The 70,933-nt window shown below is 40.3% G+C and overlaps 4 protein-coding genes, 1 long non-coding RNA gene and 1 pseudogene across 11 annotated transcripts; 4 read left to right on the forward strand and 2 right to left on the reverse strand.

Moving 5' to 3' along the window:
* Positions 1 to 9,589: 9,589 nt before the first annotated feature.
* Positions 9,590 to 13,893, forward strand: LOC115663575 (disease resistance protein L6-like). Its single transcript, XM_056306207.1, has 5 exons — positions 9,590 to 10,236; positions 10,512 to 11,652; positions 11,802 to 11,896; positions 11,969 to 12,161; positions 12,246 to 13,893. Exons 1-5 carry the CDS (start codon positions 9,590 to 9,592, stop codon positions 13,722 to 13,724), a joined length of 3,555 nt encoding a protein of 1,184 aa, XP_056162182.1. The 3' UTR covers positions 13,725 to 13,893.
* A 2,367-nt stretch (positions 13,894 to 16,260) lies between these two features.
* LOC115663576 (mediator of RNA polymerase II transcription subunit 22b-like) lies at positions 16,261 to 19,729 on the forward strand. 2 transcript variants are annotated; one of them, XM_030585569.2, is made up of 4 exons: positions 16,261 to 16,467; positions 17,643 to 17,814; positions 18,584 to 18,649; positions 19,360 to 19,729. In XM_030585569.2, exons 2-4 carry the CDS (start codon positions 17,650 to 17,652, stop codon positions 19,705 to 19,707), a joined length of 579 nt encoding a protein of 192 aa, XP_030441429.1. In that variant the 5' UTR covers positions 16,261 to 16,467; positions 17,643 to 17,649; the 3' UTR covers positions 19,708 to 19,729. The 2 variants fall into 2 exon arrangements, with proteins under 2 accessions (XP_030441429.1, XP_056162163.1); XM_056306188.1 differs by lacking the exon at positions 16,261 to 16,467 and adding an exon at positions 16,911 to 17,043 and having other exon boundaries at positions 17,647 to 17,814.
* A 5,536-nt stretch (positions 19,730 to 25,265) lies between these two features.
* Positions 25,266 to 26,075, reverse strand: LOC130136105 (uncharacterized). 3 transcript variants are annotated; one of them, XR_008815160.1, is made up of 3 exons: positions 25,852 to 26,075; positions 25,677 to 25,770; positions 25,266 to 25,552 (listed from the first exon to the last, which is right to left on the reverse strand). It is a non-coding gene; the product is annotated as an uncharacterized LOC130136105 (long non-coding RNA). The 3 variants fall into 3 exon arrangements; XR_008815158.1 differs by having other exon boundaries at positions 25,677 to 25,784; XR_008815161.1 differs by having other exon boundaries at positions 25,266 to 25,583; positions 25,677 to 25,784.
* Positions 26,076 to 33,430: 7,355 nt separating this feature from the next.
* On the reverse strand, positions 33,431 to 39,018 carry LOC115662154 (calmodulin-binding protein 60 F-like). 4 transcript variants are annotated; one of them, XM_056306184.1, is made up of 8 exons: positions 38,747 to 39,018; positions 36,844 to 38,402; positions 36,159 to 36,528; positions 35,275 to 35,762; positions 34,817 to 34,977; positions 34,503 to 34,706; positions 33,861 to 34,164; positions 33,431 to 33,777 (listed from the first exon to the last, which is right to left on the reverse strand). In XM_056306184.1, the coding sequence occupies exons 2-8, from the start codon at positions 38,393 to 38,395 to the stop codon at positions 33,560 to 33,562; spliced, it is 3,297 nt and encodes a 1,098-aa protein (XP_056162159.1). In that variant the 5' UTR covers positions 38,396 to 38,402; positions 38,747 to 39,018; the 3' UTR covers positions 33,431 to 33,559. The 4 variants fall into 4 exon arrangements, with proteins under 4 accessions (XP_056162159.1, XP_056162161.1, XP_056162160.1 ...); XM_056306186.1 differs by having other exon boundaries at positions 33,431 to 33,730; positions 38,747 to 39,017; XM_056306185.1 differs by having other exon boundaries at positions 33,431 to 33,730; positions 33,820 to 34,164; positions 38,747 to 39,017.
* Positions 39,019 to 48,027: 9,009 nt separating this feature from the next.
* Positions 48,028 to 54,726, forward strand: LOC130136131 (receptor like protein 21-like; annotated as a pseudogene).
* A 7,015-nt stretch (positions 54,727 to 61,741) lies between these two features.
* On the forward strand, positions 61,742 to 64,901 carry LOC130136132 (uncharacterized). The gene is made up of 2 exons (XM_056306208.1): positions 61,742 to 61,876; positions 64,599 to 64,901. The coding sequence occupies exons 1-2, from the start codon at positions 61,742 to 61,744 to the stop codon at positions 64,899 to 64,901; spliced, it is 438 nt and encodes a 145-aa protein (XP_056162183.1).
* The last annotated feature ends 6,032 nt before the right edge of the window (positions 64,902 to 70,933 follow it).

Genomic DNA, 70,933 nt, shown 5'->3' on the forward strand with positions numbered 1-70,933 from the left:
CCCTCATTCGGCATTTTCAAGACACCCACTTGTAAGTTCGGATTGTCTTGTCATGATTGTTCCCCAGCGGAGTTTGTAATACCGATTTGACAAAACCATCGTGCATGAAAATCAGTTGAAAATCATAGTGCATGTGTATATGTGTTCTTGACAGTGTGCGAATGCATATTACATGTTACTTAAATCCGTGTCTAACAGGAGACACACCTTCAGAGTTGGAGATATCGCCAGGTAAGTATATCTCTATCCCTAGGATGTCTATGACTATCTAGGTGTCCCTAACCTGTTCGAGCAATCGTCAGGACCCACATTTGATCATTTTTGCGATCTCTAGATGCCTTTGATGATGTTTAGGTGTCTATTGATCAAGCTTTTTCAGGTACCTCTGATGATATCCAAGTACTTTGTCAAGGAACCCTTGAACACTTGGGCTAGCCCCTTTGTTCACCAAATCACAGATTTTCATACAATCTCGAGAAGATTCCCCCGTTACTCACCTATGAGCAGGTATAGGTGAGGCGGCCAAATCTTTGCATATGAGCAGGTATATGTAAAGGTCGGAATTCTCCCCAAATCTCAGGTATTCCCCCGCTACTCGCCTATGAGCAGGTATAGGTGAAGTGGCCAAATCCTTGCATATGAGCAGGTATATGTAAAGGTCGGAATATTCTTTCAACCCCAGGTGTTCCCCCGCTACTCGCTTATGAGCAGGTATAAGTGAGGCGGCCAAATCTTTGCATATGAGCAGGTATATGTAAAGGTCGGAATATCCTCTTGACTTCAAAAGTTCTCCCCGCAATTCACTTATGAGCAGGTATAAGTGAAGCGGCCAAATCTTTGCAAACACCTATGGAGATGTATAGGTAGTTGGTAAAGATCGGAACTGTTCTCACGAATCCAGATGATGATTGGATACGTCGAGCTTTCTTCGTGTGTTTTGACTTAACTGCAGATCACCGAAGTTCATCAACGTATATCAGGCAATACCTATGGAAATGAGCCCAGACATTTGCCAAACAACATACAAAGTCCGAGTCGTGCCTCGAATTGCGCTATCTCACTCCTGTCAGGTAAGTAATTCCAGGTATGTTTTCCACTCATGTTAGCATGCATCATTTCTTAATGCATTTTAAAATGGGACTCATAATCCCGACAAAAACAACATTCATTGCATTTGCATGGTTGAAATTTAGGTATCATTTAGTCTTTGAATGCAACCTCTACGAGCTCACCTTCAAAGAGGGGCAGCTGTTGACACCTAAATTTTGGCGTATCATTTAGTGTAATTTGCATAGAAAATTAGGGATTAAATTTTTAACCCCTAAATAAAAATATTTAAATTGCATAAACATATAGTTTAGGTCCATTTAATTTAATTGCATTTTTGCATCAGATTGGCAGTGGCGAATGAGCTTAAAATTTCATCGAACGAGACTCGGCTCTTTTGGAATGCAAGGGCCGGGAATTACAAGTCAAACGGGCTCGGTTGTTTTAATTTGAGTTTAATTCAGCCCATTATCCTTAATTAATTCAGCCCATTTAAATTAAATTAAAAATCTAAGCCCAAGCCTAAGCCCATTAGGACTAGAGAGCCCATCTAATTGACCTAGATTAGTGTTATATATACATCATTAGGTCAGGATTTAGGGGGGCATAATTTTGAAATTCCAGAGAGCACATTGAGGAAGAAAAAAAATCGTGAGTCCTCAGTGGGTGGCTTGTGTCCTTGCTAGACTCACAATGCAAGCCTCACACAGTCACAACGGTCCAGCCCAAAGAGAGCGACACCGAGGAGATCAAGTGCTTTTCCTGAAGACTTATCAACGAAGGCCAGAGGAAGACTTTTCTCGGTTTAGGATTACTCTTCACCTAAGGTCAAGAAGATTGAGTCAAAGAAAGTCATAGCCAGGTGATCTTGAGTGGAGAAATTCAACCAAAAGGCCTCTTCCTTTTGTGGGCATGCGGTAGTGCCCTTTATGAACAACTACTGTTCTGCTTCCTGCTGATTTGCTGCTGCTCTCTCAAACGAGAACCGAGCCTTCGAGCGTCCAGGAGTGATTCCAGCGAGTTCTCAAAGAATCCAGACCCATCGCTTCGCATCCTGCTGACCTTGTGCCGATTTGCTCTAGCCTTGTCGAGCCCAACGACGCGTGATATTGCTGGATCATCGTGTCTTCCTCTTGCAGCCGTCGACCCTCCATCGAGCCAAGGAGTTTCGTCTCTGTTTTTGCAGGTTTGTCAAAGCCCTACGAACTGTTGTCCCTTGGCAGAACGTCACGACCAGTCACCATAGCCGGCTGAGCATCCGAACCATCATCCGCCGAGGGATACGTTGAGTACCTCCCCCGTCATCGAGCACTCCCCGTCGGCCGTAAGTCATCCACCGAGAGCATAGCCGCGACGCCAACGGCTGCCGCGGCTCGACGAGCAACGCCACCACCGCCGGAGCCGCCCTACCGTGCCGAGCCACCGCGAGCGCCATCCGCCGCCGTTGGCTCCACGTCCGATCTCGATCCGCAAAGCCCGATCCGCATCCGCCGAGTTCGAATTTGGAATTATCCGCAAATTAGGTAATTCAACGTTATCCGATATTTTAGAATATTTAATTTCCTAATATGGGTGTTTGAATATTTCGTGGATATCATTTGGTGGATATTTAGAAATCTTAGGATAATATTCGATATATCCGCAATATTTTTAAATATTCAAAATTAGGAAAACTTGCCTAATTTAGCAACGTATCTGGACGACTATCTGACCTTATCCCTAAGGTTCGATACGCGGCGATACGGAAAATTATTATCTTATCCATAACCACTTGGGTACGATAATGATTTTTATCCGCTTTCCAAATTTGAATAATCGGCTTTCCGTCGATATCTATAACCCTATAGATATGACCGATAGTTTGATTTTTTGTGCCTAATCCGAGTTTGAAACAAATATGGCGGATCGCGTGGACGTTTTGAATGTGGTTGCTATCCTTGTTTATTTAATTGCTTTCCTTTTTCAAATAAATAGAAAAATTCAAAAAAATAGTAATTAGATTTGAATTAGAGTTTTTGCATGTCTAGGAATCCTAAATATATCTAGAAGATAGAGTAGTTATTTAATTTAAATTAGGACTTGAGATGATTTATTTCCTAGTTTAAATTAAGTAATATTCTAATCTTAATAGATTATTCAAAAGGGTTATTTCATTATTTCGAATTTTAACAAAAATCCTAAAAAGAAATCATGCTAGGGTAGATTAAGTCATCATAGTTTGCATGTTAATTTAGGCATTTTTATTATTCCGAATTTAAATTGAGAAAATACCAAAAATAATCATTCGTCCTGTCATTAGAAATAGGTCACGTCGTCGCACGACATATAGTTTGCATGCTAGGTTGCATTAATCGCATGTCATTTTCGCATGTCATTGCATATAGGCTAGATTTCATTTAAATAAGTGAAAATCCAAAAAAAGAAATTGAGTGAATTGCTTGTTAATTAGAAATCATATTAGGGTGTCAATGTGATTTTCTAGCTAACAATGCAGATGCTTACGTTGCTTCCAGGTAAGTAATTCTTCCAAACTTGCAATTTATTTAATGCTTTATGGGTGTTAAATTGGTGGTTTGCGCACTCGCATGAACACCTCACATGTTAGTAACTAAGTTGAAATGGATCCAAACTGCCTGCCAAAATATTTTTGAAAAGAAAAGGTACCGAAAGGGCGTTAGACCTGCATCTAGCGTAATCAAGTCCCCGGGCTTAGAATCTCAGTTCGTAGGAATAAAACATATCTCCCTATGTTTTATTTAGGTTTCTAATCAACCTACCATAAATTGATTAGTGGCGACTCCGAGCATAAAAACTTTTGCATGTTAAAAACTTAAACCCTAAGTTGCGAATTGGTAGGGCTTGGGAGGGCCCGAGTTAGCTTAGTCTTAATAATCCATTAGCCCGAAAAATGAGGAAATTTTTTAGGTCGCGACACATATCATCCACGTATATAATAAAAAAAATTATAAAAAAAAAAAATAAAAAAAATAACACCCAAAACCAAACAAAAAAAACCTAAAAAAAAAAATAAAAAATAATAACAAAATTAAAAAACCCACACACAAGAACAAAAACGAAAAAAAAAAATAAAAAAAAAGGAAAGAAAGAAAAAAAAAAAAAAAACAAGCTTCGCAACCGGAGAGAATGTTGCTTGGTAGTCCACACCATAGGTCTGGGTATATTCCTTTGCTACCAGTCGTGCCTTGTACCTCTCAACTAACACATCTGCTTTGTATTTGACAGTGAAGACCCACTTGCACCCCACTGCCTTCTTCCCCTTCGGCAACTCTACCAATCTCCAGGTCTTATTTTTCTGCAAGGCTTCCATCTCCTCTTTCATTGCTTGAACCCACTTGGGATCCCTCAAGGCTTCTTGTACTCCACTAGGAACTTGAATTGCGGAGACATTGGCCACAAACGCCTTCAAGTGTTCCGACAATCTCCTTGTCGAAACATAATTGGTAATCGGGTACTTTGACCTTCGTTCCTCCACATCTGGTGAGTACCTATTAGGAGCCTTGCCTCGATTGTGTCTGTCGGGCAATTTATAACCAACAACCTCATCAGTATCAACAAGAGAATTATGTGTGATAGGAGAGCTTACCTCAGGAGTATCCTCAGGAGAATGATCGGGTACTAAAGAAGGGATATTTTGAGGAAGAGAGGACTGCTCTTGAGGTTGTTCTTGTGCCTCTTATAACAAAATAGTCTGCTGGTCATCTTCATTAAGAAGTTGCTGCCGTGAGTCAGATGCATCGCTAACCCCTGCCATCAAGCCACCTTCCCACCAATTTACCCTTTCACCATGGATCTCCCCTTGAAAAGTATAATTGGTGGCAGGAAAGAAGAGTTCAGATTCAACAAATGTAACGTCCATAGTCACATGAGTTTTCTTTGTGTCCGGATTGTAGCAGCGATATCCCTTCTGGTGGATTCCATAGCCAAGAAAAACACACTTGACAGCACATGGGTCGAGCTTTGTTCGCTGATTTTTATGCAGATGGACGTAGGCCACACACCCAAACACCTTGGGAGGTAAAGTCAAGACTGAAAGAAGTGAGACATGCGTCGAAAGTGCCTGAAGCGGGGTCTAGAATGCCAATACGCGGGAGGGCATACGATTCATTAGATGCAAGGCAGTAACCACAGCCGCATCCCAAAACCGATTCGGAACCTGCCCACCCACTAGAAGTGCCCTCGCTGTCTCCAGGATATGACGGTTTTTCCGTTCAGCAACACCATTTTGCTAGGGTGTCTGAGTGCAAGAGGTCTCGTGAATTAATCCATGGTCTTGAAAATAACCTGTGAGGTGTTGGTTAATATATTCGCCGCCGTTGTCGCTGCGAAGGATACGGATTTGAGCTCCAAATTGAGTCATGACCATGCGGTGAAATACACGAAAGATTGTCCCTACTTCATCTTTATGTTTCATTAAATATAACCAGGTCATCCTTGTACAGTCATCCACAAAAGTTACAAACCAACAAATTCCAGACATAGTAACAATTGGTGAAGCATCCCACACATCCGAATGTATTAATGAAAAAGGAGTTTGGCTCTTATTAAAACTCAATGGAAAAGAAGCACGATGGCTCTTCGCCAAGATGCAGGTCTCACAATGAAATTCAGAATCTGATAAGCTACTGAACAAATCTGGAAATAATTTCTTTAAATACCCAAAAGAAGGGTGTCCTAAGCGACGGTGCCATAACCAAATTTCTTTCTCCTTAGTAGTAGACTGATTGCGGGTGTAATATGCTCGGCTTTCAGTAAAGTCATCAACAAAGTAGAGTCCCTCCCTCTTAGTACCATGTCCAATAATCTCCTTTGTGAGGATATCCTGAAATAAACAAAAGGAGGGATACATAATAACGCTGCAATTCAATTCAGTAGTGATTTATCCAACAGAGAGCAGTCGGTTAGATAAAGATGGCACTAGCAAAGTGTGAGATAATGATAAAGATGGGGAAAGTTCAACACTGCCAGCCCCCAACACAGGAAAACGACGACCATTGGCATTATATATATGTTGTCTCCTCGGAGCGGTGTTGCGCAAAAGATCATCAGGATGGGGTGTCATGTGATCAGTAGCGCCTGAATCAACAATCCACCCATCTTTACCTCCTGCTTGAGAAGTATTGACAAGCACAAACCCATTGTTACCTGTAAGATCAGAATCAGGTGGAGCGGTGGAGTCTACCTGCGACACCAAAGATAACGACGAATCACCTATGGCCAAGGAAGCTTGTCCTCTACCCGTCGGATTGTCAACCTTCTTTTTTGCCTGCAATTCTTTCCACCACTCAGGATGGCCATGCAACTTGAAACAGGTCTCCTTTGTATGTCGAGAATTCCCGCAGTGAGTACAACCCCCTGCTGCTAGCGGTTGCAACTTAGCTCTCGGACCAGAGCTAGAGCGCCCTCCCCCAGGCTGAGTAGAACCATGAACCATTTGTAAAGTAGCATGTCCGGAGCCAAATTCTGGAAATTTTGAGCCTGTTTTGCTGCCACGCGACACCATAGCAGCAGCAGTGGGAGTCTGTGGGTGTGCCATCATAACGGCCTGGCACATATCTTCTCTTCTTACTCGTGCGTAGGCTTGTTCAACCGTAGGAAATGGTTGCATCTGCAATACATCAGCCCTAACCTTGTCGAGGCGATCATCCAAGCCATCCAAGAACAAATAAACACGATCTTCCTGAACTAAAGTGTTGTATATGTCAATATCATGAGCATAGGTCATAGGATTAGGTCGGCGAAAATCAATTTCTCGCCAAAGTCCTTGCAGGTCATTATAATATTTTTCAATGGGTCCGCCTGCCTACTTCAATCGGGTCAATCGTCGCTTTAAATCATACACCTGGGAGACGTCGGTGCCATCAAAGAATGTTGTAGCCACCGCATCCCAAACCGCTTTTGCCGTGGGGTATCGGATGAAGATGCCAATCAGTGCAGGATCCATGGAATTGATAAGCCAGCCCTTCACAGTTGAATCGTCAATCTTCCACTTTCGGAAGCCGGGATCATTCGGAGAGGGTTGGGGAAGAACCCCAGTAATATATCCCAACTTGTCTTTGCCAGAGATGTACATCTCGACAACTTGGGACCAAAGACCATAGTTGCTTCCATCTAACTTGACAGCAATCGAGGGAGCCAGAGTCTCAACATGAGATTGTGGAACATGTTGGGATAGGAACTGGGTCAAACGCTCAATAAGAGCATCAGTATTCAAAGCTCCCTCTTGTGCTACCAAGGGAAGAACATTGCCAGTCGGGTTTGTGTCTGCCATAGGGTGATGCAGCACGATTGCGGTGATCTTTAAGAAATCTGGTCAGAGCAGCAACAAAGGTCGCGGCAATGGAGTCTGATTGATCGGATCGAGTATAGAGTCCCTTGATCAGTGGCTCTGATACCATGAAGAAAAATAAAGAATTCTAAAAATTTTCTGTAATTTCTGTATTCCAGCTTACGTTTACGAGGCTATAAGTACATATATATACAAAGAAAAGAATCAACCTTAATTGACCTACAAAACAGGGGATATACATAGAAAAAGGAAATATACATAGAAAGAGTATAAAACGATAAGAACTTTCCTATTTTGGCTCTAGAAGACAGCTCACGCTAACATGATAGACCTAGAATTTTAGTGGAGGGGATGAAATATTTAACGTGATTGATTAATATTTGTTATCATGTTAATTGTAGGAAAGAGAACCATGTAATAGCTTAGAAGAAAAATGTAAAATAATTAAAGATTTGTTTTGGAGTGAGATAAAAATACCGAGGAACCCTATTGAAATAATCGTAGTTAATGGTGCATTTTAAGTTTATTTTCGGTGGCGATTTTTGGATGCGTGGGCATGTTTGAGATTAAAGCGAAATTTGGAGATTTTTTTAAACAAAGAAGACTTCGGGAAAGAAATAAAATTAGACCCCAAATTGGGAAAATTTCAAATAAAGGCCCCAAGTAGAGCCATTTTCTCAAAAAAGGACATAAAGTGGACATTATCTCAAACAAGGACCTAAAGTGACTAATTTAGTCTCATATAAGGATCCGAACTTCCAATCTTATTCACAGCGAGGGGCATTTTTGTCAAAAACATTTTTTTTCTTCTTGCTCTCTTTCTTTTTGTTATCTTTTCTTTGTTTCTTCTTTTTTCATCTTCCCTACGCCTCCTCGCTCTACATCACCTCCATCTTCAGCGCCATCATCAGCCCCTCTATCTCTCTATGTCATCTCGTTTTATGACCAGGAATGGGTTTATTTCAGCGCAAGCCATTACAACACAGCCTAACTCGTTGAAGATTTTAAATTTCGCTCATCGAAATGGTTTGTAGACAATTCCATGAAGCCAAAATGAACTTACAAAAATAGGTTCTGTTTATCCCGACATTCATTGTTCCGATCTCAAAGCCATAACATGTTTCTGCTTTTTCCGAGACTCCAACTTCTTCCTTCTGTCAACCCAGCAACTGCAATTTTTTGTGCTGTTTTCAATCCTCCTTGCAACTGACGATTTTATCGTCGGAGAAGGCGACTGGCAGCAAATAACTCCAATCCAACTTCTCGTCACCGAGACCGCTCACAGCCTGCGTGACGATGTGAAGCGCACGAGCTCGCTGGTGCGGGAGCCTGATGATGGTGTTGAAGACGGAGGTGATGTCAAGCAAAGACGGAGACGTGAGGAAGATGAAGAAATAACAAGAAGAAGAAAAAAAACAAAACAAAAAGAAAGCGAAAATGAAGAAAGAAAAAAATATCCTTGGACGAAAATACCCTTAGCTATGGATAAGATTTGGAGCTCGGGTCCTTGTTTGAGATAAAGTTAGTCACTTCGGGTCCTTATTTGAGATAATATCCGATTCGGGTCCTCTTTTGAGAAAATGGCTTCACTTTGGGTTCTTATTTGAAATTTTCCCCCTAAAATTTAAGAATTATTTAGGGAATTAGCCCTTTTTTTTTAATCCCCTATCTCTTGACTTTTCAACTCTTGCATCTCCAACTGGCATTGACTTTGCAAGTCTTGCGTCTTCCCCAGCCATTCACTTTTAATGAAATTTTGTATCTGATATCTCCTAAGATCCAACTCCGGGAGGGAAAATCTCTTCCTGTAGCATCAACAGTGAGCAAGAGAGGGAGGTGATGGCCCGCAACTCGTTTGTGCTGCCTCGTTTGTGTTGCCTGTGTGGAAGAAAGCAGGTTAGTTCCGCTTCCCCGTGTTTGTGCATTTTTTTTACAAGATGGGTGGTTATGTCAGTGTGAGGACTGTTGATTTAGCTGGTATATGCTTTGATCTGCACATTTCTTTGGACTGCAATGAAGGATTTACTGGAACATTTTCTTGATCTTGATTTGGTCCTCAAATTAGCTGCATCTCGTATCCTTTTCAGAACATCATCAATGAGCCTAGATCGAATGGAGTCACCTCTTTTTCTTTCCTTTTGTTTTTGGTTTTTTTTTTTTTCCAAAGCTAGTTTGTTGTTTCATATCGGAACATCCTAGTCAAGGCCTATGCTTCCACTTTTTGCTTTCGCTAATATGGGGAAATTGTCGTTTGCCTCTTTCGTTTTACAGCTGCCAGTCTCTTTGCCGCCACCGCCGCCACCGCCTTGGTCATCATCACAGTCGCCGCCGCCCCCGCTTCCGTCATCATCACAGTCATTGCCGCCCCCGCTTCCATCATCATCACAGTCGTCGTCATATTTATCATCCATCTCTACCTCATCAAGAACCAATTACGAAGTGTTCTTGAGTTTTAGAGGTCCCGATACTCGCAGGGGATTTGCAAATTTTCTCTACACTAGCCTGATTAATGCAAGGATCATTGTCTTTAGGGACGATAATGAACTTGATCCTGGAGAAAATATCCCTGATGCATTGGTTCAATCCATAAAGCAATCCAGGATATCAATACCTATTATCTCCAAGGATTATGCATCCAGTAAGAGTTGTCTCATGGAATTGGCACAAATGGTGGAATGCAAGGAAGCAGACGCTCAACTGATCATACCCATTTTCTATGATATTAGCCCTGCTGATTTAACATACCGACGTGGATGTGTTGGGAAGTCCTTCCGTAAGCACAAGCGCAGGGGAATTGACCGCGAAGTCATTAAAAAATGGAAGGAGGCTCTCGAAAAGATTGCTGCTATCAAGGGCCATGATCTGCGGAATACAGAAATTGGGTAATCATCTTTTTACTGTCCTTTTAATTTTATTCGCTTTAGCTTTATGAGAATTTTGCCAAGCACAATGTTTTTGAAATCATTAAATGGATAGGACTAGATTCAATAATGAGGTAAATGTGCTTCCCGTCCCCTTCTTGTTGCCCATTGCATCGTCCTTGTTGGTAAATTTAGTACGGTTTAACTGGATTATGTCCTTCGTAATTTTCATAGACTGTTGTTTTTTATTTTGTAATCTTATCATGATTCCTTATTTTCATCATCACATTTGGCAGTTACGGTGCACTCATAGAGGAAGTTGTTTCGGATATTCTAGAGTGGTTGAAGAAGAATGATTTAGATGTGACTGACGGTTTAGTGGGAATGAAACCTCACGTACGGGAGGTTATGAAAAAGCTTGGTGTCATCTATGTCAATGAGCAGGCAACCGGAGTATATGACAAAGATGTACGTGTACTTGGGATATACGGCACGCCAGGGATTGGCAAGACTACCGTTGCAAAGGTTGTGTACAACAAAATCCATCATCTCTTTCAACGTTGTAGTTTTCTTTCCAATGTTCGAGAAAATGGTGCATCCGATGGACTCATCGTGGGCCTACAAGAACAGTTAATCTCAGACCTCCGGAGGAAAGTACGTAGAAGGCTTGGAACTCTTGACCAATTGACTAATGTCCTAAAAAGTTCATTTAGCGAAATGAAAGTTCTCATTCTCCTTGATGATGTGCATCATTTTGACCAAATCAAGCATTTAGTTGGGGATCTAAGTTGGTTTGGCCCAGGAAGCAGGATTCTCATGACAGTTGGAAATATTAATGTTCTTGATGGTTACGGAAATGGAGTGGCTGACAAGTATGAGGTTGGAGAAATGGGGCCTTGTCAAGCTCTTAAACTTTTCCGCATGCATGCTTTTTGTGAGTATACTCACGAAGAGGAGGATGAGTATGATTCTCTGTCCAAAGTCATTGTTGACATTATTGGAGGTATCCCTTTGGCTATTGAAGTAACAGCTTCATACTTGCGTAAGTATAAGGGGAACAGACAAATATGGCAAAATACATTGGATAGCTTAAGAAGGAAGCCAGAAGATAAAGTCCAAGAAGTGATCGATATAAGCTATGGCTCTCTAAATGAAGAGACGAGAAAGATATTTCTTGATATAGCATGTTTTTTCATTGGAACGGATGAGAGAATTCCCTCATACATGTGGTGTGCATGTAAATGTGATCCAAGAGGAATCATGATTCTCCGTGACATGGGTTTGGTCAAAATAGGAGAAAACAATGAAATATGGATGCACAGTCAACTGAGAGAGTTTGGCAGGGAAATTGTTAGGAAGGAAAATCCTGACGAACCTCAAAATCGCAGTAGGTTATGGAATCACTTTGATGCACTTTCCATGCTTAATGGAAATCAGGTATACTTTTCAAGCATAAGATCTTTTAGTTTAAACACGGTCAACAATCTTTGAAAGCACTTCCTTTCCTTGATTTTTCTTTCCCTAAATGAAGTGTGAATGGCTATATTTCATTTCCCTTCTACTTATTCAGTTCCCTCGATTTGCAGAGTCCTAGTAAGGTGGAAGCCCTTGGTCTCACATTTGATGAGGGACAAAGTGAATGTTTAAGATGTGAAAGATTTAGCCAGCTAGGGTGCTTGAGGTTCTTGAGATTGGACCGGGCTACTGTTGGACGGAGTTCTCAGAATGTATTTGGCTATCTAGGGCGCTTGAGGTTATGGAGATTGGACCCGGCCACTGTTGGAGGGAGTTCTCAAAATATTCTTTCAAATTTAAGGTGGCTTGATTGGCAAGGGTGCAGCCAGATCTCTGAACTACTTATTTTCCATTTGGAGAAACTGGTCATTCTTGATCTATCTCGCAGTCAGGTCACTGGAGATTCACAAGAATGGGGCCAAATCATGAAGGTAAAGTGCATTTTTGTCTATGTATCCTAGGATTATTAGAATAGCTAGCACCAACTGAGCCTTTTCTGACCTCTTTTCCTGCAGAAGGCAAAGGAATTGAAAGTTTTGAACCTCAGTAGCTGTCGTAACCTGAATGCTTTTCCAGACTTCAGTGCTTCGATATACTTAGAGAGATTAGTCCTGGAACGTTGTTTTGTACCATCCCAAGTTGGTCCATTGATAGGTAATCTAAAGAACTTAGTCTCCTTAAATCTTAAGTTCTGCACAATCGTCAGCGACTTGCCGCAAGAACTGTGTTGTATGAAGGATTTGGAAGAACTTCTGATTGATGGAACTTCCATTAAAAGGATTGATTTCGAACCAGCCTCCATGAAGAAACTTAAGATTCTGAGCGCTTGCCAATGTGGAAGTTTGGCTCATGTATCACCCTCTATTGGTCACTTGGAATCTCTTGAGCATCTTCGACTGGATGGTGCCGCTATTGAAGGACTACCAGATTCTATTAAGTCCTTAAAGAAACTTCGGAGCCTGCTTCTTGGAAATTGTCAGAATTTACTTGAGCTTCCTGGTTCCGTTGGGAATCTTGAGTCACTGGAAGTCATGGATCTATCCAGCACCAAGATTGCTAGTTTACCTAGGTCCGTTAAGCATTTGAAAAATTTGAAAGTGCTGAAGATGGAGAATACTCACTTAGAAAAATTCCCCAAAGATATAAAAAATCTAGAAAAGCTGGAAGAGATAGATCTTTCAAAATGCTGGAATCTGAAGGGGTGGATTCTCTGTGATGTCAGAGGATTATCCTCTTTGAAAATCTTGAGATTATCATCTACCAGGATTTCTGGCCTACCTTGGACCCTTTCATTGCTCTCTGATCTCCAACAACTAGATTTAAGTGAATGTGACCAACTTTGGGATTTGCAAAGACTTCCATCAAGTTTAAGTATTCTTCGCTGGGGATCCAAAAAAATGTGGACGGTGCCAGACCTTTCTTTCATGGGAAACTTGAAAGAGCTGTACTTGAGTGATAACTTTGATTCTACTGATCCAACGCAGAGTTCTTCCTCTTCCTCTGAGCCACCACAAATTGGATGGTTAACAATACTAGCGAATCTAGAAATCTTGGAGTTGTGCCTCTCAAACATCACCAGGCTACCTGAACATTTTAGTAAACTTCAACTTAGAAAACTTGTTTTGCACTATGCAAACTTGCGTGACCTTGGAGAGCTACCCTCTTGCTTATCGGTATTGTGCCTTCAGGACTGCACGATTCGACATTCACAATTTTCTACGGTGAGAGGTCTATCTGAATTAGAACTCAAACACTGTCGCTTGGCATGGACCATCGGTCTTAAAGATTTGAGGCGACTGGAACTTCTGAAAATATCTGACTGCAATGTGCGAACACTTGATGGGCTGGAAAATTTGCCTTGTTTTAGAAGGCTCACTCTAGACGAGTGCCCTTCATTGACCGGATTACCTGATCGAACAAATCGTACATTCGAAATCGATGGGTACAATTTCGCAGAAGAACAAATAGTCGGCAGTTGTGTTGCTCACACCTAGCTATGGTCAGAATATTGTGTAAATGCTTCGATAATGATTCCGACTTATGAGTGAAGATCTTGCTGCACAATGGATATTCGGTCTACCTTCAATAAAAAGTTGGAGGCTTTTCTGAAAGATAAATATTGCTACTCTTTGCTTTCCTCGACTTGAACATCTGTACAACTCCATGATGCACCAGCGGTCCTTTTCTCTTTTGGCTAAGAGTTCCTGCAGTCAAATTTCTGTGATGTGTCCTCTCCAACTCGTGAGCTTGGAACTTTTCTGTTGGCAGGCCTGACCTTGTGGGCTTGGACAGGCAAGTTTGTGCTTTGAAATCTTTTGCTAGCTTCTGATTCTAATTTCTAAATTTATTTTTTTTTCTTTTAGTGAAAACGCATAAAACGATAACTGGAGCACAGAACCAACATAAAACTAACAAAAGAAAAATTGATACTAGATAATTCAATTTGCCAGTTCTTTGCGCATGAAATCATGAAACATTCTGGGCATTTTAATTTCTTTATTGTTCGCTCGTTTTTGTCATTCAGAAGAAGTTTGGGACAGATTTACTAGCAATATACCGGGTGGGCTGGGATGGATATTCAATATCAGAATGATGATTGGGCAAAAGACTACTTGGTGGAGGAGGAGAGATGGCTGGCTGTTTTGTTTGAATGGGAGATATGTAGCCTTGAAGTCCGGGGGATGCACGTTGAGAAGATAAGCCGATGGGACTCGAGTGCGGCTGCGTGGAGTCGCATACTGCTCCTTCCTTTTTGGGCTGAGGGTTAAAAGATTGACCGGGGAGTTGCAGCTGCAGTGTTGAAGAGTTAAACTCTCAATCTCGGTCGATGTCGGTTACTTAAAAAGTAGCAAGAACGACGCATTTCCCCTACCTGTGAGTGTTGCAACCGGCATCAAATGGTAATCATTGTCTCATATCTGTTCTAATGAAAACACTGACCCTGAGTCCGTGTTGTGCAACTTCCGTCAGGCACTGCATTTTTCCATCAAACATCGTTGTGCTTATTATGCGACAGTTATATGATGTAGGCACTTCCACAAGCCGAAATAATTCGTTTGTGTTTCTCAAAAAGGATTCTCCACCATAAAAGCTTACCGTACTACATATGGCCATGTGATAAGGAGAAGAATCCGCATGCTTCTGTTCTATGATATCATTTTCTTTCTCTTTCTTTTTTTCTTTGCTACTGAGAATGGTGATTCGTGGATGATTTTCCTGAGGAAGCCTCCAAGATGTAACTGGAACTAGAATACTTAATAGGGTCATCTTAAACTTCTGCTCTAATGAGTACAATACATGTAGACTATATATAGAGAGTAAAAAAAAAACATGGAACTCCTGTTGTAGGAGAGAGGAAATGCAGAGTGCTTTCAGGTTGTCCTTTAGAATATGTTGTAGGGATATTTACCCTGTCTCAAGAAATGTTGGAGCATCTTGACTATTACCGTCTGTCTGTTGTTAGAGACTTTGGTCGCGCAGACGCCTTAAATATTTTTGCGTTCCCTTCAAGCAACAGCCTTTGCCCGCCAAGAACAGTGTCATGACAGCCTTTGGCTGCGCAAACTCCTCCAAATTTTCCGAGTGACTATAGTTTGGCATTTGGCTATGCTCAGAGCAACCAATACGTGCATGGAAGCTCCACACGGTCGAAATAACTAAACAAGTAAACCTTACTAGCAGTAGTAGATTCATTTAATCGTGAACAATTCATCGAGAAGATCTCTGGCACTCACATATAGCTGCGTCAATGAGTGTACCGACTGAGCCAATCTATAGCTTATGCCGGAGTAACCTCACTTCATCATGCACTGTTCTATTACAGTAGCACATGAAGATGAATCTCTCCTCTATGCTGAAGATCGACTGAAAAGGATGAAACCCCGCAGAGCGATTCTCTTGAATGAAGTTGGATTTCTCATTCCTGCTGATAATATGCGTTTGGAGTTCTGGAAAATATAGTAGACCGGGCGAAGCTGGTTCGACGATAAAGGGCCAAAGAACCTTGCTAAACGAAGCGATCAGCAAATTCATGAAGTAAACCTCAAGACCAAATTCCCATCTCTTGGTGTCGACCTCTGCCATATAAATAGAGGTTATGATCATGCAAGAAGACGAGGAAGAAAACGAGGAATATCAAGAAACCATCATCAGAAGTTCAAGACCCGTAAATACAAGAACTAAAGGAAGATGAAGGAATGCTCAACCACGCCGAAACTCTTATTGAATTTTTCATATGATCTTTCCTTCGGGTTTTTTCCTGCAATGTCTTCGACTTTAGTCTTTCTCTTTTATGTCACGGTCCGTTTGTTCAAAAGAAAAAAGTTCCCGAGAAATTGTTTTTCGACTTGATGGAAAATTAAACAATTTATGGAAAACGTAGCAACAAGTTTAGATTGGGGGAAACGACTTCCTCTTCTGACCTAAATCGCCAAATAAATGACTTATCATAAAGTTTTCAGTGAAATAAGGTGTGCCATTCGTAACACGTCAACCGACTCGTGTCAATGTTTTTAACCTTTAGCGAGTAGATTTATTTCATAAGTAAAATTTATGTATTATTATTTTTGGGATTACTTGCCTAATGAAAGATTAGTCCTTTATAACGACCTCCACGATTTGGCTCAGTACTCGCATCGCAGCCGTCCGACCTCCCTGCGCACCGTCGCCCTCCGGTGCTCGCCTCCGGTCCCTTAAACGACGAACCTCTCCCCGCCGCCTCCGCCAGGTCCGTTCTCTCTCTCCACCAAGCTCAGCATGTCGCAATTTAGGGGTTCCGATCACTGAAAACCCTAGGAGAAATCTCGTACTGCCGGTGATGCGTGCGGTTGAGAAATGGAGTGGAGCTTCTTTTTTTTTGGGGGTTTCTAGCTTCATTTTTATTAGGGTTTTTTAGTGGCGTATCGACAAGGACTGTTGGAATTGGAGTGTGGCATGGAGTTGTTCGGCGCTTCATTCTAAAGAAGTGTGGTGGAGGAAGGTATTGGCGTAGCGCAAATGTGGTGGAGATGCTTTTGGGGGCAAGAGGGCATTGGACCATGACGATGTTCGCTTCATATTATTTCGAACTGATGAGCAAGAGCGAGTGTAGAGATCAGGAAAAAAAATGAACTTGGCGTGTAGGATGCTTTCGTTTAGATGCAGTGCGGCAAGAATAACCCTAAAAGTGGGTTGTGGAAGCATTTCTCCGAGACTATGGGGAGTTTTCTCGAAGGGCTTTTCGCGTCGTGAATGCTGAATTCCTTGTCGAAAGCTGTGTACAGCAAGATTCGATTTGTTTGCTGTTTCTGCTATCTTCGTCGAATCTGACAATCGGTTTTCTGGCCTTTTCTTATCATATGTTGATTTTCTTGCGTGTAATTGCTTTGCCGAGGCAGCTCAATATTTGTGGCTTTCGTGTTTATATTCATCTTGGGAGTTCAAGATTTACTTTTAGTTTGCGATGACTTGATGTTTATTAGTTGTAATTTGTATTGCAATATCTTTTATTTAAGAATTTGATGTAGTTTTTTCAGTCTATGGACATGGTTGAAGTTCTCTATCTTGCTTTCTCTTGCCCTTTGTTTTTTCAGTAATTACCATGACTTGATTTTGGCATTTCTGTTGGTTTCTAGATTGGACTGCTTCTTATTCTAGGTAGATTAATTGGATGGACAATGTTTGCAATTGTTGACATGTTGGCCTTCCCTTGCAAATTTGACCGAACAATTTGACATGGGGTAGCAAATGTCTCACGATCCTTTTCTCTTTTCCCTTGAGGAAAACACCTATATGGCGTAGCTTGGTCCACCGTCACAATATATTGCTTTTCATAACCGTAAACTAGCAAATTAGTGATAATTTGTCTGTAAACTTACTTGTACAGACCTGTATTGCCTTCTGGCTGAAGATCAAGTGTGTGTTAACTTGCATACGTAGATAATGAACAGAGGAGGGGGAGCAGGAGCAGGACTAGGTAGTGGGAGTGGGCCCACGGCTGCAGCAGCAGCTGCAGCTGTCCAGAAGCAGAGGGTGCTCTTACAAAGAGTTGAAACCGACATTGGCCACATTGTCGACAATTTCAGTCAGCTTGTGAATGTCGCCAGAGTGTGTATTCTTTCCTCCTTGCCCCTTCGTGTCTGGAAACCTTTATCCCTTTCTCAGTATTAATCATAACAATGGTTAAGGTTATCTGTCCTTTTCGTTTGTGTGAGGTTAGATTGAACATCAATAAACTGTCTCTTTGTCACTTATTGACTACCATGTAGTGTGAGGTCTACATCTCCTTTAAATGTATCGACTTGATGCTGGACTAAGGTATCGTGAGGTTATATCGATAGATAGGAGGGAAGGTTGCTTAAGCTCTTGTAAGCTGTGGAAATTGGGAAAGAGTAAATGTTTCCGTGGTCTTGTTCTTCATGAATGGAGTGAAAGTGTTTTTATTTTCCAAATGGAAAGAAATCCGTTTGAGATCTTTGAAGGTTTTTGAGATGGACCTTTTAATAATGAAGAATGGAGACCTAATCAGAAATTTTCAAGATGTCATGGTGAGGGAATACAAACTGATAAAGTATGGATGATATTCAAAATGTGGATGCTTACTTCCTGATATTGATGCTTTCGAAAATATGAGCTTAGATCAAATAGATGATAAAAGTAAAGTTTGTCTTTTCCACCCTAGTGATTCAAGTAGCATGTACACTCCGAGAGATTTTTTTTTTTGAACATAACATGCGAAGAGATAGTACTCTTATAAAAAAAAAAAGAACAGTTGTTCTATACTTTCATCTTAGATTTGAAATTTACAAACTGGGAAGGGTTTGATATGTGAAGAGCATCTATCATGATATTGACTCAGTATTCTCACTTACGGCAGGTGAATGACCCTCCGGTCAGAAACTCACAAGAAGCTTTCATGATGGAGATGCGCGCAGCAAGAATGGTAAGATTTGGACTTCAATCTGAAGTGAGGTTTGGCCATTTAGTTATTGTAACCTACAAAAGATAGTTAAATGTGCTCATTAACCCAAAAAGCAGTTCATGTTCGCATATATATATAGATATTCTTGCTGTGTGTCAATTTAGTATATCTCTGCTGAATCCATCAGAGACTCACAATTGCAGAGCTGTGAGACTTCTAGAAAATGGATGTAGAATTTCTCTTTCATGACAATAGGCATTTCAGTATCTCAGAGATTGCGCTTGCCACACATGTATTAGCAATAAGCAATAAACATAATGCGAAACAACCCTCACAATCTGGATTTTCTGTATAGTTTAAATGAACTTGAGGGAACACAAGTGGTCACTCCAAAATTAGTTACTCGAATTGGCGATGCAGGTGGCTTAGGATTATTAACTTTTCAAGGAATATGATGAAGTGGCGACAGCATCTTTCTATAGTTTAAATGAACTTGAGGGAAAATAAGTGGCATAACCTCGAGATTAGTTACTTGAATAGGTGATGTGTGCGGTTAAGGACTAAAAACTTTTCAAGGAATATTATTAAGCGGTGGGAGCATCTACTCGCAACGCATCAGAAATGTTAACCCTGGATTGATCTTCTTTACTTTCTGAAGCTTATCAAAGAAGCAGCTTCTCTGTGCTAATGTATTTGTCTCCTCCGCCATCTGATGCATGTACCAAAAACAGGTTCAAGCGGCTGATTCGCTGCTGAAATTGGTATCGGAGCTGAAGCAGACTGCCATATTTTCGGGATTCGCATCTCTGAATGACCATGTCGAACAGAGAATCGTTGAGTTCAACCAACAAGCTGAAAAATCGGATCGAACATTGTCTAGAATTGCCGAGGAGGCAGCTGCCAGTCTCAAAGAGCTTGAATCTCATTACTACTCTTCGTCGCAGAGGACGACTCATCCCACAGAATCTTATTGGAACATGGCCGCGATCTTGTGTATTCTGGGATTATTTGGACTTGTTACTTTTCTTGAAGCTAACAACAGCTATGTACATTATATCGAGCTTCTAGGTATTCTTTAATTTTAGTTTTTAATTATATGCTCCGTTTACTGTGCGGGAATCTTGACAAACATTTTTTAAAAAGTCATTTTTTTAAGGAAATAACAATATTTTTCGGTGTTTGATTGAAATTTGAAAATGAACTGGAAATTATTCTTCGTTGTTTGGAACGGAAAATTTTTATTTTCCTAAAGAGGCATGCACTATTCACGATGTGTGTACATGTTTATCGCAGTCCACCGGCGAGGATTTAGTAATTTGGTAGAAAATACAAATAGAGTCATTCATTAACTGAACTTTTGAAGTAATTGAATATCTTGATTTTGAGTTGATAAAGTTAAGGCTCCTCTCATTTTATTAGACCTGGGCTCGGCCATCGAGGTCCTGAATACTTAGGCACAATGGTTGAAAACTCGGGCATGGGGCGCTGAGATCTTGGGTCAAGCCTTGTGGGACCTAGGGCTAGCCGCTAGGGTCCGGAATCTGGGTATTGAGGACCCCGCCTCGGTCAGAGACTAGGCCCCGACCATGGGGGACTCGAGCCGGCTTCAAAGGTTCCAATTAGAGGAGTCGGGTTTCTTGGGCCCAACCATTTGGAACTTGAGCACAGGTGCCGGGGATCGGTGCCCAATCTTGATTGACTAAGCTCGGGTGTCGGTGACTTGGATGCAGGATCCGAGTAGTCGAGCACGGCGACCATTGACTCTAGCATGAACATTGGGGTGTCAAGCCCGGCCTTGAAGGACTTGGGACCCACCTCTTTATATCCAGGTTCGACCTAGATCTGACCTCAATGGACGGGTTAATTCCAAAAAAAAACACCAACTTTAGGTCGAGGGACAATTCTGGCCCGAACTTTTTTTTGTTCCATAAAAAAGCACAAACTTTAGGTCGAGGGACAATTCTAGCCCGAACTTTTTTTTGTCCCATAAAAAAACACCAACTTTAGGTCCAGGGACAATTCTGGCCCGAACTTTTTTTTGTCTTGTAAAAAAGCACAAACTTTCATTTAAATCCCAAATTTGGGCTCCCATCGACTTTCTGTCTGAAGTTACCCTTGTTTGAGAAAAAAAGTTTTGGTGGTGAGCCTGGCGAATCTCTTTCATGGCGTCTGTTGACGGTCGGTGGTCTACAGCTTCAAATTACGACAAAACGACGATGTTTGGCCAGAAAGATTCAATCTAGAGATATTTTTGACTTGCCAGTGAAGTGAAGGAGACGAACAGTTTCACCGTTATTCTTCAAGCTGTGCTTCAAAAGCTATAGAAACATCCTTAGGAAGCTTGGTACATGTACCAACGTCACGATCGGTGATGCAAGCTAAGTGTCACTCAACCCCACCTAATTGCTCTGCATACTCCCAAAATCTGTCCCTTTTCCTAATCATCTCATCCCTAGCCAAACCACACGCACCAGACTATTATTAGACTCCCAAATTATATTGAAACCAGGCGCAAGCTAATGTTGGCTAATTGAAACTTCAAACTCTATCCGAGTTCGCCTAAAAATGTTTAAGAGAGTCATGGATCGTTTATGATAACTATCTCTACGAATCCTTAATCTTTTTTATTACTCTTAATGACCGAACATCCAAACTAAAGACTTTAGATTGCGCATCACACAATCTAAAGTCTTTTTATTTGGCTTTAGATCTTACAGAGGAAAGAGATTCGTGAACAAAACGACATTCATGAAGAGAGAGAGAGAGAGAGAGTTTCACTCGTTTGTGCATGGATAGACATGGAAGCAAGCGAAAGAGAGTGGTTGTTACCTTAATGAATCCAAGCAGAAGCAGAGTTCACTGAAATTTCTCACACATCGCTACCCCAGAAAACCTACAAGCGATCAAAAATCAGAGAGAGAGAGTACATAAACGATTGCATTGTTGGGAGGCTTGTGCGGCCTTTGAAGAGTAGCGTAGCAGCAAAAGTACACTAGCATGGTTGGGCGATGGGGGTTGCTCCAATTCACAATACAGGGATGGATTGTAGGTAAGATACCCAAAGAAACCCCATGCCCGAAACGCCTGAAATTTCCCAGGAGAAATCTTTTCAACATTAGACTTCGATCAAAGCAGTCTAATGGCTCCTACCGTTCTCAACACCAATCCACCATAACTCAACCACATTAAGCCCATAATCAACCCATTCATGTCAATTATCTTAACCAAAAGAGCACCCCAAAACATCGCAGCCGAATCCGAAACGCAACACTCCCAATTCACAAAATGATCAACAACCACATACAAGCTCTACGTTCCTATGGAAAATTACCCTTCGTTGGGCTGAGGATGAGGAGTACGGTGAGGCTGTTAAGAAAAGGGTGCGCATTTACTTGGGCTAATAATCGAGAGAGGGAGTATGGTGAGGTTGTTAACCAAAAAACAGCAGGGACACAAATTCTCAGGTAAACAAAAAAGTGAAGAGATACATTCTCTACTTTCCTATGGAAAATTACCCTTCCCCGTTGAACAATACTATATACTGGAAAATCTGATCCAAATCTCAAAAACTCTAGAGATTGGGCTTTAATGGCTAGCCCTAATAAGCCACCGGGATACAAATGAAGCTCTTATGTTGGAATTGTCAAGGGTTGGGCACACCCATGACAATTCAAGCTTTAAGAGTCCATGTGACTCAAGAAAGGCCCAAGGTGTTATTTCTTATGGAAACAAAAAATCAGCAGCAAGTGGTGGTTCGGCTAAAACACAGGCTTAAATTCCAACACTGTTTTGTGGTTAATCCTAGGGGTATAGCAGGAGGTTTGGCGGTCATGTGGAGTAGCGGGGTGTCTGTCACAGTGCAGTCCTTCTCTGATGAGTTCATCGATGTGGTATATAATGATATAGAGTGCAAGAAACCTATGAGAATTACCTGTGTGCATGCACCAAATAACTTCAGAGAAAGATTGAGACTATGGGAGGAATTGAAGCACATAAGCTCCCTAAATCACCTTCGTGGATTTGTTTAGGGGATTTCAAAGAAATTCTTTATCATTGGGAAAAAGTTGGGAGAAGGATGGCCAAATATTATAGATTGGTGGCTTTCTGGGACTTTGTAAATGAATGTTCGCTGATGGATCTTGAATGCAAAGGGTGCGCATTTACTTGGGCTAATAATCAAGAGAGGGAGGCTTTTGTCAAAGAAAAATTGGATCGCATCCTATGTAATATGGACTGGAGGGTATCTTTTCCATCTGCAGAAGCTTATGCATTGCCGGCTATAGGCTTAGATCATAGTCTGATTTTACTGACTTTTGAAGTTGAAGCAGTCAAACAAAAGAAAAATTTTAAATATGAAGCTTATTGGGCTGAGGATGAGGAGTACGGTGAGGTTGTTAAGAAAGCCTGGACTGCCACAACTCAGGAAAACCAGCATTTACTGGGCAAACTGAAAGGAGTCTCCAGGGCCCTAACAGTGTGGAGTACGAAAAAATTCTCCCATGCACAACGGCAAATTAATATTCTAAAACTGGAACTTCAGCAGATTACAAATGACACCGAGCAACAGGTTGATAGCGAGAGAGTTAGACAGCTTAAAAATAGAATTCAAGAATTATGGAGGCAAGAAGAAATGTACTGGGGAATGAGGTCTCGAATTACGTGGCTGAAATGGGGGGACAAAAACACTAAATTCTTCCATGCAACTACGATTCAAAGAAGGCAACAGAACAAAATTTCAATGCTGAGAATGTCAGAAGGGGAATGGAGTAGGGATCCTAGTAGACTCAAACGGGCTACTGCAGATTTTTTCAAGGAGTTATATACATCGGTGGGCTACTACGACTTTCTTCCTGTTCTTGAGCAGTGCACCACCACTGTGAATGAGGAAATGAATAATATGCTGACTGCAGAAGTCACTCTTCAAGAAGTTAAGGACGCAGTTTTTCAATTGGGAGCCTCGAAAGCGGCGGGACCAGATGGACTTAACAGGCAATTTTAGCAGCATCATTGGGGGGATATTCAGGGAGATTTATTAAAGCTCGTCAAAGATTTCATGAACTGTGGTGTTTTTGAACCTGAGATTAACAGGACACTTATTGCTCTCATTCCAAAGGTCCCAAACCCAGAAAATCTCACCCAATACCATCCCATTAGTCTGTGCAATTTCACGTACAAGATCATCTCAAAGGTGTTAGCAAATCGTTTGAAACATTGGCTGCCTTTCTTAATAGAAGAGGAGCAAAGTGCTTTCATAACTGGCCGCCAAATCCAAGATAATATATTGGTTGTACAAGAGGTACTCCACCAGCTTCATATCAGAAAAAGAAAGAAGAAGTTTCAAGCTATCTTGAAACTAGACATGCAGAAAGCCTACAATAGGATTGAATGGGACTTCTTGGAAGCTTGCTTGTTGAAAATGGGGTTTCACAGAAAATGGGTATCTTGGATCATGCAATGCGTCACAACGGTATCTTTCAGTGTCAAATTTAATGGTGAATCACTACCATACTTTCAGCCATCAAGAGGAATCAGGCAAGGAGACCCTCTTTCCCCATATTTATTCATACTCATAGCCAATGTTCTATCTTTGCTCGTGAAGAAAGCTACTGACATGGGGAATCTAAGAGGTATAAAATTGAACAGACATTGTCCAACACTAACTCATTTATTGTTTGCCGATGACTCCATTTTTTTCCTGGATGGGAAAGTCAGCGAATGTCAGAATATGGCTGATGTGCTAAACCAATATTGCTATGCTTCGGGCCAGTCTATAAACTTGAATAAGTCAGGCATCTTCTTTAGCGCAGGCTGTCCTTGGAGTTTGAGACAGAACAAGGCCCTAGAATTGCAAGTCCCGGAAATAGAAAAAACAGGAAAGTATCTAGGTATCCCATCAGATTGGGGAGCCTCAAAGAAGGATATGTTTGCATGGATTTTGGCTAGAGTAAATATGAAATTAGAAGGGTGGAAAGAAAATTTGATGTCCAAGGCAGGAAAGGAGGTCCTTCTGAAGGCCGTGATTCAAGCATAACCGCAATATGTGATGTCAATTTTCAAAATCCCATTATCAATATGTCGAGCCATAGAACAGAGGATTGCTGCCTTTTGGTGGAAAAATGGAGAATCAAAAACTGGAATACACTGGAGGAGATGGGAGCTGCTCAAAACTAGAAAGGACAAAGGAGGCTTAGGATTCAGGGATTTAACTACTTTTAACAAGGCAATGCTGGTAAGCAAGCCTGGAGATTCTCCCAGTTTCCATCAGCACTTTGGAGTAGAGTATTAAAAGGTTTGTACTTTCCACACACTGACTTTTGGCATGCGGGGAAAAGATATAGATCATCCTGGGGCTGGCAGAGCTTAATCATGGGAAGGGACGCAATTTCAAACTCAGTATTGTGGTCGGTCGGAAATGGACAGTCCATTAAAATCAGAGAAGACAGATGGCTCCCTTCAGGTGTGATTGGCACCCCAGCGAACCGCGACGAACCAGAATATGTGACAGCTCTTATAAACAAACATGCATGTTCCTGGGATGAAAAGGAAATGCGATGGTGGTTGGAGGACAGAGTAGTAAAGGAGATAGTTTCTATCCCTATAGGTACTTTTATTGAAGCTGATAGAATGGTCTGGACAGGAACCAAATCGGGTCAATACTCAGTGAAAAATGGCTACAATGTCCTCAGACAGACAGAACCCACAGCACGCATACAGCAACCATCCTCCTCCTACCAAACCCCAACAGAACTTTGGAATATAATATGGAATCCAAACAGCTCACCAAAGCTGAAAATGTTCCTATGGAATGTCTGTCAAAATGCATTGCCTACCAAAGAAAAATCTACTTAAACGGAAAATAGTACCTGATTCCTCTTGCCCCTTCTGCCGGCTAAACAGCGAAACCATCGAGCACCTGATCCTCCTCTGCCCGTGGACAAAAGCAGTATGGTCAGATCTGCGGGTAAACATCCATGTCTCCAGTCAGGGGCTTAATCGAATAGAACAATGGCTCTTGAACTACAAGAACTCACAAGAAGAACCGCCAAACCTGCAATTAATCACGACGATTATGTGGCAAATCTGGAAGGCGCGGAATGAATTTGTCTTCAGACGGAAAATCCCAGATCCGAGAAAAGTAGTTACTGAAGCGTGTGCCCTGAACGATAAAATCACTCGCTGGAACTCGAAAACCACAGGGAAAGGAAAGAGAAAGCAGAGCTTACCAGAGTCATGGATCCCGCCGCGCTCGGGGACGCTCAAAATAAACGTTGATGGCTCGTTCTCGGCGAGTGAGAGTACCGGCGCTGTCTCTTGGGTGTGCAGGGACTCCTCCGGGAAGCTGATCGACGGTTCCGGGAGTGCAGCGCAGGTCCGATCGGCCCTCCATGCCGAAACCCTAGCTTTGCTGCAGGCGTTGAAGTGGGCTTGAGAACAAGAGTTAGAAAACGTGGAATGCCCGAAGGCACAGATCAAGTTTGTTGGGAAGTCCAATCGCTTATCAGGGAATGCCACCCGCTACTTATCAGGAGTGAGCGGTTACAAATTCCTCAAAAATTTCGCTTGAAACATGAAATCTACCCTCGAATACAGATTTTTCATTTTTTGAAATCTAGAACCTACCTATTCGAATGCAAAACGTAAAACCTACTCTGTCACAAGTTCTAAGGTCAATTCCAGATTCTAACAGGTTCTATTTTTAAATTTCATTTTTAGTTAAACAAAACGAAAATAAACGCAACAATAACTAATTACTGGAAAGCAATATTTCGCTTAATAAAAAAGGGATAGAACATACAAATAATAATTGTTGGGATGCAACACATGACTTTAATTCCAAGGCATGATTAGAGTCACTTTATTCATCCAAGCGGTGGCTACAATTCTTATATAGAAAATTCCCCATAATCTCTCTAAAATCTACCCAATAATGACAAATCGCACAAATAATTATAAAGTGCTAGTGACTCGGATCTTAAGTGAGACCATATAATTTTAGACGATGTCAAGGTAGGTTTATCATTTGGCAGATAAAATGAGCCAACTAGAGCTCATTTTATATCTATGGTCCGGGTCGGACCAGCAAATTGGACTGGGTCCATCGATCCGGTTTTAATATTATATTATTATTTTATTTTAAAAAAATTAATTAAAAATTTTCGAATTTTTTTATTTTCTTTTTAAAATTAGGATATAATTTAGATATAAATATTGTCTAATATTTTTTTAAATTGTGCGACATATCTGAATGTTTTAAATTGCTGTTGTATTATTATTATACATGTTTTTTTAATTAAAATATAATTACATAAATTGTCATGTTTTAAATCAAATAGACCTATAAAACTATGCAGTAGGACTTTGCATGTTATATTCATCATTGTTGTTTTATTATTATGCATGTTGTGTTTTTAATTAGAGTATAACTGCATAAATTGTTATGTTTTGAATGTTGTCCCCTTAGTTAGGGTTGGAACCCTAGATTGCATATCTTTCTTGACTGCTAATCAGTAATGATTGTGCACTCGCTTGATCACCTCACATGTTAGGAGAAAAATCCTAAAATCAATCTAAATTGCCTGACAAATATTTTCTGAAATGAACGGGGTAAAAATGTACCGAAAGGGCATTAGTTATTTAACTAGTGTAACCAAGTCCCCGAACTCATTTAATCTCTGGTTCGCAGAAGTAAACAATTCTCCCATTGTTTTGCTTGGGTGTCTAATCGACCCACCATAAATCAATTAGTGGCGACTCCTAGATAAAAATTATTTGCAGGTTAAAAACCTAAACTCCTAAGTCGCGATATGGTATGGGCTTGGGAGAAGCCCGAGTTAACTCCCGAATTTAGACTTAGCGCGTAGCAAGTGAGACCCTCATCGTTTTTTGAAAATAAAAATCGGAGGTCGGTCGCGACAGTTCACAAAAGAAGAAAAAGAAAAATTCACAATGTGAATATGTTTACAAAGTATCACACAAATTATTACCATGAAGATCCAACAAAAAACACAGGTAACTGCAGAAGCTATGAATCCAGATTCTCGTGTCACGGTAGGTATGGCGAGAATCCCAGCTCCTACCTATCAAACTTCGAATCATTAAAGCAAACATCACAGCAAGAATGAGCCGCTATAATTCCTCGACAAATACGACCAGACTTAACAAGCAATTTGTTATGCCCATAATTTGCATCGGACAGTAAGAGATCAGATTATCAGAGAGTCCATGATCCAGACAAAATTGAACATAACCTACGTACGAAATTCACTATGCACACAACGCGACCCTAACTTAGGCCAGTCACTGCAGAAATTTCACACAAATCGGTAATCGAATCCTTACCGTAGTGCCTGCCACCATAAAAATCACACTGGACAAACTTCCTGAAAACAGCAAAACAAGAACACGAATGCCGTCACACTAGTAAAAAGCAACATTGGACAATGCAGCCGCTAAGAATCGTGCATGCCGCGCGAGGTCGGAGGATACCATACTAGGTTCCTGCTTGAGAGTGGCCCGGTTGAGATTCGAGAACAGCTGCTCGACTTCGAGTTTGAGCTCGCTCTCGTTGGGCGATGGCCTCTGCGAAGAGCATCTGAGCCTCACCGTCCTTGAAAGCTCGGAAGAAGAAGAAGAAGAAGAAGAGAGGCGGTGAGGATGTACGGACGGTCCGCATCCGGGGAACCGCGAAGCAGGGGGCGGCGAGCGAAACGAACGGCGGTTTCAGGGTTGGACCGAGAGAGAAGGCCATGGAAGACAAAGAGACGAAGACGACGATGGCACCATCGACAGCGTCCCTCTCTTCTTCGCTGTGGTGAGCAATGCGAGGAGAGGCAAGAGGGTCTCGTCGAGTTGTGGGTGTGGGGAGTGGGAGAGAAAGCGCAATGGAGGAGCGACCGAGCGAGGGGAAATTTAGGAAGAAAAAGAGAGTTAGGGTTCTTAGTGGCTTCCAGTTCCTAAAAAATTAGAACCAAGAACCGGAACCTCCCACCCTAGAATCGAGAATCGAATTGGATCCGCCGGTTCGATTCTTCGATTCTCGGTTCTGTCTTGAAATCGTGCTCACCCTACTACTTATCAGTGTTAAAGGCCTTCGTTTGGCCCAGTGTGTAAGAACCCAAAACAAGGTTGCCAATTGGGTAGTGAGAGCCCGAGCCCAAGCCCATAATGTCCTTCCTCTAAATTGGGTCTCCAGTCCCTCCGAGGTTCTTTGGAATTTATTATGCTCTGAAGCCCACTTAGAATGCGTTTGTTTTGCGGAAAATAGATCATTTCTGGAAAATGCTTTCCAGGAAATCATTTTCAAGAAAAATGAGTTCATTTTTCTAGAAAAATGAGTTTATTTTTCGATATTTGGCTAAAACCTAAAAAAGACTTGGAAAATATTTACAATTGTTTGGTGAGAAAAATCTAATAGTGAAAATTATCAAAAAAATTTATATTTTTTAAAGTATTTCATCTTACTTGTTATTTTTATTAAGAAAAGAAAATACATGAATGTTTTCTTTCTTAGAAAGAAAAGAAAAAAATAATAACAAATTCAAGATGAACAATTTCGAAAAGTGTTTTCACCTTGTTAGATTACGGAATTCACTTTCCTAAAATTAAACATGATATCTATGTTGACTGGAAAGTATTTTTCATTGACCAAATCATTTTCAAAGAGTCAAATGGATGAAAATCCGAAAAACACTTTTCGGAAAAACTCTTTTACCAAAACAAACACACCCTCAGTGTAACTTTCAGTTTCTACAATATGAATGAAATGCACTTGTTTACCAGCCAAAAAAAAAACCAGATACAAGCCGGTAACGGCACATTGCCAAAACCCAATTGAATGAAAGAAACTTGTTTACTCTCCCCCTTGGAATCCAGAACAAGAGCCGAGCCGCTAAGGGTGCGCATGGAATGCATTCCGGAATAAAAATTCTATTCCGAAATGCATTCCGAATGCAGAATCGGCGTTTGTTAAAAATTTCCTAATGCATTCTGAGCGATTTTTGCATTCCGGAATAAAAATGCGTTTGTTAAAAATACTTGATTCCAGAATGCATTCTTGATTCCAGAATGAGTTTTTGACAAGAAAAAGAGAAGCTACTTTTTGTAGCTTCTTGATTCCGGAATGCATTCTCTTTATTTTCTCACAATTTTTTTTTCAGAAATGCATAAAAATTGAAAAATTCTAGAAAAATTCATAAAAATTTTCATAAAAAAAAAATCAGATTTCTGGAAAATATGAAATTTGGTGAATTTTTTTTTTAAAAAATCAAAAAAATAAAAAATTTCAAAACTTCACAGAATAGCTTAAAACACATGTGGCCACCCACTTTGAGTGAAATTTAAATTTTTTGAGGTGCCCAAAAAAATCTAAAATTTCAAAACTTCACAAAATGGCTTAAAATACCCGCTGCCACCTACTTTGAAATAAATTTAAATTTTTGAGGTGCCAAAAAAAAAAAAAAAAATAATAATAAAAATAAAAATTTTCAAAACTTCACAAAATGGCTTAAAATACCTGTGGCCACCCACTTTGAGTGAAATTTAAATTTTTTGAGGTGCCCAAAAAAATAAATAAAAAATAAAAAATTTCAAAACTTCACAGAATGGCTTAGAATATCTCAGTAGCCACCCACTTGGAAGTAAAATTTAAATTTTTTGAGGTGCCCAAAAAAAAAAAAAAATAAAAAAATAAAAATTCAAAACTTCACAAAATGGCTTAAAATACCCGCGCCACCCACTTTGAATGAAATTTAAATTTTTTGAGGTGCCCAAAAAAAAATTTAAAAAAATCAAAAATTTCAAAACTTTACAGAATGACTTATAATACATATGGCCACCCACTTTGAGTAAAATTTTAATTTTTTTAGGTGCAAAAAAATCAATAAATCAAAACAGATTTCTGTTCCAGAAATCAATTTCTGGAGCAGAATTAGTCATGTTTTACCAAACAGATTTCTCCTCCAGAAATCAATTTCTGGCAAGAATTTGATTTCTGGAGCAGAATGGTTACCATTCGCACCCTAAACGGCTCCGTCGCGCTTTCAATATCCCGCGAGAGGAAGGTCCGACGCTCTTCGCAGCATGTTCCCCGATCTTCGCCTAGTTCCTTCAGCCTCGCACTCCGAATCTCCGACGAGATCGAACGAGGCGGCCAATGCCGGATCGGATTCGTCAGATTTGGACTCCGGAAGACACGAGGAGAGCGATCAATCCGTGGGAATGGCTCGTCGCTCCTCTTCCCCTCTTCTCCATCTCCTCCTTCGCCTGGTCGTTCCTTCATTCCTTCGCTCTAATCTCCCCGACGAGTCCCCGTTGGCTTTTCCCTTCCTGTCGAAATGGCCGACCGGAGGAGGAGTTGAAGAAATCGTCGAGGTCCTTCTTGGCCCAATATCAGCGTCTCCTCTGTACATCTCTTCTTTCGTCATTTTTCTAAGGTTAAGATTTAAGATTTCTTTCTTTTATTTTCCGAAAAGAAAAAGAGGATTCTATTTATGAGCTTCTTGTATTGGGTATTTTAATGAGAAATCAATTAATAAGAATTTGAAATTCTCAATGCTGCTCGTACCGTGCGACGATAATATTTTTGCAAATCGAAATATCTTTCGCTTGGATTGACCAAAAAAATATCGCAGTTCGTGATTTTTATTGTCCAGATAAAACTCCGTCCACTTACTTATATTTTTTTAGGATAATGTCAGCCACGCTAAAAAAAAACTAAACTAAGATAGATTTGCTAAATTGACAATGGCCATTTAGATCTGAACATCCGAATAAAATTATGCCATCAAATCAATCGGTATCCGAGTTTTAACAAAATTCCGTATCTTTATCATAAAAAAGCGGAGTGCCAAATCCAATCTATTTTTCTAAACTTATCTATAACCCTGTAGCAATGTCTGCAAGACTTTTTTCTACTTGTGCTTGGTGAAGCGCGTAGCTTAGAATGAAAGAAAAAAAAAAAGATCTGACACAGTAGAGATTTTTGTAGGCACCCTGTCGGTGCTAGAAGGGGTATGCAGTGGAACTGCCCGAACCAGGAACAGCCCGGACCGGACCGATTTATGTTATGAACAGCCAAAGTCAAAACTCGAAGAAAGATCATCTTCATAGAAAATGGTTCAATCCTGTCTACCGAAGGGAGAGAGTAGGCCAAAATGGTAAAAGTGACTGGGCAGAGCACTAACTGAACAACAGCCTACCTTGCTCAAGCTGATACTTTCCAATTCAATTCGACACCCAGTGAGCTTCTCTTACAGACCAAAAAAAAAAAGATTTTCCTCCTTTTCCTTTCTCCTGGGAACGACTGTGTTTTGAGGGTTATTGCCTACTTAATTTTGCATTACAATATAAAGTTTTCAGAACCCATTTAGGTACTCTAGCCTAGTTGCAGACGTTAGATCAATTCTTGTTTGGATATGATGGTGTTCAATGCTTATGTTGGCAGCGTTCACAATTTTCTGTTGTTTGGAGTGTCGAGGCAGGCCAACCTTGAACTAGCTGCTCGCGTCGGCGAACGTGTTTGTTTGCAGATCTCCAGAGATTGTCCAAGGAGCATGTAAATTTCCATGCCTTTGCATTAGCCCGCCTTAAGGTAAATGGTTTGAATCTGTGATAGGACTCCAATGGGCTTTAGTAACTTCAACGAGCATGCTTAATGTCCGATCTGCTGTTTAAGTCCTTTGTTGGCTAGGACTACGTAACGTAGAATGCTCTGTAGAATGCCTAGTGTAATTGGGTTGGATTAGTAGCAATGAGGTTTTAGGCCTTTCTCAAAGCAGCTGCCGCCTATATCGTTTGAACTGGTTATACCGGCTACATTAGAAAGACCAGGACACATAACTACTACCTAAATGCTTCTCTGATTCTACTGCTGAGGCAATATTTAAGACAAAGATATAATTTCCTCAGCCATGTGATCTTGTTCTTCTGATAGAGATGTCAACATCTTAACCTAAATAGTCAGAGGGAACCTGTCAATAACTGAAATAACGTTTGGGGCCAAACAATCATGGCAGCTTGTCTGGAGGTCCCCCGGGGAAAGCATGCTTGTTGAAAAGTAGGAGAGCTTCATCCTCACCCATCTGTTTAACTACTGTGAGTCATAATGAAGTTGTTGGTTTCAGCGCCGAACCAATTGGAGCTTCCGCGCAAATGTTCCTATTCCTGGACTGTCGACATTGTTGAGGACAATCAAAACTTTTCGACAATGGAGAATATGCTTTGTGACGTCATTGCCTTCATTCAGAAGAATTGAGCTTGGGACATTCTCATCTGTGTAGGTCAGTAATAAGCTGTTCTTGCAGGAGAGATGTTTTTTCTGTTTCCCATTATCACAAATCCCTTCAAGCAACGTAGACTCCAGAAAGAATGGACAGATTGAAACACATGTACACCTACGCTGTGTTTGGGTTTATCTCTTTTTCACGACGATCTATTCCAACCAGCTTGCCTTTAAAATCTAGGTAACATTTCTTCGGGCATTCGCTTGACATATGTTGGCCCCTAATGAAACATTGATTTCAATTATTCTTTTAAATACTAAAAATAAAAAGCATAGATACTAACCAGTATTCATGGTAATAGGAAATGATATGGTCCTCGTCTCTGCCATTGATGCACAGAAAACTTTGAAATTCGCTGATTCAAGCACTGTTGCAACTATTATTTGAAAAATAATCATGAGCTCTATCCCACAAGCTCATGTGCAGATTCTTGAAATCTGAATTGATTCTCATTAGAGCTTTGTCCAAGAAGTTAACGACGACCTGATTTTTTTAGAGAAATGATGCCAAAAATAGTGCTGAGTAGCTGAAAATGCCAGACAGAGACTATATATTATCTGATTGAGATGATACAAGAAAAGTACGTATATATCAGTACACTAAACATGGCTCCCTCCCAAGGTTGTAACGAATTCCCGAGGAGTATAGACTCTCAAGGTTGTAACATCAAAGGTATTATTAGGCCTAAGCATTCCAGCTCCTTGGCCCGTCTTGTTGCAGCCATCTTTCGTATGGTTATCGCCCACCTAAAAGCGGCTTTCAGCTTAAGCCACTCCACAGCAGCCTTTCTCGGCTTCCAGTTCTTCGTAGTTCCAATTAGAACCTGCAATATTCCAATGTCCAACGGTCTCAGATGTCTCTTAGTGATCTCTGTATTTAACGAAACCTATTTAGTAGATGCTGAATGGTTACATTTTCCAGGTGCTGTTCATTCCATGGTAGAAGCATATCACCTTGAACTGGAAAATCAGAAGTCATCGAAGCAGAACGAGCTGCCATCGACATAGAGCTCATGGTATCAGAAACTGTAGCTTGTAGGCAGTTCTCGATATTCCCCGCTTCATGGAAAACAAATTGTTGCAGGTTTTGATGAGTGCCAAAAGAGCAACCAACATAGCATAGGGTGGTGTCATCACTGGTGAAGGCTGACATGCTGTTTGAACTGGTCATTGAATCGAAGTCGAACATATTGCCACAATATTCTGAGATTTGGTCATAATTCTGGTAGGCAATTTTCGACATGGATTCGAGGTAGATCTGCAGAATGGATTCAAAAGAAAAATTTCTACACATTCAACAGGAAAGTCAAAACATATCATTGCATAGGTAGTATTAGTGCAGAGAGGAAGTACCTAGGAAGTCTGTCTAATAAGAAGATCACTGACGTTTCCCTACTATAATTTCGCACTTAAAACAAACTGCAAATTGTCATTACGTCATGCCTTATTTTATTAAAGAATTATGTTCATTTAGTATCAATGTGATTTTTTGTTTGTTTTTCTTATGCTCAGAGCTTGTAAGCTCTGGTTTCTTTGCAGATATGCATGCTCAATGATCAAGACTGAGCCAGATTGTGGCAACACTTTGAGCCTAACCTTTTGATCGCTGGAAAGTGATTCCATATCTAAGAATTGTCCATTACAGATGAGTCCTTTGAGCTCATAGTTCCAGTTGAAAAGAATGGCATTGGATTGCCCTTCATTGCAATAGTAAACGTACTGCTTGGCATCGGAGACACATGACATGGCATGCTCCAAAGTATGTTTCCACATAGCATTGGAGATTCCACCACCTGTGATCTGAAATTCAGATAATTCAACAAGAAATAAGTAAAGAAAAATAAGGATTTAAATATAAGGCACGGTCATGACAGTGGCGAAACATAACGGACAAAAAGGGGAGACTTTACATTTATCAGTCTTAATTGATCCCTGGAAAGAAGGGCGAGAAAATCTTGGACCGTGACAATCCCAGCTCCTGTCAATTGTTTGTGCACTTGTCCACCCATCGCTATTCCAACCAGTCTCCAGACGTAGTCACTTAGTAGAAGTGGGACACGCTTCTTGGCAACTATAGAAAGTATAAGAAGCAGAAACTTCACAACTAAGTACAGCATTATAAATCTCCTCCAAAGTTGAATTGGTTGCTAACATGGTTGTACCATAAGAATGACCAATTAATTTTGTCGCATTGTCTCCACAATGTTGAGCAAATTCATCTTGTGATAGTCTCTATGTCAACGAAAGTACTAGCCTCTATCCAACACTGGTTTTAGCCTATGCAACTCTTGATACTAGCTGTCTGAGTTGTTTTAGATGATGTGTTTAAACAAAGACTATATAAACAGTAGTTGCTTCGAAGACTCACATTCTCCACGGCTATCTTCAACAGTGAAAGCCTCGGATATGGTCCCATGGATATGCACTGCATCAGAGCATCTCCAAGAAACCTTAACTCCAAGCCTATATTTGCCACTCTTTGTCCAGCTCGAATCCTGCGTAAAAGTGAAATCGCCTAAAGTGCCAATCCCTCCTTCTAGGGTCACTAGCAAGTCGCCAGATAGAAGCGGCTTTCTGTTCTCACACCCTTTGGATAATAAATGGCTTTCCAATTGTTCCCTTGTCCAATCAACTTTCTCAACATCACCATCGAATACGACAATCTTCAGCTTAGTGGTTGATCCTGGTCCGCTCTGAACAACTTCTCCAGTTTCAGGATTTAGCAAAGCAACTTGAATGGCTGTTCCTTGATGTCCCTGAACCTTTGCCTCGGTGAATAAGTGTGGGGGCAGGCTGGTCATGAAACGAAGTTTAAAAGGTTTCCCCTTCAGAGCTGGTAGTTTGTGCACTGGGAACCTGTAATAGACAAAGTTCATTCTTAGAGAAATTTGAGGGGACCAATTTCATAGCACTACCATCTTATCCTATCCAGTACCAAAAGATGGTCAACGGTGACTAGTGAACTGTGAAGGGGAGTAAGGCAGCTAAGCAAGATTCAGGAATTATTATGAAAATTAGTCCGTTATGCTTTCTTAGTTGTCTCAAAACAAGAAACAAGCAGACATGAAAGAAGGGAAACTTGACCACAGATACTAGAATAAAAGAAAACTTTGTGCAAGATACCAGTCAAAAGCAAATTAACAAAAACAAGCTGCATTTCATAAATGATTGCCATGTATGAACTTGTAACTTACAGTAACTAGAGAGCAATTGAGGGAACTAATATTATGAGCAAAAACTAGGTGACCTTACCAGTATGTGCTTGCTCCGTCGATGTCACCTCGACTGCGACTCTCTGGTACTGTATTGGCAGAGTTATATTTCCAGTCTTGCTCAAGCTCAACATAATCATCATGGTTGTCTCTAAGATGTGCAAAATTGATAGGTTTCATTGGTCCTGACTCCAACATTCTAAACTTGTCCATCATCAACGTATTCGCCCTCAGGTACACAGAGTCATCCACCTTACCGACAGGTAATTCACTCGACTTCGTGATTTGGGTAGTTTCTGATGCATTTCGACACTCCAAGCATGAAAAGGAACTACAAGGTTGGCTTAGAATCAGAAGAACATACTTTTGAAGTACAGGAAGGCCATCACCACAATACTCCCACCATTCATCTGTCATGAGAAAACAATCACTAAATAAAGAAATAATGACTGTCTATTGAGAATTAATAGAGAATCCCAGTCAATAAAAAGTTTATGGAAAGATTTCTTTTGCAGATCACATGCTCTGTGAGGGGTTGATATATTGTAATTCTAGAATTCTATAGTGGCTTTTCGTAAATAAAAATCACAATTTGAGCTTCAAAAGTTGCAAACTAAACGAGGAAAGGTAAAGATTCTAAATATTTGGCTACAGTAGGAGTAGATCATCTTATCTTGATTGACTTTAACATAGTGAGGAAATATAAGGAAACGAGAAATCCTTACAGGGATGAGATGCTTTCGACATTGTTTTTGCTGCATATGGGAGCAAGTTTGACTCTCTTTTGCGGTATTGTAGCACCTGCCCCATGAAAGCTTCTTGTTCTTCTTCAGCAACCATATTTTGTAGCACATAATCGATTCCATCTTTCATTTCTTGACTCTCATGAAAATTGTCACTCAAAAAGTAGGACGGATTCAGAAAAGCTGCAGCTGCATGCACTGGATGAATTACTTTAGCTCTCATGCCATTATAAAGCTTCCATATGCACTCATATTTGCCATCATTATTGTCAGAAAGCCTCTTGAGAGATTCTTTTACTCTCTCCATCGCTTCATATAAGTATGAAATTGTTGGATTAGTATTACGGGACAAACAATAAACTTCAAATAGTGGTTCCAAAACTTGCAACACCTCCTGGCATTGGCTCCAAAATTGGGGGCTTTCAACCATAGAAATAACTTTGCTCGCTATTCCTTCCTTAAGACTCAACTGTCTCCATTCAGTAGATGTAACCAAACGTTGTATCTCTGATTTTGCATTGTGAATGCATTGAAGCATTCTAAAGTTTGAGGCTAAACCATTAGGAAGAACATCTCCCAATCCCCTTTTGGCTCCAAATTTCACTGACAGGGACAAAGACTCGGCATACTTGTGTAGATTGTCATTCACCAATTTAACCTCACACGTCGTCCTTCCAACCCATTCAACCTCTTGAAAGATATATGTGAAAAGCAACTGAATGCCGTGAGCAGCACAAAATGTCATGTAGGTACCTGAATACCTTTGGATAAGCATCTTCTGGAGGGGCTGATGGTTACCTAAATCATTAGTGATAAACTGTACAACTTTGTGAAGTCCTATTTCATCCATCACAAATTGCAATTGATCCACAATAGACCTATATGTTAACTCATTCTTTGGAAGTTCAACGGTATTAACTAGGATTACACCCTTTAGAGAATATAAAATGATGTTCAGGAAGGCTCTACCGTGAACATTAACCCAACTATCTAGAATTACCGTACACCCCGTTAAATCACATGATTTCTTGACACTATTTACATACTGAACGACTTCGCTATTTAATTTGGGGATATACTTTGTGGTGAGAACGGAATAAGAGGGTAACTCATAATTCTGCCCATAGTTTGCAACCCCACGCAAGAAACTCGCAAAATGCGAACTCTGAAGGACATTTTCAGAAATGTTATTGAACACAACGTGTTTTGCAAGCAACTCATCTAGGCAATCCTGTCCTTTGTCTGTAGATGTTTCTGGCATGTCGATTATCTGGATGTCTGCAAGTCGTGTTGAAGTGGTTGGTTGAGACAGACTCTTATCTTTCCTATTATGAGGGCTAATTGCTTCAAAAGCTATAGCCTGGACATCCTTAGGAACCTCGGTGCATATTGCAACATCGCGACCGGGGACACAAGCTAAGTGCGACTTAACCCTTGGAATTCCACCGGGGAAATCACGTCTGCAGAATTTACACTTGAAGCGACCACTCAATTGCTCTGCATACTCCCAAAATCTGTCCCTTTTCCTAGTCATTTGGTCCCTAAGCAAACAACACACACCATTCTCTTAATGACTGAACTTCCAAACTTATAATTAATTAGTGCTATTGCGCATCACACAATCTGAAGTCTTTTTCTTCGGCTTTAGCTCTTATAGCGGAAGGAGATCCATGAACAAAGCGACAAACCATTTCTAAACTGAAGATTACAGTAGAAATGCTAAGCATTTAATTGTAGTGAATGACATTCGGCGGAAATGAAATGACCATGAATGAATCTATCGATGTGTGAGGATACGAACTTAGAATTTTCAGGGACAGAGAGAGAGAGAGTTTCACTCATGTGTGCATAGACATCGAAGCAAGCAAAAGAGTGGGGTTGTTACCTTAATGAATCAAAGCAGAAGCAGAGTCCACTGAAATTTCTCGCGCAGCGCTACGCCTGAAGACGTCAAAGCCATAAAAAATCAGAGAGAGAGAGAGATTGCATTGTTGGGAAGCTTGTGCGGCCTTTTCAAGAGCAGCGAAGCCACAAAAGTACGCGAATGATTTTCAAAGTTACGCCATGCCAGCGTCCTTGCGAACCATCACGAGCGTACGTAACGTTACGAATCCAACCTAAAAGTCGTCGAACATTCTGGGCACTCAGTCACCATTGTCTCTGAGCTAACACGTGAACTTCTTTTTGTGGAATTCTTGGGCACTTCCAAAAGGATAACCCACGATGGACTTTGAGTAAACGACCCAGTGACGAGTCCCAGATCGTGCTCTATTCTGGATTGGCAAAGTATTTTACTTTTTGACCGGACACTTTTGACGACTCTCCATTACTTTGGCCAAATACAAAAATAGCACCACGTTTTATCTGAGAAAAATTTATTACTACTTTCCAAATGAAACAGCAACAAAAAAACACAACATGTGACCATTGTGATAAAAATAGCAAGTATTCAGTCCATTCTCCTCGTTGTTTGTTCACACTAGTGTTATGCAAAAGTTGGTTGGGTTATTCATAAACAGAGTTGGACGGTCATTTAGTGAAGTGGTGGAAGTGAACCGTTCCAAAAGATATGTAGTCCAAAAATAAATTATTTGCAAAAGTTGGATGGTTATAGTGGTAAAATTTTGTAATATTTTTTGTACGTTTTGAAGGTCGTATTAAATTTGTCTAAGAGGTTGTGCGTTTTTGTTTTTTTTTGGGTTTTTGGGCCAATCAATTTTCATCTAGAAGCTTTGTCGATGATTGCAAGGTGCTCCATCCATCACTCTAAATTTTGCATTTTACTGAATTCATCATAAAAATTCAGCCTTTATTGAGTTACACAAGAAACAGCCCAAGGAAAAATAACTCACATTGGAGTGATGTTATTTTCATATTATGGACGGTGTGACTTATGCACCCAGCTGAAAAATCCTTCCTATCCATCCTTTCTCAGTCATATATAAACATTATCCATTCACATGACTTTAATATTGTTTATTCTTCAATGTGCATGTTGATCGAGGCATTGGAGCCAGAGCTAACGCGTTCACCATGTGAATGGGAATCTTATAATCACGACAAATCTGTCTGCTTCTTAATTCCTTATAAAGAACGACGTTCAAACTTGCAAGTGGAATGTCGAAGTAGGTGAAGAAAGACTAACAGTTCACTATCTCATTATTGATGATTTTCCCAAAAGTACGGAACAATCTCAACCATTCTTTTCTTAACCTGTCAAAGCTATTATCCAATCTCCTAATAATTGTTGATACTTAGTAAGCGTCCCTCGTTATGTGACAAATGGTTCTAGGGACATTTCCAAAATTGCGTTGGCCAAAAACGGAGTTCCGTTTCGTAAATATGTGACACTAGTAGTGAATTCTAAATCTCGTCTATAAATTCTTGCAATTGATAACCTGTTCATCTGGTTAGCAGCTATAGTTCACGAATGACGTTAATTGATTCGCTATGATGTTGATAATTTACTAACTAGTTGCTTGATAAAAAAGTTACAAGTCGTATCTTTTTTATGGACAACATACATAGCTTACTAGCAATTTTAAAAACTTCACCTTTTTACTTATTGGAAACTAGACTAGTCCTTTTAATAGCGGATAAGCGACCACTGACAGCGTTTGATTTTCTAAGTTACGCCATAGAAGCATCCTTTTGAAATATTACGTGCTTAGGACAAATCATTAGATCATCACCATCTATGTCCGTACTTCTTGGAGGCTAAATGTTATCAGATATTCCTGTACCCTCTGTCACTCTTCGAGCTACATGTGTACACAATTCCCATTGGTGGAATTGCGAAGTCATAAAGGAAAAGACAACTCAAATAATGCTTTGAGGCAATAATGATCACATGACAACCTCCCTCGATTGTGCTCTGTCAATTCTGAAACATATTGACAAGTTCGTCCAATGTTCATCTAGAAGCTCATTGACGATTGGAAGGGTGTTCAATGCATCACTTATCTCTTTTGGATTCAACTGAATTTATCACCAGGTGAGAAACAAAATAAAAATTCAGCAGCAACCAGCACAAAAAGACAGTCCAAGAACACTCCCATGTGATTGATTTCGCTCGATTGGATGGACGGCGTGACTTAGGCATCCAACGCCGAGATAAGTCAATGGCCTTTTCGGAATTTAATGCTCTCCCTTATCTTTTATGGTAGGCCAAGGTACAAAAGAATCTAATGGGAATCCATCCTTTTCCAAGCATAGCATTATTATTGGATTTACCCGCATTGACTTAATTAATTCCTAGCAAGTTATGCACAACAAGAAAGCAATTCTTGAATGTCCACATTTGGGGCATTATAGTTCAATAAGTTAACGCGCAAAGTACGCGTTTAGTTCTAATACTATATCGTCTATGTGACCGGAATATTATGATGTCAACAGATTACTCATCTCTTACTTCTTAAACCATTAGGATATATTTGCTTGGATGTTAAAAGAAATGTGACAACAAGGCAAAATCATTTTCATGTACTACTATTTTAGATTGAACCTACATGGACATATAAGAATCAAGTGATCTCCTCAGAAGTGTTAGGATTCCTTCCTTTTGTTGTCGTCGTCGTTGTAGATCATCTAACCCTACGAGCTAGCTGCAGTGATTGTACAGCCTGAGGCTCACTTTTTACTCGACGTAACACAAACATTAGGTCAGAAGAATGTAATTCTTTGCCTCTCCTCTATCTGAGTATAGATGACTTGCTTTAAACAACATCATATGTCCACCGTTAAAACACAAGAAAACAAGTTGATGATTTTTGAAAAGTCAGTATTGTTTTTGAGGTTTAACGGGAAAAACTTGCAATGTGTTCATTTCGTCTTATATCAATAACAAGTGTCATCAATCCATTTCTTCTAGTATCTGTGAAGTGCTTATGCTATTTTTGTGAATTGAAGAAGTTAATGACAGCATTAACACCTCTAAGAATGTTTACATGCCATAAGCATGCCATATTTAGTCCCTAGTTTAATAAATATTACCTTAATCAAGTAGCGATCGGGCTAGCAATCTTTTCGTGATTTCAAGAATAGTGAGATTTACAAATGATATTCCGAAGACCAAATCAACTCAATTATTTGCAGTATTCGCAAGGCACAATTAGAGAGAAAACTCTCTCAAGACTTGTTATAAGAGAAACTTAACGAATAAGTACTCCGAGATCCACAGCAAGTCCAAATTAAGTTGGGGTTTACGCCTTAAACATAAAATACACAAATCATTAAATATACAGCAAATGGGCCTAATGAGTGCTCTACGAACAGCCATAAACCCAGGAAAGAAATGGACTGTTTGGGGGCAAAAATGACATCAGTGGGTTCCATAACTCCACTCAAATCAAAATTTTGGGCACGTCAAACTAATCAGCCAATGTTAGTTCTAAGCCGCTTTTGGATTTCTACTTATTTAAATTGTAAAGTTCACTTTAACCTCCAATGACATTTTTTAGCATTTTGCTGTGTAGATCAATGTTTCATAGTGGTACTAATTATGTACCTGCTAGCCGTTACGGTGTATATGCTTGGGCAATGTAATCAAAAGTGGCAATAAATCATTTTAATATACTACTATGTCTAGTTTGAACCTACGTTGGCATAGAAGAAGTAGAAGATCTATTGAGAAGTCTTAAGGGTTCCTTGCTTTTGTTGTGGTTGTTGAAGACAACATAACCCAACGATCTAGCCATGTTGATAAGACCTTAGAAATTTCGCATCTCAAGAATTGTATGGCCTGATGCTCATTTTCTTCTCGTCGTAACTCAATAATTAGGTCACAAGAATGTAATTCTTTGCCTTTCCTTTATCTTCGGATAGACTTGCTTTAAACAAAATCAAGACGTGAACTTGGCATGTTGTATGAGGTTAGTTCCTTATATCATCCGATGAAACTATTAAAGCACAAGAAATAAAAAGTTCATGATTTGCGAGAAGTCGGTACTGTTTTTGAGGTTTAAGTGGAAACACTTGCGACGAGTTCATTACGTCTCAAACCAATATCAAGCGTCAAAAATCACTTTCTTCTAGTATAGTTTTTGTGAACATGTTAATGGCAAAATTAACGTCCCTAGTTTAAAAATCTTTCAAGTGTTTTAAGAAAGCTTAATGAATAAGTGTACTCCTACAACCACAGCAAGTCCAAGTTAATGGGGGGTTTAAGCCTTAACGTGAAATGCATTAATAATTGAACCTACAGGTAATGGGCTTGAGGAGTGCTTTGAAAACAGCCCAAAGCCCAGGAAAGAAGTGAAGTTTTTGGGTTAAAAATGACGGCAGTGGGTTCTTCATTTAAGAAGGTCATTTGGACCCTTAATGAGCTTTGTAATTGGATTTGTAGGCTCTATAACTCCACTTAAAACAGAAATTATGGCACGTCAATGCAATCAGCAAATGTTATTTCTGGGCGGCATTTGGATTTTTTTTTTCTAATTTAAATGATCTAGATTGAAAAAATGTTATTATGGATGTATCACATCCTCTCAGCTTCCTATATGCCTAAATCCATCCCATATAGTAAAAAGAGACAAAATTGCCCTTAATCACCCTGCTAAAGTTCAAATTGGTGGACCAAATTGTCAAAATTTCCCTTATTCACTTTCCTCCTTTTTCTTTATTTCTTCTTTTTCTATGCCGGACCAAGTTGTCAAAATTAAGAATATCACGGGTTTGTTTATTAAAAAAAATTTAAGTGGGTTTTACCATGCATTTTTAAAAAGCACTAAATTTTTATTTAAATTTTTTTCCATTGTACATAGTAGCTTTGTCGAAGAGAGAATTTTCTGGAAAACTTAGTTCTATTTCATGTTGTCCAGCAAATTTATGAATTGATTGTCAAGAAAAATAAAAATAAATATTGAACATCAACAACAATTAAAGATAATTAAATATTCATAAAACTTTCATTTTTATTTTGCATATCACCATCAAACTCTTTCTTGTAAGTTATTTTTCATATTCAAATAACGAGATGAGTGGATGAAATAAATATATAAAAAACTCTCTTAAAGACTTGATGCAATAACATCACTAGTACATTCCCTAATAAGGAAATTTAAAAAATGAAAATTAATTATAGAATACATTTGCATAAATAACTCAAAGTGACGGTTAAATTTAATTCGTTTGAATTGACAAAAAGAAAAACAACAACGACAAGAAGGCATAGGACGAAGCAATTCCACAGCCAATCGAATAGTCCCAACCACCTAACCCAAATTCACGATTTGATAATTCAATAAGAAAAAAAGAACTTACGATTCTTGTCATAATCGAGCGTGCTTCAATCAAACACGAGAAGCAGTGAAAGCACTGAGAGGCAGAGAATAAGAATGGGATAGTCATAATATCATGTTTTTTTTTCCTGAAAATTGGAGGAAATACATGAAATAATGTTTGTAGCCCGGAAAGAGCTTTATTGGTTTCTTCGTGCCTTACAAAAAAATCGAACCAACCTAGAATTAATTTTAAGTCTTTCATCTTCAGTTTAGCTAAAATAATTATCTCAACTGTCGAGCTGGATGAAGCTTTTGCAGCCATGGTTAAGCTCGACGAAACTCAATTGGCCGGGATTGCGAGCTTGAAGAATTCTGGTAGCTAGAGTATCCATGGCTGAGCTTGACGAAACTCGAGCAGCTACAGCCCGTGGCCAAGAGCTCGATGAATCTCAAGCGGCCATAGGCCGTGAGCTTAAAGAAGCCTAGAAGCTGAAGTTGCAGTGACTGCAAGCTTGACGAAACGAGAGCAGTCATGACCAAAATCTTGAGAAAAGCTTGGGGGTTGGTGGTCATGGCCAAGCTTGACGAATCTCGTGCGGCAAGGCTTTGCTTTTTTTTTTTTTTGCCATAACTTTTTAGCTTTTTTATTTATTATTTTTTAATGCTTATACTTCTTTCTTTTATCATATTTTTACTATTAAAAATAATCTTGTTATCCTTTTTTCTTTTTAAAGTTTTAAGTTTTTTTCCAGATGTGGTGCTTGGTGAACATTACATTGGCGCTATGTTTGTTTTGGAAACTAATAAAAAAAAAAGTCATATCAGCATTTTCCGCAAGTGAAATTGGATAAGGTTAATTGAGAGATTTTATTACACAAACTTAACAACTTTTAAGACTTGGTTGCATTTGTTTAAAGTGCATGGACTCAATTTCACTTTTGTAACAAGTTTAAGATTTTTAGTGCACTTATTCTTATTTGTAGATTGGATTTTCAATAACTTTTGCACATGGACCCGAAACATATAAAATCATTGTCATCTGACTAATAAATCAAGTTATTCAACATATAACCCCCACATTGTAATGGATCAAATCCATTGAGCAGATGCGATCCGCGGACCACACAATAAACTAAATAGATTTCCACATAGGCTCCTGCATCCACACTTGTTATTGAACATTCAATTTCCACTATGAACCTTGATTGGCTTTACGCTGAATCAGCTGTGGTGCCTGCGTTCTTCTCTATCATTTTCATGTCCTCAATTGTCAACTAATTTGAAATGGTTTGCGCACTTTTCCTTGGAAAATTTCCGGGTCGATGACAAGCTTTAATGACCGCGTGAGAGGATAAGATGTGTTCGCATCTTTGACTTGAAGAGGTCCCTAGCAGAAAATTAAGTGTCTTCCATTAGTTTTGAACATGTGAGTGTGGACTTGGGTGGCGTCGATGTTCGAAGAAAGTGGAAGCCGAAGTGGAAGTTGTTTAAGAGCATGTTTGCGAACTTTTTTTTTTTTTTCCGAAACAGAAAAGTGATCAAGGAATATATTTGAAACAGAAACAAGAAGTAAAAAAAATCTACTTCTTGTTCCCGGCAACAAAAAGAGAAACAATAACAAAACAATATCAACTTTCTTTCTCTCACAAGATATTCCCGAATTGTTTTTTAAATTTTGAGTGGGTTTTACCATGCATATTAAAAAAGCATTGAGTTTTTCTTTTTAAATTTTTCCATTGTACAAATCAGCTTTCTCGAAGAGTGAATTTTCTAGAAAATCTAGTTCTTTTTCACGTTGTTGTTGAGCAACTTTATGAATTGATTGTCAAGAAAAATACAAATAAAAATCGAACATCAACAACTATTAAAGACAATTAAATATTCATAAAAATTTCACTTTTATTTTGCATGTCACTGCCAAACTCTTTCTTAATAGTTATTTTCAATATTCACATAATGAGATGATTGGATGAAATAAATAAATAAATAACTCTCTTAATAACATGTCGTAATAAGATCACCATTACATTCCCTAATACGGAAATTTGAAAAATAAAAATCAATTAAAGCATACATTTGCATAAATAAATTAAAATTATGGTTAAAATATAATTCGTTTTAAATTGACAAAAAGAAGGACAACAATGACAAGAAGACAAGGAGGAAGTAATTCCACAGCCAATAAAAAGTCTCAACACCTAACCCAACCATGCGAGCTTAAGGAAGCCTGAAGCCTGAAGCCTGAAAGCTGAAGCGGCAACGGTTGCAAGCTCGATGAAACTCGAGAAGCCATGGCCAAAATCTTGAAAAAGCCTGGAAGTTGGTGGTCATGGCCAAGCTTGACGATACTCGTGCAGCAAGGTTTTGCCTTTTTTTTTTGTCCCCCTAAATTCTTAGCTATTTTTTTTATTTTTTTAATGCTTATACTTTTTTCTTTTATCCTATTTTTATTTTTTAAAAATAATCTTGTTATCCTTTTTCTTTTCTAATTTTCAAGTTTCTTCCCGATATGGTGCTTGACAGACACCACATCGATGCCACGCTTTCTTAGGAAAGTAATAGAAAAAAAGTCACGTCAGCATTTTTCGTTAGTGAAACTAGATAGAGTTAACTGAAGGATTTGATTACACCAATTTAACAAATTTTAAGAATTTGTTGTATTTTTTGAAATTTTAAGGAGTTGATTGCACTTTTACGACTGCGACGAGTTTACTGAGGGATTTGATTACACCGATTTAACAAATTTTAAGACTTGATTGAATTTTTTGAAAGTTTAAGGATTCAATTGTACTTTTGCGACAAGTTTAAGACTTCTAGCACACTTATTCTTATTTATGGACAAGATTTAGAATAACTTTTGCACATGGACCCAGAACATAATAAAATCAATGCCTTCTAACTAATAAATCAAGTTATTCAACATAGGACCCACATAATGTAATGGATCACATTCATTGAGCGCAAATGATCTGCGAACCTCACAATAAACTAAATAGATTTCCACATACGCTCTTGTATCCGCTGTTATTATTGAACATTCAATTTCTACGATGAACCTTGATTGGTTTTATGTCACAGCGATTGAATTAACTGTGGTGTCTGCCTTCTCCTCTATCATTTTCATGTCTTTAATTCTCAACATAACGAGAAAAATGCTTTGCATACTTTTCCTTGGAAAATTTCTGTGTCATGACAAGCATTAATGACGGGGTGGGAGGATGAGACGTGTTGCATCTTTGACTTGAAGAGGTTCCCCAGCAGAAAATTAAGTGTCGTCCAATTGTACTAAGCATGTGCAGGTGGACTTTTGGATGGTGTCGATGTTGGAGGGAAGTGGAAGCTGAAGTGGAAGTTGTTTAAATCAGCCTTACACAACCCGAATGGATCTGCTTCTGTTGTGGCGTGGCGGCTAAAAAGATTCTAACCAGGAGTTTAAGACTATATATATTTTTTATATTATTCTAAAGAATTGATAGTTAATCGATTTTGCATTCATTGATACTTCAAGTTAAATATAAAATATATTGAATGTTGATCAGTATTGTGTTGATCACGTTATCAAATTGGACGAAGTTTTCTCATTTTTCTTCAACAAGTTGAAACAAATGCCAATTATGTGATATTTCTTGATAAAACAACACCTATACTAAAAATTTATCACAATCAAGTCTTAGTCATTTATCTCATTTCATTCAGAAATGATACTTGGGAACGTATTTTTTTTCTTTATTACTTTAATGAAATCACTCGTAACTTTTATTTTGTCGATTTGCTAATAATCATTTCTTATCAATTTATAATATTCATCTTATTATTTTCGTCTCTCTCTTTTGGAGAAGTTCTGGGTCAAGTCACGTGTTCCGTGAAATTGGCTCCAGAAGACTTGAGTTTGCCCAACGAGAAAATCACTCGAAAGGGAAAGACTCTGCACATATAAAATAAGTAGATGACCCTTGTCAGTTTCCACATGGTGAAGCAGAGAAACATAGAACCCGCAAAACACCGTATAAACATGAAGTGTCTTTTACTGTGTTCGTGGACTTGGGTGTTGTTGGTATTGATAGGAAGAGGAAGCAGGAGTTGCTTGGAAGAAGAGAGGAATGCACTTCTCAAGATTGAGGCCGCCTTCAACTACCCGGATGGGTCTTCTCTTCCGTCTTGACGAGACGGCAATGGTGACTGTTGCGACTGGGAAGGCATCGTGTACGATGATACCTCTTCACGAGTGACTCAACTATATTTGAATGGTACACACCGTGCGAAATTTGTTGTGCGCAATTGGGAAGCGCCTTGGCCTTGGGTTATTCACGCCTCTTTATTTCTTCCTCTAGAGGAACTTCAAATGTTGGATTTAAGTCATAATTCTCTCTCAGGTGAATCTCTCTCTCTCTCTCTCTCTCTCTCTCTCTCTTAGTTATTTGTTTCATTTTTCCTTTTCCAAATATGTTCAAAATAATCGTTTACTCACCGTGTTTGAATAATAAAAAGAATGTCATACAAGATTGCAGAAATGATGCAGCTCTTAAAGTATTTGATTGCACATATCATAAATTAATTAGGAGACTCATCTCCAGGAGGAGGATTATGCCAAAGAGCAAATATACAATTAACTTTGTAAGCAATGATTTGCGAAATGCCGACTTTTTTGCCATCATAGAGGTAAAGTCAAATGTCACGGGGGAGCACGTGATTGAATGTTCTCTCACCTCTGCTAGAACCATGTCTAATAGATATTGTTAAGATTATAAGTAATTTGATTATGGACTTGGTTTACAAAGTCATGTGATGAGGACTTTTTTTTATGCTTGGATATGTTGGACCAACTGGTTTCTGCTTATAAATGTATCCTCCTCATCATAATCATATAGTATTCTTGAAAAATTGAAGATAATTAGACACCTAATATATGTAGATAATTAATTAATCATTATTCGTGGATATTTCCAAAATCAGATTTAAACGGAACGTTACACCTGAAGAAATTGAAACAGCTAGATCTATCTTTCAATCACCTAGAACGAGTGCCCTCACTGTACAAGCAAACTTCAATGAAGGCCCATAATTTGTCTTCCAATCAGCTTGAAGGTACATGTAAAATAGAAGACCATGCCTTGATACATACCATCGGATATTGAGAACCTTTTGTCAATCATAGGTGTGAATCTGGAGGTGTTGGAGCTTTCTTTTAACAATTTGGTCAATGATGCCCTCGTAGACATCATGAGGATAACATCTTTTATGGCCTTAGCCATCAGATATTGTGGATTGAATGCTTCGAAATTATTGGAAGCTACTTCTTTGAAGATCACTTACGTTTATCATTATTGGTAACCTATCACCTTTTTAGAATAAGATAAGGTAAGATTGTCTTGAGCATAAAAGGCATGACTGCATTATATTCAACATCCTTCGGAGATCATATTTTGGCTGCACTTTTTCTTCAAATAACTTAACTCCAGCGAGGGCTAAGTTAAATGTCTATTGAAGCCATAAGTAAACTGCGACTTACTGCTAAAAAGATATAAATAATGCGAAATAACTATATACTGAAGGAGCCCAAATTTTGTAAAAGAATCATAACCAAATTAAATGCAAGAGTTAATTAGAAATCAAAATTAAACAATATTTAAAGTTTACAAATTGATGGCCAACCTTCAGGGATCGCAAGTGTTATTAGTAGAATTATTGCGTTTCATAAAACTTTGATTTTTCATATGTTGTATTGTCTTGAGCATAAAAGGCATGACTGCATTATATTCAACATCCTTCGGAGATCATATTTTGGCTGCACTTTTTCTTCAAATAACTTAACTCCAGCGAGGGCTAAGTTAAATGTCTATTGAAGCCATAAGTAAACTGCGACTTACTGCTAAAAAGATATAAATAATGCGAAATAACTATATACTGAAGGAGCCCAAATTTTGTAAAAGAATCATAACCAAATTAAATGCAAGAGTTAATTAGAAATCAAAATCAAACAATATTTAAAGTTTACAGATTGATGGCCAAACTTCAGGGATCGCAAGTGTTATTAGTAGAATTATTGCGTTTCATAATACTTTGATTTTTCATATGTTGTGAAATTTTGTTTGATTCTATTGATAGAAATATATCAAACATAGATTTTTTCCCTCTAAAATAGCCACATAGAATGAACAATTTTTGAAATAATTCTTTTAGTATAACTATTTCATTCTTTTACCCTGTTATAATTTTTCATTTCTTCCTGCATATCCAGTTTCTTCAACATTATCATTACCATTACTGTGTATATGATTCATCAATAGTAGTGCAATATTTTTCTTCATAAGTTTAGTAAATTTTAGCTAGGGGGATAGATTATCCATTTGATTGTCATGTTTGAAATACTATGTATATTACTTGATTTGACGTATCGTGATCCTTGGAGCCATCATATGGTCCATCTTTCCATTTTTTATAATGCATACAAAACATGATAACAAGATACTATTTCATAAATGGCTCCTAGCTCCTGGAGTGAGGGCAATATGGTTAGGCAGGAGCGGAAGGGCCTTTCTCAAAACTCAAAAGTAAACTAGAACGAATTGGTACATGGATACTGAGATATAGAAACATTAAAGACACAGATAAGAACGAAGCAGAAAAGAAATGTGTAATATTTGTATATTATGTATATTATTGTATATCATAATGAAGAGTACATGAGTTTATTTATAGATTTTATTAGATGATTATTAAGGTAACATCTGCACAATGAAATGGAGATATGGAGAATTTCTTAGATATATGCAACATCGAGAGATATGGAAAATAAAGGAAGATATCTAAATATCTATAACAAACACCATTTCTTTTTGAAAAAAAATGATTATGGTTTACCACATATTGCAACCAATAAATGTCATACTTTCTTAATATTTGGTTAAATTAACTACAAGTACTATGTTTACGTAGTAGTTGGATTCATATACACTTGTAAGTCGGTAAAACTCCAACAAGATTGAGCCACGAGGCACTCTCACGTGCAAGCTTCACCCTATAATTTGCCTTTTATGATCATTTTAGTAAATGTTTCATCCTAGCAAATCTCTAATTCCATGTCTGTAATTCTTATGCATACTCTCATAATAAGTTTGTTAGCATTATATTTTCGTATATTCTTATGCATAATTATCTAATAGAACAATGCATATTTTGGTAAAAAAATGTTTTATATTTGGGTAAAACTCACATGAGATTGAGTTATGGGCAGCTCATTTAAGAGTTTTACCTAGTAATTTTTTTTTTTGATAACCGAGGTGTCCACGCGGCCGGCGAGCTAGGGCTCAAACCAGCGGTGATGCCCGATTAGTCCTCGGGGGGGGGCTAGCGCAGCATCCCACCGCCACGACCCCCCACTTAAATCACCGATGGACGAGTTTGAACCCAGGACCTCTCGTGAAAGGAATTGAGCGCAAACCAACGCGGCCACCGATGGGTGGGTTTTACCTAGTAATTTTTTATGGTCGCTTTAGCAAATATTTAATCCTAACAAATCTCTTATTCTACATGTCTAATTCCTATGCATACTTTGGTCATAAGTTCCTAAACAATATATTTTCGTATATTCTTATGCATAACTCTCTAATAAAATTGTACATACGTTGATAATATAAGAATAATTGTTTATGTATGTATAGATTCTATACTGAAACACTCATTTATTATATGTTTAAAAATAATTGTTTATGATAAGGTTTTGAAAGAGTTCAGCAATGTAGGGATACGTATCTCATATTTGCAGTGTTTCCTAAACAATATATTTTCGTATATTCTTATGCATAACTCTCTAATAAAATTGTACATACGTTGATAATATAAGAATAATTGTTTATGTATGTATAGATTCCATACTGAAACACTCATATATTATATGTTTAAAAATAATTGTTTATGATGAGGTTTTGAAAGAGTTCAGCAATGTAGGGATACGTATCTCATATTTGCAGTGTTCAATACGATAGGCTTGTGCGTATTGAGGAACCTTGAAGAGTTGGACATAAGTGGTAATGGATTTTGGGGTCCTTTTCCTTCATGCTTATGCAATATGACCTCACTCCTTGTGCTTGATGTTCAATATAACAACTTCAGCGAGGCCATTCCTTCATGTCTCCTCTATAATCTCAAGTCACTTGAATATACTGTGTTTTCTGGAAATGCTTTTGAAGGCTCACTTTTTCTTGCTTCCCTAGCCAATAATTCTAACCTTGAGATATTCCACCTCCTCAACAACCGCAATCATCTGGAAGTAAATATGGAAGAGCCCACTTGGTTTCCTTCATTTCAACTGAAGGAGCTTGGTTTATCAAACTATGTGCTCAACAAAGATGCAAATGGCGTAATTCCCAGCTTTCTGAAAGAATAGTATGACTTTAGAAATGTTCAACTTAGCAACACTGAAATGATAGGAAATTTCCCAAATTGACTATTAGACAACAATGCAAATCTTAAACTGTTCAAACTCACAAGCAACAATTTGTCGGGTGCTTTTCACTTGCCCTCCAGTTTGAATCTTGTCAACTTGTTGTGGTTCGATGTGTCTGCTAATATTATTGAAGGGGAGCTTCCATCTTGGATTGGCTCTATCCTCCCGAATTTGAGTTATTTGAACCTATCAAACAACTTATTGAAAGGTAGAATCCCTCCCTCAATGGGCAATATGAAGCTACTCGATACATTGGACTTGTCGGATAATGGCTTCACGGGAGAGATACCAGAGACACTTGCTAAAGATTGCACACGAAACTCGTGACATTGATACCGTCAGGCAACAATTTGCAAGGCAAAATGCTACTGGGGTATTCTAACTTGACAAATTTGACATTTTTGCAATTGGATAGAAATCGTTTCATCGAGGACTTATCACCTGCTATATTAAATAGCTCATCCTTGCAGATTTTGGATGTAAGTCATAATTTTCCATCCAGAACACTTTCCAATTGGATTGGAGATATTTAACAGTTGAGAGGGCTTACGCTGTCGAGTAATTTATTAGGAGGTCCTTTACCGTTGAGCATCTGCAACTTACATTATCTTGTTCGTCTGGCCAATATACCCCCCTGTGCCATTGTTATAGATACGAGGTTTTTGCATTTAACAAATGACACACTTGCTAGGCATTTTCCTGAGTTTCTTTCTAGAGCTTCATCTATAGTTACATTGGATCTTAGACACAATGCATTGTCAGGTGAGGTCCCTGGTTGGATCGGTTCACTTCAGAACTTGAAGGTTCTTCTCCTACAAGGAAACAATTTTGAAGGTTCAATTCCTCTGGATCTATGTCTCTTGAAATTTATGAGCATATTGGATCTCTCCAATAATAATCTTTATGGAAAAATTCCTTCTTGTTTGAAAGATTTGACATTTGGAAATGATGGGGAATCTACGGGCGCATTTTCTACATCTTCTGGTTGGGTAGACTATTGGGAACCATTCGACCATAAGGGTAGATTCTTAATGATGTTTTCGTATAGGGAAGCTGATGCATCTGGCTTGAGGGATGGATTAGATGAAGCAAACTTCATGACAAAGAGTGGGTTGGAATCTTACAAGGGCAACATTCTAAAACTCATGTCGGGAATGGATCTCTCACAGAACAATTTGATGGGCTTTATTCCTCCAGAGGTCGGCTACTTAAGTGAACGTCGAGCATTGAACCTGTCACATAATCATTTGATAGGATCAATCCTAGAAACGTTTTCCAATTTAAAGGACGTAGAGAGCTTGGACCTGTCTTACAACAACTTAACCGGTTCAATCCCTCCACAACTGATAGAGCTCTACGTGTTGTCAAATTTTAGGGTGGCTCACAACAACTTGTCAAGCAGGACACCAAAACCAAAAAGTCAATTTGAAACTTTTGGTGAAGCAAGTTATGAAGGTAACCCTCTTCTTTGTGGACCACCATTAACAAGCTGTGATGCCTCAAAACAAGGACGAGGGACACTGCCATATTTTAATCATACCAAGGAAGATGATTCCCGGAGAGAAGCCTTCTTATGGAGTTTTGTAGGATCATATGTGGTGGCGCTCCTTTGGGTGGTTCTCTTTCTCTACCTAAACTCGTACTTTCAGTATGTGCTATTAGGTCTTGTTCGTCAGCTTATCCCATCATTTCCCCAGTAAAGATTGTTCTTCCAAGCATTTTGTGCTGGAAAAATGCGATGAAACAGTGGAGAACCTTTGTTTAATAGGATTATAAGCATTTGAGTCTTGATTATGCATTTTGAACGTTTGAATCCGAGAATGTTCATATTGCATTCGTTGTCCTGCTAATTTAAAATTTAGAAGATTTGATTTGGTTGACAATTGAAAGAGAATAGTTTATAAACCATAAAAAGGAATCCATCATTCACAAATTTTTTTAAATGTTACATGAAAGGTGAATTATCTTATGGATGCAACTAGCAACATCAAACCAATCGGGTTTTACTGTCTCAAGAATCCTACTAACATAAAGGATTTGGCGCTGGAATTGCTGCAAATTGACGACAAAGGCATGGATTGCAGGACCACTGCTCTGCAGCCTAAACCCGACCTACTTGTTGCAACCCTCCCTGGCGGCTCTCTTAAAGGGAGCGGGTTTAGTGTCGTGTTGAACGGAATGGGCAGTCCCTCTATTTGAGATGCTCGCTCTTGTTTGACACGGGTTCTTCCACACCCTACCGGGCACATCGTTGGATGATTCGATTTGATTAATCGATGAGATCCTACCTAATTTGGAGACTCATACTCCCACAAAAAATAACATTCATTGCATTTGCATAGACAAAATTTAGGTATCATCTAGTCTTTGAATGCAACCTCTTCGAGCTCACATTTAAAGAGGGGCAGCTGTTGACACTTAAATTTTGACTAACCATTTAGTTATTAGTTGAATAGAAAATTAGGGATTAAATTTTAGTCCCTAACAAAAATATTAAAGTTAAATTACATAGCATTTTGTTTGAAGAACATTTATTAAGTAGTTGCATTTGCATCGGATGGTGGCGGATGGGCTTAACAAAATTTAATTGAACCTGAGTTAATGGACTCAAGTACGTAGGTTCTTAACCCAATGGAATTAATTGGATCAAGCCCGTGTGAATTAAAGATTTGGCCCAACTCGTTATGCCCTCAAGTGGTCAAGATTGACATGTGCGTTGCGCGTACACATTGAATTAGGAAATATTGAGAAAATATCATGAAAATCTTTGGGCGCAAGATAACAATATTCACGTGAAAAAGTGGACAAAGCTGGAATTTGGACAGGATGGGGTGGAAATATTCGGTAAGGGACAAGGTTGCACGTGGTGATATATACTTGATCTTAATATATCTTCAATGAGGGCACGTGGATTTGCAAGGAAGAGGGAGGAGGATCAGTAGATTTGGTTTCCTTCGTGCTAAGGGGAAACAATATAAAGAAAATAACAAAAGAGGGAAAGAAGCATAGGGAATTTGGTCAGCATGGGGGCATATATTGGACAGTATTATGGAGGCCTTCACGTCTTTCGGTAGTGCGGACAGAAAGAAATTTGATCACGTGCAGGGAAGAATATATATTTGGCTATATTCTCTAGTCTCAAAGAAGGCAAGTACAGTGTATGCTAGGATCAGAAAAAGAAAATACGGGGAAGAAGCCAAAGCATAATATATCTCAAATATCCCAAGAGGTTCTCTTTCTCTGAAAACCCTTGGCCCTCTCACCTATAAAAAGGACCTCCTACGGGCAAGAATAAAGGGAGAGACTTGACATGCGAGGATCACCATTGAGAGAGAAAAAAATCGTGAGTAATAAAGGGAGACAATTGAATACACGGTCATGATTCTGGGGAAAGCCGAGAGAAAAGAGAAGGCGTGAAGAAGAGAAAAGGAGTCTCTCGACCAAACCTTGGCCGAGATCCCCACACGGCCAGACCTGTGGCCGTGCCGCTCGACTCAACGCCATACTGTCCTCCTCCGTGGCGTCCAACCTCTCGGCTGCGCCACGTTTGCTGCTCCGCTACCGCGACACCTGCTATTTCCACTGCGAGCCAAAAGCCCCCGTGACGAGCTGCTCCAATATCGAGTCCGCTGCTGCTCTTCTAGCGTCCATCCATTATACCAACGAGCTCCAGTCCACGACGATTCTTCCGGCGAGCCAACGCACAAAGGCGAAGCCTCGGTATCGCATCTGCGGTTTTTCCGGATCCATCCACTGCTCGCTAGTGTCTTCGCTTGTTCTCTGCCTTTTATTCACATCATATTGACTCAGTCAAACTTCCATCCGTCGTTTGCGAGGAGTCAAGCAGTGGCCAATAGAGCAATAATTAAACAAAGAAGTGTTTCAGTGGAGAAAGAAGCAAAAGAATTCATCCTTTTCTCTCCCTGTCAGAGACGATTTTTGTTTGCAGGTTCACAAGAGGACAAAACCGAGTGCAATTGGTGGAGAGTGAGTTCACTGCTGAAGGAGACAACATCATGCTCTTGGGATCCTGTGTTCTCCGGAAACAAATAACATAAAGGAACGACAAACGTGTGGAGTCAAGCTTCGTCCCCGCGCTCTCGCCACGGGTTCTCCTCACTCTACTGTTTTGCCACCTCTTGCCAATCACGCGAGTCACCACGAGCTCTTCGCGGCTAACTTCATCCGCGCCACCATCCGCCGGTCCAAACTCGGAAAGAAAATATTCAAATTAGGTAAAGATCTCATTTAATTTGATTTTCAAGTATATTGCTTCTTTGTTTGAAATATTACAATTTTGTGTGAATCTTTGAGTGATATTATCGTATCCATTACGTCCCCGAATATCCTTTTAAATTAGGAATTATTTCCTAATTTCACAACGTGCATATGATCGACAGTCCGATTTCATGCCCGAAATATGACTCGCGATCGCACGAAAAATCGTCAATCCGATCTCCCGCCCGAGATATGATTCGCGTTTGTGTGAAAAATTGGTCAATCCGATCCTCATGCCCGGGATACGATTCGTCAATCTATTGTTTCTAAATTTAAACGGATATCGGTAATATTTCTTGTGCGAGATGGTGTCGTGTTGATTCGATTTCTATCTTTGTTTGATTTGAATTGATCTTGTTTTTCTCAAAAAAAAAAAAATCCCAAAAAGAATGAGTTGCTTTAGGATAGAATAGGATAGATTGCATTCTTAATTTGAGTAATTTTTAATTTCGAATTTTAATACCAAAAGAAGACACTTTAGGATAGATTAAATTATTATTTTTTTAGAATAGGTTGCATGTTAATTTAGGCATTTTTTTATTCCGAATTTCATTGAAAAAAATACCAAAAAATAAATTATTTGTCCGTCATTAGAATTAGGTCACGTCGTCGCATGACATATAGTTTGCATGCTAGGTTGCATTAATCGCATGTCATTTTTGCACGTCATTGCATATAGGTTAGTTTGCATTTTAATAAAGCGCAAACCCTAATGAACATCTTGAGTGCCTTGCTTTGTTAATTAGAAATCATATTAGGATTGTCTGTGTGATTTTTTACTAACAATGCAGATGCTTGCGTGGCTTTAAGGTATGTTATCCTGCTATTTATTTACTGCTTTCTTGGGTGTTACTTTGGTGGTTTGCGCACCCGCATGATCACCTCACATGCTAGTGACTGAGTTAAAATGAATCCAAACTGTCTGCCAAAACATTTTTTGAAAAGAAAAGGTACCGAAAGGGCGTTAGACTAGATTTAGCGTAACCAAGTCCCCGAGCTTAGAATCTCTGGTTCGTAGGAATAAAACATATCTCCCTATGTTTTATTTAGGTTTCTAATCGACCTACCATAAATAGATTAGTGGTGACTCCAAGTACGAAAACTTTTGCATGTTAAAAACTTAAACCCTAAGTTGCGAATTGGTAGGGCTTGGGAGGGCCCGAGTTAGGCTTAGTCTTAATAATCCATTAGCCTGAGAGAAATTTTAGGTCGCGACAGCTTGGCGACTCCGCTGGGGACTTGAGTTAAAACTCTTAGTGGACTTAGGCCGAATTTTCTCTTTTTGAAAAAATATTTTTGTTTGGCAGCGAGGATTCCAGGTACGTTCCTAACGTTTAAGGTGTTAAATGTTTTTGCAGAATAGGAGTTATAAGGGGTGGAGTGTTTGTTAACCATTTTCTTGCAGGGAGGTGTTGAGATTGGATGTTTTAATTTTGATATTTGAAGCGCTGTTTGTATATGATCTGTTGTGCATGCCCGTGCATTTTCACTACACTCTAGCACACACAACCCGTCGCCGGACCCGGGCCGCATAGGATCACCTAGGATGGTATTGAGATGGATACCACTCCGACCGTCTGCCCGCGGTACGAGTTGCCCATCTCAATCCCGATATTTCTTTCTTGATGTCAAAGAGATTACCACCCCGGTCCGCATGCCCGCGACATGGGTCGGCTCTTTGACGATGCCGGAGTTACGAGGACCCGACTTAGTCCGCATGCCCGCGGCTAGTCCGGATCATCCCCGTGGCTCCACTTTGTTAAGCTTTCTAGAGTAGAAATCGAGCCACGTAGCATGCGTATGTCTATGTGATTGCCATCCGGTTATTGGTAAAGTAAGTCCTTTGAGCTTTTTCTTCGCAATTTATTTACTTTATCGTATTGTTTTGTCGGTCCATGACATTAGGTTGATCGCAAGTCTAGGTCAATATACAATGGGAAATTCCGACATTCGACTTATTCTTCCTCCCAAGAAGGAACTCAACGCGTGGTGGGACAAGCTAGACCGAGCTGGTCGTGAGTTCGTGGAATTAACAATTGGCCGACTCCTCCCTCTGTTGCGTATCAACATTCATGGCGGCCTCATTCAAGCACTTGCCCATTGTTGGTGTCCAGAGACGACTACTTTCATCTTCGGTAATTACGGACCGATCACGATCGCCTATTCGTACACGGTCAAGAACTAGAATGGCCGATCAAACTGACTTACGAGATCGTGTCGTTGGCATTGAGGACCAAATGAAGCAAGTCCTCACCGCAATGCAATGGATGTCTGCCGAGATTAAAGCCTTTCGATCGACTCCCATTCCCGCATCCCCCGAGGCATCGGCCCCAAAGCGCGAAAGGTGGAAAGAATGCCGATAGTGAGGAAGATGACGATCTTCCCGATTTAGTAGATGGCCCCGTCCATTATCGTCAATAAGGACAAACCTAATGAACGGGTCAACAAGCTTGAAGAGAGAGTGAAGCAACTGGAAGGCTCACATGATTCACCCTCAATTGACTTATCTCTTTACTCACAGATCAAAATCCCGAAGAAGTTCAAGATGCCAGATTTTGACAAGTACAATGGCACCTCCTGCCCAAAGGCCCACCTGCAGCTATATCACGTACAAATGACCCCGTATGTTGATAATGAACTCCTCGATGATTCATGCATTTCAAGCAAGTCTCGACGGGTCCCGCCTTGAATTGGTATCTCATGAAGAAGATAAATGGCTTCAAAACCTGGAAGGAAGTTAGTGAAGCATTTCTAAAGCAAGACAGTTCATAACGGACATTATTCCCACCCGCGATGACCTCGAGCGTGCTCGGATGAAAAGACTCGAGTCGTTCAAAGATTATGCTATCGATGGAGAAATATAGCCGCTCGGGTTGTCCCGGAACCTATAGACAAGTGAATTGAAGAGAATGTTCATTAAAACTCTCCCGTTCGAGTACCGTAATCGGATGGTAGCCACTCCAGCTGACAACTTCAATCAACTCATCCCCATAGGCGTACAGATTGAGATAGGGCTGAAAGATGGGTGGTTTGTGGAGCCATCTTCCTCGACCAAAAGATTTGGTGCAAGGAAGGAGAAGGAACCGGCACTTGAAGTGAATGCGACTTATACCCAAACGGGCCGACGGAATGCTAACCTTGTCCCAGCAATCCAAGTAGCAGAAACTCAACAACATAGCATGGGTCGTCAACCCTCTCAGAGGAGGAACAACAAGAGGCAATTCACCCCCCTCCCCGGGTCGTTGTCTCAAGTGCTGGTGGTCCTCCGGAAGAAAGGTTTGGTTACCACTGAGCCAAAGCGGCCCAACCCCGAGCAGTTCTATAACTACGATCCGTCCAAGAAATGTGATTATCATATGGGTGAAGTGGGGCATTCAACTAATGACTGTATCACTCTCAAGCATCGGATCCAGAACTTGCTTGACACAAAGGCATTTTCCTTTTAACCCGCTAAGCCGAATGTTCAGAGCAACCCGCTCCCTGATCATGCGGGCAATGTGAATGCCATATTTAGTTTTGATGCTAGTCGAATCAAGAATGTCAAGGTGTACATCGCCGACGTCTACGGTGAGTTGGTGAAAGCCGGTTATTACCCGAGTAATGAGGTCCTTCCCCTGGCTATCATGAAGAAAAGAATCTCTGAAATGGTAGAAGCCGGAACGATTGTCTATGCCAATCACACTGGCATCGTCTCCATAATCTCCGAAGTGGTTATTAATTGGGACGAGGAGTTTGCTACATTGAACACCGGGAAGGACAAGCTCGACCCTCTGCCTGAAGACATGCCTCCGCTTGAAGACGCGTCTGGTGATGAAGAGATCGTAGTAAGCATGCCTACAACTGATGAAGGGATAGTGATCGAGATACCTCAACCGTATGAGTACAGTGATAATAAGGCAGTCCCTTGGTCTTACAATCTCGATGTCGACTTGGTTACCAGATCTGGGCGTACCTATGGCCAAGCTAATGCCCAACCTGCAAAACCTGTTACTGATGAAGAAGCCAAGGAGTTTCTAGCTGTGATTAAGGCTAGCGAATACAACATAGTTGAACAATTGCGCAAGATGCCCGCACAAATCTCTCTGCTTGAACTACTCCAGACATCTGTCAAGCATCAGAAGGCCTTAATGAAGGTGTTAAGCGAAGTCCACATGCCAGAGACGATCGATCATGACAAATTGGAGGAATTTGTAGGTTCTATACTCCTCAAGGACCTCATAGCCTTTTCGGATGAAGAGTTCCTCCGGAAGGGAGGGGGCATACCAAGGCACTTTACATTTCTGCCAAATACAAGGCCTCGCATGTAGCCCGGTACTCATTGACAACGGATCAGCCTTGAACATTTGTCCTTTGGCGACTTTACACCGCCTCAAGATAGATCCTTCTAGGATAAATTCTGCGAAGACCTCCGTGCGAGCCTTTGACGGAACAAAGAAAGAAGTGATGGGAGAGATCCACCTTGATATACAAATAGGACCAACAATGTTCAACATCCTATTTCAAGTTATGGACATTCCCACTGCATTCAATTTTCTGCTGGGTCGTCCATGGATTCATACTGCCGGAGCTGTGCCATCCAGTTTACATCAGAAGGTGAAGTTCGTTGTGGAGAGAAAGTTAGTCACAGTCCACGGTGAAGAAGAGCATCCAATATACCACGCAACGGCTATCCCCTATGTTGAGCCGGATTGCAAAATAGAATCGAGCTATCAGTCGCTCGAGCTCGTATCAACCATACATGCGTCTAGAGGATCATCACCGCCCATACCTGAGGTGTCAAATGCTGCAGTCATGGTTGGCAGAGTAATGGTGTCCCATGGCTTTACTCCAGGTGAAGGCCTTGGTAGGAATGGTCAAGGTATCCGCCAACCGGTGAAAGTCTCTCGGAGGCCCCACACTACTGGGTTGGGGTACCAGGGGTCAAGCGAGCCAAATAATGGGGGATGTGGACGTGGACGTGGTCAAGGTCGAGGTCGAGGAGATGGGCAGAATAGACAGCGGTCCGAAGAAGAGCCGAATGGTGAAGAACGTGGGCGTGGAATTACCCAAAATAACGGAGAGCTTGGGCGTGGTAGGTTGCTTCCACACATCCGCGCCACATTCCCAGGCCCTGCAAGAATGATGCATGAAGAGAATGAGGTGATCGACACTTTGGGGCAACCGAGCGGCAAGTTCGATTATTATGTGAAATACTCGGCGCCCCCGAGCTTCTATGTTGACCCCTGTGACATAGTCCCGGATGGATGGGGAGGTATGGATGATCCAACACCTCTAATGACAGAAGATCCTGATGATTCAATGGATGGAATCACTGCCTTGTTCGATGATTTCTTCATTGGAGCTATCGAGGAAGGACCATTGGAGAGAATGGGCACTGGCCCGCAAGAGTAACACCTTTACTTTTTTCGCACACTCCCCTGCGTGGGAATTTTTACTGCTTTTTAGGACTTGCCCCGTCTCAGGAGCTGCTTTTCAGGACTTTTCAATAAATGTAATTCATCTGATGATAATCAATGAAATTACAAGTTATTTTCATTTGTGAGGGCATGTTGAGGTACATCAAACCAGCCTGGTGATGATATCCAACCGATAAAAAAATATAGTCCAAGGAGAATTCTGAGGCCTGGGCTTCTTCATGCTTCCTCGTGTTAAAACTTTTTTGAAAAGAATTTCGAAAACAAGTCACAAAAAAAAATCAAAAGAAATAAAAAATACACTGTTTAGCCCTGTTTGTCCTTCTGAACCCCCTACTTTATGTTTCGGGGGCAATCTTGTGACACGTGAGGGTATGGAAACGGTCCAATCTGATGAATTATGTGCCACCGAGCCTAATCTCGATGACACCAATGAACTCGAAGATTCCTCGGACCTTCAGCGCGATCTAGAGCATCATGAAAGACCTAAAGTCCTAACGGTAGACCAAACTATCACTGTCAACTTGAGTGATTCCAGAGAACCCAAAGAGGTGAAGATAGGGGCAACCCTTCCCGAAGGTGAAGCGAAACGCTTGGTCCAACTGCTGAAGGATTACCAGGATATCTTTGCCTGGTCGTATACCGATATGCCAGGTTTAGACCCTTCTATTGTGGAGCATAGTCTACCTACTAATCCGGACATGCCGCCCAAGAAACAGAAGCTGCGAAGAACCAAACCTGAACTTTCGAAGAAGATAGAGGAGGAGGTCATGAAACTTTTGAAAGTAGGGTTTATTGAAGTCACCCGATACCCCAGTTGGGTGGCCAACATCGTGCCAGTCATGAAGAAAGATGGCCGAGTTCGGGTTTGCATCGACTATCGTGATCTAAACAAGGCCAGCCCTAAAGACGATTTCCCATTGCCACATATAGATGTTTTGGTGGACAGTACTGCTAGGTTCGAGCTGTTTTCCTTCATGGATAGTTTCTCGGGTTATAATCAGATAAAAATGAAGGACGATGATAAGGAGAAAACAGCGTTCATCACTCCATGGGGAACATTCCACTATAAGGTCATGCCCTTCGGCCTTAAAAATGCCGGGGCAACATACCAACGGGCAATGGTGACGCTTTTCCATGATATGATGCATAAGGAAATCGAGGTCTATGTCGATGACATGATCGCCAAGTCTCAGTCTGGGAAGAGTCACGTCGATACCTTGAAGAAATTATTCGAGAGATTTCGTGAGTTTAAGCTTCGTCTCAACCCAACGAAGTGCATGTTTGGAGCAACCTCGGGCAAATTACTCGGGTTCATAGTAAGCAGTAAGGGTATTGAAGTTGACCCCTCCAAAGTGAAGGCTATATGTGAGTTACAACCTCCATCGACCGTGAAAGAAGTGCGAAGCCTCCTGGGTAGATTGAACTACATAGCCCGTTTTATTTCTCAACTCTCTGAAACTGCTAAGCCATTCTTCAAACTTCTAAGGAAGAATGCTCAAGTGGAATGGGACGATGATTGTCGGGAAGCGTTTAACGAACTAAAGCAGTACCTGATGAAACCACCAGTGCTAGTCCCACCAATGTCGGGCCAGCCTTTGATCCTTTACCTCACGATTCATAGCGAGTCTCCAGGTGCGATGTTAGCCCAGAAAAATCCTGAAGATGGAAAAGAGCGAGCCATTTATTACCTAAGTAAGAAGTTCACCGTTTCGGAGTTGAATTATCCCGAAGCCGAGAAGACTTGCGTTGCACTAGTATGGGTGCTCCATAGGTCGCGACAATATACACCGCATCATCGACTTTGCTTGTGATCGAGAGAACGATCCCATCAAGTATTTACTTGATCAACCGGCTTTGGTAGGGAAGTTAGCCAAATGGCAGATTTTAATTTCGAGTTTGATGTCCGGACAATGCCACGTAAGTCGGTTAAAGGCCGAGTAATTGCTGATGTATTAGCCGAAAATCCCGGAATCCCGATGATGATAGATATTCTCCGTAAGATCGCATTCTCGGTAATAAAAGAAGACGCATGGACCATGTTTTTCGATGGAGTCGTAAACTTGGTTGGTTCCAAGACTCTGGGGCGCTTTAATATCCCCAGATGGGCAACATTATCCAGTAGCAGCAAAGTTGGTATTCCCCTGTACCAACAACATAGCCGAGTACGAAGCTTGCATCCTCGGACTCCAAGCCGCAGTGGAAATGGGGATAACCAAGTTGAAAGTGTTTGGTGATTCCGCTCTAATTATTCTTCAAACTGTAGGAGAATGGAAGACGAGAGACACCAAACTAGTGCCGTACCATGAATACCTTGAAGAAATTATAGAGGAATTCGAGGATATCTCTTTTGAGTACTTGTCGAGGTCCCATAATCAGGTTCACGACGCACTAGCTACATTATCATCCATGCCGCAAGTGATCGGTGGATTAAAGGTAGAACCCTTGAAGATCGAAGTCCCGACAAAACCGGCCTACTGTATGATTGTGACCGAAGAACCTGACAAAAAGCCATGGTATTACGATATCATGAGTTATATCCAGAGACAAGAATTTCCTGAGGGAAGCACCCCTGCCGATAGGAAGTACATAATGAAAATGGCTTCAAAATTCTTTGTCAGTGGTGAAAAGCTATACAAAAGATCCTACAATTCGATCCTGCTGAGGTGTGTGGATGCGTGAAGCTACCGTAATCATGCAAGAAATACACGAGGGGATATGTGGTCCACACATGAATGGCCACATGCTAGCTAAGAAGATCATGAGGTTGGGTTATTATTGGCTCGGTCTTGAAAGTGACTGTATCCAACATGTTCAAGATGTCATATTGTCGGGTTCATGGGGATAAAATAAATGTTCTCCCGACGTAACTACATCGCTTGTCCGAGCCATTGCCCTTTTCAATGTGGGGCATTGATGTGATTGGCCCAATTAATCCCAAGGCATCAAATGGACACCGATTTATCTTGGTCGCGATTGATTATTTCTCCAAGTGGATTGAGGCAGCATCTTATGTGAACGTCACTGCAAGGAATGTTGTAAGATTCATCAAGCGAGACATAGTCGCTCGTTATGGTGTCCCCGAGGCTATTGTCACCGACAATGGGACAAATTTGAACAACAAGTTCATAGATCAATTGTTCAATGAGTTCAAGATCCGGCACTTGAATTCATCTCCTTATCGTCCACAGATGAATGGAGCGGTTGAAGCCGCTAACAAGAACATCAAGAAGATCCTAGCCAAAACGGCTGAAAGCTATCGTGACTGGCATGAAAGGTTGCCATTTGCACTAATGGCGTATCGGACTTCCATCCGAACCTCTGTCGGGGCAACCCCTTTTTCCTTAGTATATGGTATGGAAGCAGTCCTGCCCGTCGAAGTAGAGATCCCTTCCCTGCGAGTCTTGTCTCAGGTGGAGTTGTCTGAGGCAGAATGGATGCAACAAAGGCATGAACAGTTGAACCTGATTGATGAGAAACGATTGAAAGCCATTTGCCATGGTCAAACCTATCAGCAGAGGATAGCTAGATCCTTCAACCAAAAGGTGCGTCGAAGACACTTCGAGGTAAATGATCTAGTCCTAAGGAAGGTACTACCAGCTTTTTCCTGTTCTGGGGTAAATTTGCCCCAAACTACATTGGTCCATATGTGGTTAAAAGGTGCTTCCGGAGGTGCCCCGATTCTCGCAGAAATGGATGGTCGTGAGTTCTCCACTCCTGTTAATTCTGATGCTGTGAAGATGTATTACCCTTGATAAAATCTAACATTTTGCAGCAAAAGTTTGCAAGTGTTTGGTTTTATATTCTAAATTGCAAACATTTCACTGATGAATAAATGGTTTCAATCAATTTCAATTTAAGATGTGTGCATTGGCTTTAAATTCTGCATGGTTATTTTGGTCTACATCATCTATTTCAAAAGGGGAATCTATTTGGACAATCTGATAACTCATGTTGAATGAATTGAATGTGTTGAATGAGGTACATTGGGATGATGAAAGGCAAGCCCTATCCTATACACAGTCCCATGCACTAATCCCCAATGAGTTGAGTGGAAAAATTCCATATCTGCAAGGTAAAGGGTTATCTCGCAAAAGGTACGGCAACCGAAGTGAAGAAAGGCGGTTCCATTCTCTATCCCAAACACTACAGGTTATCCATTGTTTTGCCACTTTGAGCCTAAACACTTGGAGAAATTCTTTCAAATTACCCCTGTTAAGAACCACCCCACATCGGGGCAAACTGGAGGTAAGTCAGCATTATAAGGTGAAAAATGAATAGAGATTGTCTTGCTCTCACTTACATCAATCTTCGAGTGTTGCTTTTTCAGATGAATTCACACGAATTTCAAGTGCCTTAGGATGATGAAGAGCGGTTCTTTCTCTATCCTACACACTTTATCCATTGCTTAGCCCACTTGAGCCTGCAATTTCATTTCATAAAAACCCAGTTGGTGATCATCCCCCACACTGGGGCAAGGCAATTACCCCTGGAAGTCTAATGTTGAATCATTCAGTCAGAGTATAGTTGGCCAACATATGCATTGTAAACAGCGTATGTCAAGTGTAAAAAAAAAAAAAAAAAGAGTGCAGTGGGCAAGAAAGAGCAGTGTGCCTGGTAAAAGTAAGGCCAATGCCCAAAGATGAAAGATAAGTGTATCAAAATCATCCCCAGTGGGATAGTCATAGTCCTGCAAATTTAAAGAAGTGGTGAATTCAAGCCCAATGAAGCATTCGCTGAAAAGACAACTCCCAAGAATGAACAAGAAGACCGGTGACAATGCCAAGATGATCACCAACTTATTCACCCCAATTATACACATTTTGAGCCTAATGATCCATTCATTTCTCAACTCATGAGCCTAGACTATGTTACGTCCCTTGCAAAGTCTCTTCAGATTAGGGCACTTGAACTAATGTAGGATTCAGATGTTTATAAGCTTAGCTCGAAGAAGTGCGAGCAAGTCCATTTCTATCTCATTTTGCAGGTTCTTGACTTGTAAACCCGGAGACGATTGCGAAGTATTTTCTTTCAATAGCCTCGACTCGAAGAGTCCCCTTTTGCTAAGCCATTGACCAAGCCCACGTTACGGTCCTAACAAAGACCTCTCGGATTGGTAAGGTCGTACCTCTTGCGAGAATACTCGGACCCTTGTTGACATGATGATGGTGAGATGGAGCAATTCTCATAAATCAGCCTTTTTCAATAAGAGCAAGTGAAAGCCTTTTCAGACTGGAGGTCCCTCATTTGACATTTTCAAGACATCCACTTGTGAATCCGAATTGTCTTGTCATGATTCTCCCCAGTGAAATTTTGTAATGCTGATTTGACAAAATTGTCATGCATGAGAACCGGTTGAATTCATAGTGCATGAGTATATGTGTTCTTGATTGCCCATGAATACATGTTACATGTCGCCTAAAATCGTGTCTAGCAGGAGACACGCCCTCAAGAGTTAGAGATATCACCAGGTAAGTATATCTCTATACCTTGGATGCCTGTGACTATCCAGGTATCCCTAACCTGTTCGAGCAATCGTCAGGCCCCATATTTGATCATTTTGTTGCGATCTCTAGATGCCTCTGACGATATCCAAGCATCTATTGATCAAGCCTTTTCAGGTACCTCTGATGATATCCAGGTACTTTGTCAAGGAATCTTCGAGCATTCGGGCTAGCCCCTCTGTTCGCCAAATCGTTAAATACCTTTGACGATATCCAGGTATTTATCGATCAAGTCCTTTTAAATATCTCAGATGATAACTAGATATTTCGTGAGGCACACCTTTCAAACAATTTGGTAAGTTCCTTCTTGAACACCTCAGACGATATCCAGGTGTTTAGCAGTTGACTTTTTCCGATTACCTCTGACGATATCCAGGTATTTCGTTAAAAGTAGGAATGTATTCCAATTTGTTGAATCGCTTTTCAGGTACCTCAGATGATAATTAGGCACCTTGTTAAGCCCCCTTTCTAGCAAATTGGAGAAAGCCCCGCATTAGGCACCTCTGATGATATACAGGTTCCTAATGAATAATTTTCTCGAGTACCTCTGATGATATCCGGGTATTTCGACAAAAGGTGGGATAAATTCCGTTTCGCTAGGTTATCACTGGATGCCTCTGACGATATCCAGGCATTCAGCGGAAGGTCCGTTTCGAGTATCTCAGACGATATCCAGATATTCGAAGTAGTCTTCCATTCTTTGATCTCTAGACTCCTCAGACAATATCCAGGTGTCTATTGATCACCATCTTCGATTACCCCAGACGATATCCAGGTAATTCGAACTACCCTTTGTGTGTCCTAATTGAATTACAGGTCACCGAAGTCCATTAGCGTTCATCAGGCAATACTTTTGGGACTGAGCCCAAACATTTGCCAAACAACCTGTAGGATCAGAGTCATGCCTCAAATTATGCTACCACTCTTGTCAGGTAAGTAACTTCAGGTATGTTTTATTCATGTTAACACGCATCATGATATACTGCATTTCAAAATGAGACTCATACTCCCACAAAAAATAACATTCATTGCATTTGCATAGACAAAATTTAGGTATCATCTAGTCTTTGAATGCAACCTCTTCGAGCTCACATTTAAAGAGGGGCAGCTGTTGACACTTAAATTTTGACTAACCATTTAGTTATTAGTTGAATAGAAAATTAGGGATTAAATTTTAGTCCCTAACAAAAATATTAAAGTTAAATTACATAGCATTTTGTTTGAAGAACATTTATTAAGTAGTTGCATTTGCATCGGACTGGTGGCGGATGGGCTTAACAAAATTTAATTGAACTGGAGTTAATGGACTCAAGTACAGAGGTTCTTAACCCAATGGAATTAATTGGATCAAGCCCGTGTGAATTAAAGATTTGGCCCAACTCGTTATGCCCTCAAGTGGTCAAGATTGACATGTGCGTTGCGCGTACACATTGAATTAGGAAATATTGAGAAAATATCATGAAAATCTTTGGGCGCAAGATAACAATATTCACGTGAAAAAGTGGACAAAGCTAGAATTTGGACAGGATGGGGTGGAAATATTCGGTAAGGGACAAGGTTGCACGTGGTGATATATACTTGATCTTAATATATCTTCAATGAGGGCACGTGGATTTGCAAGGAAGAGGGAGGAGGATCAGTAGATTTGGTTTCCTTCGTGCAAAGGGGAAACAATATAAAGAAAATAACAAAAGAGGGAAAGAAGCATAGGGAATTTGGTCAGCATGGGGGCATATATTGGACAGTATTATGGAGGCCTTCACGTCTTTCGGTAGTGCGGACAGAAAGAAATTTGATCACGTGCAGGGAAGAATATATATTTGGCTATATTCTCTAGTCTCAAAGAAGGCAAGTACAGTGTATGCTAGGATCAGAAAAAGAAAATACGGGGAAGAAGCCAAAGCATAATATATCTCAAATATCCCAAGAGGTTCTCTTTCTCTGAAAACCCTTGGCCCTCTCACCTATAAAAAGGACCTCCTACAGGCAAGAATAAGGGGAGAGACTTGACATGCGAGGATCACCATTGAGAGAGAAAAAAATCGTGAGTAGTAAAGGGAGACAATTGAATACACGGTCATGATTCTGGGGAAAGCCGAGAGAAAAGAGAAGGCGTGAAGAAGAGAAAAGGAGTCTCTCGACCAAACCTTGGCCGAGATCCCCACACGGCCAGACCTGTGGCCGTGCCGCTCGACTCAACGCCATACTGTCCTCCTCCGTGGCGTCCAACCTCTCGGCTGCGCCACGTTTGCTGCTCCGCTACCGCGACACCTGCTATTTCCACTGCGAGCCAAAAGCCCCCGTGACGAGCTGCTCCAATATCGAGTCCGCTGCTGCTCTTCTAGCGTCCATCCATTATACCAACGAGCTCCAGTCCACGACGATTCTTCCGGCGAGCCAACGCACAAAGGCGAAGCCTCGGTATCGCATCTGCGGTTTTTCCGGATCCATCCACTGCTCGCTAGTGTCTTCGCTTGTTCTCTGCCTTTTATTCACATCATATTGACTCAGTCAAACTTCCATCCGTCGTTTGCGAGGAGTCAAGCAGTGGCCAATAGAGCAATAATTAAACAAAGAAGTGTTTCAGTGGAGAAAGAAGCAAAAGAATTCATCCTTTTCTCTCCCTGTCAGAGACGATTTTTGTTTGCAGGTTCACAAGAGGACAAAACCGAGTGCAATTGGTGGAGAGTGAGTTCACTGCTGAAGGAGACAACATCATGCTCTTGGGATCCTGTGTTCTCCGGAAACAAATAACATAAAGGAACGACAAACGTGTGGAGTCAAGCTTCGTCCCCGCGCTCTCGCCACGGGTTCTCCTCACTCTACTGTTTTGCCACCTCTTGCCAATCACGCGAGTCACCACGAGCTCTTCGCGGCTAACTTCATCCGCGCCACCATCCGCCGGTCCAAACTCGGAAAGAAAATATTCAAATTAGGTAAAGATCTCATTTAATTTGATTTTCAAGTATATTGCTTCTTTGTTTGAAATATTACAATTTTGTGTGAATCTTTGAGTGATATTATCGTATCCATTACGTCCCCGAATATCCTTTAAATTAGGAATTATTTCCTAATTTCACAACGTGCATATGATCGACAGTCCGATTTCATGCCCGAAATATGACTCGCGATCGCACGAAAAATCGTCAATCCGATCCTCATGCCCGGGATACGATTCGTCAATCTATTGTTTCTAAATTTAAACGGATA

Source organism: Syzygium oleosum, unplaced genomic scaffold (assembly GCF_021117445.2).
Source record: "Syzygium oleosum isolate NSW1041296 unplaced genomic scaffold, Sole_v2.1 Sole_v2.42, whole genome shotgun sequence".
Classification (NCBI taxonomy): Eukaryota; Viridiplantae; Streptophyta; class Magnoliopsida; order Myrtales; family Myrtaceae; genus Syzygium; species Syzygium oleosum.

Bases quoted from the DNA above. Each gene is read 5' to 3' on its own strand.
- LOC115662154 (XM_056306184.1), bottom strand. From the start codon at position 38,395: ATGACTAGGAAAAGGGACAGATTTTGGGAGTATGCAGAGCAATTGAGT. The intron at 34,707-34,816 runs GTAAAGTCTCCC...TCTGAATTTCAG, and splicing joins ATCAATTAAGACTGATAAAT to ATCACAGGTGGTGGAATCTC. The intron at 33,778-33,860 runs GTGATATGCTTC...CGTTAAATACAG, and splicing joins TTCTGATTTTCCAGTTCAAG to AGATCACTAAGAGACATCTG.
- LOC115663575 (XM_056306207.1), top strand. From the start codon at position 9,590: ATGGGGAAATTGTCGTTTGCCTCTTTCGTTTTACAGCTGCCAGTCTCT. The intron at 10,237-10,511 runs GTAATCATCTTT...CACATTTGGCAG, and splicing joins CTGCGGAATACAGAAATTGG to TTACGGTGCACTCATAGAGG. The intron at 12,162-12,245 runs GTAAAGTGCATT...CTTTTCCTGCAG, and splicing joins AATGGGGCCAAATCATGAAG to AAGGCAAAGGAATTGAAAGT.
- LOC115663576 (XM_030585569.2), top strand. From the start codon at position 17,650: ATGAACAGAGGAGGGGGAGCAGGAGCAGGACTAGGTAGTGGGAGTGGG. The intron at 17,815-18,583 runs GTGTGTATTCTT...CACTTACGGCAG, and splicing joins AGCTTGTGAATGTCGCCAGA to GTGAATGACCCTCCGGTCAG. The intron at 18,650-19,359 runs GTAAGATTTGGA...TACCAAAAACAG, and splicing joins AGATGCGCGCAGCAAGAATG to GTTCAAGCGGCTGATTCGCT.
- LOC130136132 (XM_056306208.1), top strand. From the start codon at position 61,742: ATGGGGGATGTGGACGTGGACGTGGTCAAGGTCGAGGTCGAGGAGATG. The intron at 61,877-64,598 runs GTAGGTTGCTTC...TCCCATAATCAG, and splicing joins TAACGGAGAGCTTGGGCGTG to GTTCACGACGCACTAGCTAC.